The sequence below is a fragment of the Amblyomma americanum genome, chromosome 10, assembly GCF_052857255.1.
Source record: "Amblyomma americanum isolate KBUSLIRL-KWMA chromosome 10, ASM5285725v1, whole genome shotgun sequence".
NCBI classification, from domain to species: domain Eukaryota; kingdom Metazoa; phylum Arthropoda; class Arachnida; order Ixodida; family Ixodidae; genus Amblyomma; species Amblyomma americanum.
In genome coordinates, this window is record NC_135506.1 from 37,224,231 (window position 1) to 37,295,298 (window position 71,068).

At 44.8% G+C, this 71,068-nt stretch overlaps 3 protein-coding genes across 3 annotated transcripts; all 3 read right to left on the bottom strand.

Annotated features, from left to right (window-relative positions):
- Positions 1–27,212: 27,212 nt before the first annotated feature.
- LOC144107013 (uncharacterized) lies at positions 27,213–36,726 on the bottom strand. Its single transcript, XM_077639990.1, has 4 exons — positions 36,512–36,726; positions 34,089–34,320; positions 30,572–30,660; positions 27,213–28,548 (listed from the first exon to the last, which is right to left on the bottom strand). Exons 1-4 carry the CDS (start codon positions 36,670–36,672, stop codon positions 28,257–28,259), a joined length of 774 nt encoding a protein of 257 aa, XP_077496116.1. The 5' UTR covers positions 36,673–36,726; the 3' UTR covers positions 27,213–28,256.
- Positions 36,727–40,253: 3,527 nt separating this feature from the next.
- On the bottom strand, positions 40,254–46,468 carry LOC144107673 (uncharacterized). Its single transcript, XM_077640788.1, has 3 exons — positions 46,100–46,468; positions 42,712–42,841; positions 40,254–40,506 (listed from the first exon to the last, which is right to left on the bottom strand). The coding sequence occupies exons 1-3, from the start codon at positions 46,453–46,455 to the stop codon at positions 40,327–40,329; spliced, it is 666 nt and encodes a 221-aa protein (XP_077496914.1). The 5' UTR covers positions 46,456–46,468; the 3' UTR covers positions 40,254–40,326.
- Positions 46,469–53,822: 7,354 nt separating this feature from the next.
- On the bottom strand, positions 53,823–58,576 carry LOC144107750 (uncharacterized). Its single transcript, XM_077640909.1, has 3 exons — positions 58,183–58,576; positions 56,053–56,179; positions 53,823–54,004 (listed from the first exon to the last, which is right to left on the bottom strand). The coding sequence occupies exons 1-3, from the start codon at positions 58,500–58,502 to the stop codon at positions 53,825–53,827; spliced, it is 627 nt and encodes a 208-aa protein (XP_077497035.1). The 5' UTR covers positions 58,503–58,576; the 3' UTR covers positions 53,823–53,824.
- Positions 58,577–71,068: the final 12,492 nt, after the last annotated feature.

A 71,068-nucleotide genomic window follows, 5' to 3' on the forward strand; every position in this document is an offset into this window, starting at 1 on the left:
AAACTCCACGAATGAGTCTTGAGGTTTTGCACATTGTCGTTACTTGCCGCACTGTCGTATTGTTTGGCCATATATTCTTTAAAATTTAGTTGCTTCTGCAGGTTAATCCGTTGCTGTCCCAGGTTATTTTTCACACTTTTTGTCCCCTTTTTATCTCAAAAACAGCAATTACGCGTGCTCTTGGACATTCCTGGTTATCCATGTCTTTTACGAACCTTTTCTGCAAGTTTTGTCATATGGAGATGCGTTGTGCCCCACAGCCCTTAGACGCTAGATGGTAATCGGGCAGCGGCGGTCGCATTGCGATGGAGGTGAACTGCTAAAGCGTTCATGGTGAGCTTAGGTGTCAGTGCGCGTTAATGAGCTCCGGATGATGAAAACTGATCTGGAGCCCAGCGCTACAGCGCCTTTCGTCGCCCATGGGTAACTGTGGCGCTTGAAACTATATATACAAACGAAGGTCTTGAAATTTTCTTGAGGTGGAATCAAAGCAATTACCAATAATTGACTCAAGTTTCTGTGCAAGCGAAGCACAATTTAGTATTTGGGCCTTCTTTCTTCTGGATGTCCACAAGCTTATATAACCCATTCTGCTATCCTGTGGAGCGCACACGATTACACAGGGCTGCTCACAGAAGTGTGCTAAGGGGATATTTATTTATTTATTCGCTGTCACGCCCATACAATCGTTAAGATATAAGTGGTGAGCACACAAAGTGACTGCAGTGAAAAAATACCAGGAGATTTTAATCTCAGATATGAAGAAGCGCAGTTTTCAAGAGATCAGGTTCCATGTCCAACATTGGATGACGAAAAATTGTAAGATGCAAATATGTAAATACTGAAGCTTATGGTCCCTTGTTCTAATTTGTAACAATATCATTCTCTTAACGCATTTCCATCGACCGTATCGAGCTGTTAAGACTGCCACATAAAACTAATGGTGAACGCTTTTGACGATAGTAAAGACGTTAATAGCAAAATTCATTGGAGGCACTCAGATATCTCCTAACTGCGGGAAGGCGAAAGACTTTTGCGACTCATTTCACTGATTTGAGTTTGCCGAGATTGAATTCATTTTACGACAGAGGAGAAGAGCAGCTGGCGCGAGCGTGGCAGAGAAATCACGTGGCATCACAAGGTTACTTGACCTTGTGATGTCACGTGATCTTAAGGCCACGTGGCCTAGTGACCTAAAATGTAACGGATGGACGCGAGTATGAGCCATTAAAGGCTATCTCCTTAATAAAATTCAAGACTGCCACCGGATGGTCTGTGGATATATTGATTGGTTTACTGAAATCTTGCATTTTATAAAAAAATTGCGCTCATAAACTGTTTGCCGCTGAAAGAGGCTTTTGTACAGAATTTTTAGTTATGTAGCGATGAATGAAATGAAGGTGGCGAGCTAGTCTTGGGGAGGGAGCAGTCAACGTACTAATTAATGTCCAAGCTGCCGTTCTTTAACTGGTTGATGAATGCAGGATGATGCGTAATGTTGGAGCAATTTAGAAACTCTTTTACAGCGTCTTATTCGCTTCATAAATTTTGTAGAAGATAGAAAGAAGGATCAAGCATCACAAAGAAGACTTTCGGCAGTTTGGGGCCGCAATAAAACGACTGAAACACGACAACCGCCTGTTCGCTGCCTGCGAACAAGAGACTGACAAGGGCGCACAGGAAGAATCTTTTCGCCAAGAGAAATACAGAACAGCGGAAACTGCAACAAAGAACAAGTATTTAGGTTCAAAAGGTTTATCCCTCGCGGCCTTCTTCTTCACTTGTCGTCAGTCTGCGTTAGGAACCGCAAAGTGGGGACGCAAGAAGACGCAAGCGAATGTCGCGAGAAGTCTGTCGCGGCTCATTATGCGCCCCGTGCGGATGTCCATGCTAATGACCCGTGCCAAGTTAACGCAGTTGCGCTACTCCAATTGGTGATTTTCATTTCTTTTCGCTTGTCGCATTTCTTTCATGGCTCGCAGTAATTTACCCGAAATGGTATTCCAGACTTTCGCAACATGGCTCGTTAAAGAGAGAAGAAAATTATTGTTTGCTGACCGGCGTGCCAGCGACGACTCCAGTCCTTTCTTTCGACGTCCATTAAACTTTCACTTTGTGTGACAGAGAAGGCAACAACGCTTACCAGCGCACCATTCTTATCCCTGGAAGAACATTTATGTTTGCCAGTTCTGAGAGCCTTGATTCTATTTTCTTTCAATATCAGCGAATTACGACGTTATTCGAATCCGTGGTTTTTCAAATGGATGTGGCCACGTTTTCTGGTACTTAAAAGTTGTTAGACAGTCGTAAAGCAGTATTTATGAAAACCCATACATAACGCCCCATGCAGCTTGCTTAACAAGAATAAACGAACAGGAATACACGGCGCAAGTGTTTTTTTTTGTACATGCAGTAGCCGCCGTTTACACTCACGTACTAGTGTAGTTAGTTATCTTGAAGAAGTGGCTTTGACATGGTAACCAGCACTAAAAAACAAAAAGGACAACGAAAAGCTCAATAATCGTTCTTTTAACTGCCACCTTCCACAGTGGACGGTTTTCTAAAAATCCGGTGGCTAGGTTATGACGAAGCCGAAAGGTAACGTGACCTAAGTGGTCCATCTGCCTCCTAATTTCCCAGTCGTGCTCGTGACTTCTCGCTCACAACGCCGACAACGCCTACGTCGGATTTCCCGGATAAGAGGACCGACAACGCAATTGTGCTAAAATCTGTGATACTGCTTTTTATGTAGATTTTATCATATATGCATTCAAACATTGTGACCCGCCGCGGTGGCTCTGTGGTTAGGGCGCTCGACTACTGATCCGGAGTTCCCGGGTTCGAACCCGACCGCGGCGGCTGCGTTTTTATGGAGAAAAAACGCTAAGGCGCCCGTGTGCTGTGCGATGTCAGTGCACGTTAAAGATCCCCAGGTGGTCGAAATTATGCCGGAGCCCTCCACTACGGCACCTATTTCTCTTTCTTCTTTCACTCCCTCCTCATCTCTTCCCCTACGGCGCGGTTCAGGTGTCCAACGATATATGAGACAGATACTGCGCCATTTCCTTTCCCCCCAAAAAACCAATTATTATTATTATTATTCAAACATTGCCATTCTTTATTGTACCATAAATTGGAGACCACTTGTCAGTCCTGCACACATACTGGTTGTCTTTGAATGTTTAAAGACGACGAACTTGTCCTAGACACTGAAACAATTTGCAGACCTGCCATTGAATAGGAACAAAAAATTACAGAGGTAGCAGTTCGGCGTGAGTCGTCGACAGGTCAGGTAACAGGAGCTCCATTTACATTAATAGAAAGCCGTTGAAGCTGTGAAGTTGCACATGACACCGTGGACGGCATCGGGTGAAGCCGCGGAAAAGAATGTCCGTTGTAAGAGCGAACCTCTTGCGGTCACTGCGCGCTCACCCTCACGCACACTCATACCACTCTGAAGACAGAAACGAAGACCTGCATGGGCTATTATCAAAAGTATGGAACATTTACGTCTTAGAAATGGTAGGCGTTCAATTTCATGTCACTGTGTGCTTTCCTTACCGCCTACTCTCTGTGCTCAAACTAAGGCTCTCGTTAAATCTTGAAGGAATGTGCAGTTACGACCCAATCGTAATTAGGTGTCATGCAGGATCCTGCAGAGTGCCATAGAACCGCAAGCGTACACAATGTGGCTTTGACGGAAGCGCTGTCTATCATCTCTAGACATGCTAGTAATCACAGTGAAAGTTTTCATATGACGAGCTTTATAATTCCGCATGTTTCCGTAACAAATTTTATGGAGTCTTTTTGACGCATATGGAGTCGGTATGAACTATATCGAAGTACGTATGGAGGCTTACGGACTCCACATGATGTTGTATAAAAATCGCATAGAAATTGTGTGGCGTACTTATGAACTCCGTACAGGGAAAATATAGATTCCAATTAGTCGATTAGTCTTTCCACGTCTTATGGACACCATATTCCCAAAATTACGATCGGCTTGTATGGTACGTTACAGTCGGGAACGATCATTGTAAAGAAAGTTTACAATTGCGTATGCGCATGAAATCAGTGGAACTGTCGTTAAGATATAGGTTCCTATGCAGCTTTTTCTCTTACACCTACCGTCAGTGCATCAAATTTTTCAATGACAACGTGGAAATGAGCAGAAGCCTGTAGCAGGCTCCCTTTGGTCGCCCCATGTACTGTTCTTCTCACATGCACCAGGAAGGGATATCACCACTCGAGGGATTTATATCAGTGGTTTAAAGGGCAGGTGAAGAGGTTTGAGAATTCGACGAGTTTAAAGGGTCAGATTGTGGGAAACTTGGAGGTAACGCATGCGAAGTATTTTTGGGCTAGGATTCGAAATGGTGACGTAATCGCAGAATAAATCCGCAGTGGTGGTCAGGCTTCTCTGCAGTGCGCAGTGATGGGCAGAGGCCGCAATGATGACGTCACATAGGGCGGCGCTGCGTTTCCAGCTAATAAACGGTTGTTTCAAGGAAGTAAACAAACGCTGCCGACGGTGAAGCCCGCGATGCACTGTTTGTCGGTACTGGAAGGCTCACTGCAGTTCGAGGGCGAAGGTAGCGGACATCTGAAATTTCGACAGCAATGACGTCACCACGAATTTCTCTGCACTTTTCTAACGTAGTGAGGAGAAGTCTGACTATCGTTACGGTCTGAATCGGCGATTACGTGCCTAATTTAAATGCTGGCGAAAAAATACTTGACATGCTTTACCTCGAAACTTCATAGATTCGATTTCTTGAAGAACCTCAAATTCTCAAAAAACCATTTCGCCATCCCTTTAAGTAGATTAATCACAAGGTGAAATCAGGGAGACAAGAAAAAATATAGAGAAGTTAGGACAGTGAGCAAACTTTTTCTCCTGGCTTTTATGTTCGCTACCTTTAATTTTTGTATTACTTTCATAAGATGAGTGTGATGTCATAGCGAGTTCGGAAGAATGCACTGTCAGTATAGGCTCTGTATAAAATATATGCTTCACGTATTAAAGATACGGAAAGCAGGCGGAATTGTTAAATTGGTCGTATAGAAATTTTAGCACAAACGCACTTTAAGCGATCAGAATTAATATCTTCTGGGTCTTTTTGATCTTCGAGTAAATTTCTTGACTGGACTCATGCTCTTGCATATTCCAACAAATTTTTCTCCCGCAAGAGAAAATTTATTCCGTGATGAACATTCTCTACGTGCAAGGAGGCTGGAAGCTATGCATTCGATCTAATATATTAACGAAAGTGTTTTGCGATGCAGATAGCTCAGGGCAGTTTTGAAGGACCAAAGCTTAACAGGCAGCCCTTGTAGCGGAACCAGTGTTCGCGCTTTAACGAGTAAAAAGCTTAGTCTATTAAAGTTCAATTAGTTTCCCCGAGAAAAAAGCGGCCACTTTCTATAATCGGCTTATTTCCGTATCGCAGCGAAGCCAGGCAGCATCCTGGGAATATTCACCGCTCAAAGCACTCCATTCAGGGAACCTGAAAGGGAGAGCTATTATTCAGTCTTTCCTAACGTCTCCTGCGCGGCCATTAGTAATGGCCTCAAATATCCAGAAAGAGAAAGCTATAATACACACCTCCCGGTTGACGGAAAAGAGTAAATAATTTTTCTTTACAAGCCTTCCTAGACTGGCGGCGAAAATTGTTCTTTAATAGGGTTATCCAACACAAAATTTCAGTGCGCCTTCGAAACACCATTCCGCTGTAAAGGGAAGTAATTTTGTTGGCGCTGGACAATGATTTACTTTCCCTCACAGAACGGCTCTATTGCTCGTTCTTGAAGAGAATAGATTATGTCAGCAGAAATATTTATCAGCGGGCGAGCAAGCAAATGAAGAAACGATGCTAACAAAGACAACATTACATAGCAGAGTCGATCAAATTGTGCTGTAAAAAAAGAACGAACGAGTTATTTGTATCCCTGCTCTATAATTTACCGAGACAATTGACATTTGTCGTTGAAGTGCAGGAAAAGGTAAAGTAAAACCAGCATACACCTCACTTGGCCGACTGAGTGAGAGGATCATTCGGTGCCACAGTAGGTATGCACCAGAATACATGTACCATGCCCTAAAACCTAGGACGGAGCTGAAGAACTATTTAGCTGTAGTCAGAAAGAGCAACACCCGATATCTTCGTATACTTTCTGCAATGTATTCCCTAATGCACCTGGAAGCTAGAGAGCTTGAGACGCTATTTAGTGATGCTGACTTCGTATATAGATGAACATGAACGTGAATCACATTAGAAGGCATCGTGGAATTGGTGTTTTCATCGTCATAAAAGAAGTCGTAGTTTAATACCTTTAGTGCACACACCCAATACTTTTCCAGACTGTTCACTCTTAAAAGCCGAGTCTTTAGTTAGTGCCGAGAGAGTAAATTGAGAAAATAGTGTGTTGATGCATTTTGGTATTCGGTCAGTGGAGCCGGTGTTGCTTATTTTGTAGCGCGGAGGAAAAACACCATTCATTCGCTGTACAGTATCAGGCACGTATTATTCTGAAAGAAGTGAGCGGCTGTCAAAACTGGAGAGTAACTAAGTAGTTACCGCCTACCTTGCATATTCAGAGCTCTGTTCCTCCGAGCTGGCGCTCTCCAAATCAGCAGTAAGACGAGACCCCGCCCCCCCCCCTCACCGAAACAAAAAAACAATAGAGGAAGAAAAATGCCTTGAGGCCAACATGTCCCACATGACTTTAAGAAAGTTCACTCTGTGTGCCTTACACCTAAACTACGATACTACTAATTTTCATTGCTATTCCAAAAGAAAGCTGCCAGAGTAAGGGTGTAGAATAGCGGGTGCCGATGATTGTGCGGCTTCTAGATTTTTTTTACTTCATCAGTAGATAACTCTATAAAGAAAAGCGTTCCTTTGTGCAGCGGATACCCCTTAGTAACCGTACGACAAAGTAAACGTAAAGCCAGGCAACAAATCGAAGGAACTTCTCTCGAGGTAACTCCACTGCCTCTGCTACTAGTTCCGTTCTTTTTCTGTCGGAGACCAAGCCACAGAAAATAAAGAGAAAAAGAAAAAATTAGAAAAATAAGTAGCCGGACGAGTTCCTGAAACTCGCTGAGCCTAGTTTCTAGCATTCGCTAATTCTTCGCATTAAACTCATGAAACGTGAACCTGAAGATTCGGAGCCTCGGCAGCAATTAGAATCGCTGCCAAGGACTTTTTCTGGGCTAGTGGTGTTTTTTTTTTGTTACAGAGCGAGCAAAATAAATCTCAAGGGAAACCAGATCTCCACATCGGGAACGAAGATCTTACGTTTGGAGGGTTTCGTGCTCAGGACAAAGCTGATGCTTGGTTTTTTTTTCGATTGTGTTGCTTCGGCAGAAAAGGGTTTTCAGTGCGGCAGTCACTAATGGGCTTTTGCACATATTTTGTGAGGGTTACAAATTAATGTCGTCAACTATGCGCACGCGTGTACAGATTCACATGTAGCACACATCAGAACGCAGATTTTTTCGACATCCGAAACCTTCTGCATCATGGAGCAAGCGTGCGGAGCAAGGAAATGAAAAGAAAAAAATAATCGCTAATTGTGAAAGCAAAGTGGTGCACGACAATCCGCTAAATGCATACAGAAAAGAGAGAATGATTCGGCGAACTTGAAGTCTTTTGTCTACGCTGTACTGGAAGGAATCTTTCAGGCATCTGAAGACGGAAAAGTTTTGATTGCATTTCAATAAAGCAAGACGTTTGGCGCATTCAAATATTTTACGGTCGCTACTAATTGTTCGAGGCTTCCGTGACACTTAAACATTTTTAGAGTTCAAGAAAAGGGATGTAGGATAAAGGTCAGTGCACGGCCAGCGGCAGATCTTGAGAGTTTCTCTTTCTTGCAGAATTAAGAATGTTGTGCATAAGAGAAGGCTGGTGCTGCGCTTCCCACGCCAATAAAAAAATCGAATCGCGTTCTCTTTGCATCAGTCGTACAAGAAAGCCAATCTTTTTCGCTGCACCGCAGGGAAAGAGGCGATGACGGTAGGTGGGCGGCTACCCTGCCAAAGAAACATATTTTCTACGCTCACCTCAACCATCTCGATCAACCAGACTGCCTTCACTGCCTGACAGAGGTCTCCTCCGCTGACCTCCCACAAACTCTGTTCGGAGCCAGCTTGAGGGCATTCTATCGCAGCAGGCCTCCCCACCCCAACTGGCCACCCTCATTTGTCCCCCTGCTAAGTTTGTTGTCCTTTACAATCCACCGTGTTGATCCAAGCGACTATCGGTTGCCTTGTTCTCCAGGCTGCAGGTCTCCCATCTTCTCCCTGTTGACATGACCTTATTTCTTAAGTTAACCTTGTGTCCGCCACAATCCGCAAGTAGGCGTAGGCAAGAGCTTGTGTTTTTAATGTTGTCTATATGTTCATTCCACACCGAATGCTCCTGGAATAGCACTTCTAAACCTTTTACAACACATTCACGTTTGAACCCAGCTTGGCCAAACGCACAACTGAAATTATCGGGAAGAACTTTGTTTTTAGTGCTGAAAAGAACTTTATATTGAAAATGCTCAATTCCAGGCTGTTACCGTAATTCCAGTCAACCCGCGAGCCTTGTAAGCATTTGTATGATGTTTCCTGCAACGTGCCCAGGTTATTGTTTCAAAACACTTGTTAGTGGAGTGAGCACAGATAATATCCTTAGTGGCCAGTATATTAATATGATTTATAAGAGACTTGCGGGGGACACTTGAGCTTCGCTTTAAGGGTATAACGTGATAGCTTGAAAGGATTGATGCCCATATTGGCGGAATTGGTCATTATTGACATTACATTCATAGATCTGAGGGAGTCCTCATACCATTCCTGGCGCACTGTTGGAGAGATGAAGCGATGCCCCACTGCCCTGTAATAGCAGGTTCTACCACCGGCGCTGCTTATGCGACCAAGGTTTCGCTTGCCGAGCAGCCTCTCGCGACCAGTCAGTATATAAACTGCCATTTGCCACGGTGAGCACTTTGCTCACAATCCGCTGGGGAGGTTGTGATGAAGCCACAATGTCACGTCACCTTGGTGCCCCATCTGCCTTTAGGTTAATCCTCTGGGAATTTTTAGCTGATTTTTTGCTCACGCTCAACTACTTCGACCACGACCCTTGCTTTTCTGCGACATGAACTCCTTAACGCTATTGCATTAAAATGTAAAACAGTACTGAACCAAACGTACATCCTTCGAGCACGCAAGGCTTAATGTCGCGTATTCGTTTAATGATTCTAGTGGTGCGCTCCTAACGCCACTCTCATCTACCTTTTCTAGAATAATACGCGTATTTCGTCGAGTCAGCTGCTTTTGTTTAAACTATAGGAATAATCCACCAAAATTATTTTTTGTTAGCGGTGGCAACTAATTCCAAATTTATTCCAGAGTAAACCACGATCTGTATTGCCATTTCTTTTTAAACGTGTTCCTCTCTTAAGCTACGATATTATGAGCCTGAGAACAACATACACCTCATGTTTTGCAAAAACAGAGTATACAGAATTGGGTCTGTAGTGGCAGCTTGCCCTTTCTCTGTTTCCATCTAAGGCAATATCGCTTCCTGGGGGGTGCCTCAAGATCCACTACAACGAGATTTCTTTAGCAGTAAGCAACAGCCGCCTTGCACTGAATGAAGTAATATCTCTATTGAAGCGCGTACACTACGATTTAGTGTCACTGTGTGTTTCGCCAAGATTGCCGCTATGTACATAAAGCAGGAGAACATTTCTGAGGCCATAAACTGCGCCAGCAGCAGTGACAACCATTAGTCGGTTGGGGCTGAGTGCTACGACGCTGGAGTTGTTTTATGGTCCCTAGCCTGCACTCCAAATGTCCACTTTAAGGGGACATGAGATGTTCCGTAAAGTGAATCCTCGCGGAAGATATCCTGCATTACAGGATAATGGGTTGAAAGATGTAGCAATTTGAACGCCCGCGTGCGTATTGCTGAGATATGCTGGGGCTCTTGAAAGTATTTTTCTAGGTTAGAGTTGTCTGCATGCGCTGTGATCATTTCGGGAACTTTGCGTTCAATTGCGGCCTCAAGTAAAATTTTATGCTCACACAACCAATGGGTGGGAACCCCCTTCACATCTGTACGCCTTTGAAGAGGCTTTTTCCGAATGCATTGAATTATGAACTTTGAAGCAAAGTTTAAAAAGATTAAATATAGTTACAAATAAATTTGTGTTCTTCAATATATATTTGTGTTCTTCAATAACACTCCAGAAATTCTGTAGCAAATTTTTTCCAACGTATAATGTACTGGCGTTGGCATTGCTATCGTCAAGTGGTGGCCGCCTTCACAAAAGGTTACGCAGTGTTTACGTTACGTTGCGTAAATCATAATCATACCGAAAGGAGCGCAGAGCTCTCCTTGATATCGACGATTCCTGACCTCCATGTCCTAATGTCAACATTACGTCACCCCTTTCTCGCTTCCCATCAGTATGCAGCACGTTGGGTATAATATTTCGAAGAAAAGATTTGGCTATGAGGAACGCCGTGCTTGAGGGTTCGGAATCCTGACCGAAAGTTGAGCCTGTGAAAAGATTGGGAAAAATGTCTTGATATGAGCACCGTGCAAAGCTTTTGTCCCATGTCACAAATTAGAAAGCATTAAATTTGTCTCTTCTTAAAGCTTTTTTTTTCTCATTCCATATGTAGGCGCTCAAGATTTACAAGAAAGGGGTTGGGTTAGATACTGATGGAAGTTTGATGAAGAGTATATCAAATAAGCCGTCTCAGAATTTCTGCCTTCTGCTCCCGCTGTTTGCTAAAACCGTTTGCTGTGCTAGGATACGCAGTTATTCGGTCATAGAAATTACCAACGGCGGTTCGAGCATTTCACAGAGCCTCTCATTCGGACATAATTGCTAACAAACACGCAATGCATATGGGTTCACGGATAATTAGTTATCTGCATTGTATGCATTAAGTGACCATGCGAGCTTTCCAGGCTGCATCACGGAAAAGTGCAACGCAGCAAGACAAAACGAAACATTGTAAAGACCAGCGTAAAACACGATATTGCATGTCCGATACACCCTTAGGGAAATTGTACGCCAGGCACACTGAATATACAATGAACTAGGGCGGAAGATATCTCCGCCACTTCTGTATCTATATTCGCCTGTATCTTGTTGCGTATAAAAACAACGAGAGTGCGGTAGGAAAGCTCTGGCATTTCTTCTCTTCGCGCAGGAGCTTCTTATGGAAATAAGTGCTGTGCGTGAATGTTGTTTCCTCTCTTGGGAAAGGAAAGCAGCATTCTTTTGATTATTTACATTTATGGACTTTTTATGCCCAGAGAGCGTGTTTACGTAGACAATATTTTCCGGAGCGGAAAAGGGAAGTTGCGCATAACTATACATTGGGATGCAGTAGCACGCAAGAAGCTATGCCGCTTTTTGCAAATTTCAGAAAGCAGGAGAGTCGGAAGAGCTAGGCATGAATAGAAACTAGATGTGGGCTCCGGAATACGATTTCGTGCTTGTGTCACAACATAGCAGCAATTTGCGGGAATGAAATAGAAAACTCTGTGTGTTGGATATTTATGGCAACGCCAAAGGAATTTTTTTCTGCGCATTGCGGAGTTCCCTCTTGATTAGAACCGTCTGGATTGGTCGCCGAGCAGCATCGTTAAGTTATGTTGAAAAAACTTTCGACGTTTGCCAACTACGAATAACTACATGAGAAAAAAAATATGTGAACAGTGCTGAGAAGTTGTAGGGCAGGCCAGGAAATAATAGAGAGAATGAATTACAAGAAAATGAATATGAGAATTGCTGTACTTAAACAGGCAAGTTTGATCTTTTTCAGGAGAACACAAAGTGCGCTCCCCAGCAATATGAAGGCTATCGGTTTCTGCTCATCGAAAGAAGAGCAAAACATTTTTTGTAATGTCAGTGATTTCTTTTCAATTAATGCTGCAATTAGGCATATAGAGCGAAGGGAATAGCTGTATTAGCATATTCTGTTAAGGCTAGCTTGCAAGGCAAGCTTTTGGATAGCACTTCTTAATGAGTAAGTTAAGCTTAATTTTTGCATCTTAACAATAATTTAAACTTAAGAAGCATGTCTAACTGCATTGCGATTTTTCAATGAATATGTACGTGAAAGTTTATTTTCATATCATTATTTTTGTCTGACTGTTGCTAGGCGTCTCATCAGCATGGCGTCGTGCCAATGTTCGCCGCATTTTCAGAGAAATTTACGCCTTGTTTTATTTCGGCATTTGATACGCGTGCCTAAGGTACTGTACAAAGCGTCTCTTAATATTAAGATTCCCTTTGATATATTTGAAGAATTTTTTGTTTTCAACAACTTGCACACACAAAAAAAAACAAGCCTCAGGACGTTTCATATCTTTGACTTCGCTGTGCGCAGCACAAGCTCCTCGATTGCCGCACACACTCGGCGCAATGGCTCAACGTATTTTTTTTTTTGCAAATGAGGTGAGGGAGGAGCCAGAGAGAGGTGCGGTAGACATGCCCATCGAGCGTAGCACTGTGAGTGCTTGCTACCAGGATAATGGAAATGTAATGCTTTGTGATTTTGGATTTCGAGATACAACCACAAACTCCAGTTTCTTAACCTAAGGAGGTTCAAGCAGCACAGTTCTGTTGTGCGACTTTGCTCTGAATTTGATTTCCTTCTTTATTGTTCTTGAGGAAGGTTTAGACTTATTCGTAAGATGCTGAGGAGGAGAGCAATCTGACTGAAAGCTAAATAAACTCTAATTTCTTTTTTATGCCAAACAACAAGGAGAGACCGCGAAGTCACCATTGACATTATGAACAGAGGTGTTAGTCTCAATTCTAAAAGCGAAGGCAGAGCCGCTTTGATACCTAAAAAAAGCTCTGCATATCCAAAACACACTTTTTGTTTTCGTCGTACTTTATTTCCTTCCTTCTACCTTTCTTTTTTCCTTTCTCTCGATGTTCTTACCTTTTACCAACACTTCTTTCCACCTTGTTTATTTCAGTCTTTTTTTATTATCGCGGTTTGTGTTGCTCCGTTCCTCCTGCTCTTCGTGAGCATTGACGATTTTTCTTTCCTTCTTTCTCCTCTTCGTGTTCCATACTTGATGATTTGCTTATTTATTTGACCTTTTCCTGTTTTTGTCGGAGTGAAATTATTGCGTATTGTTTACCGATGACCTATTCCTTCCTGAGAAAATTTCTGATATCCATCTCTGACTCTAAACATATGTTCTTGTCTCCACATTAAACTGTTTGATGGCTGGACCGTGTACCTTTAAGAGACACGATTTGCTTCCTAAGGCTACAACGCACACCAATACAGCCGGCAAGCAAGCCGAACGCAGGGTTCGAATAGTGCTTTTACAGCGAGAACTGTTTCAGCGACACTACCGCAGCGGACACACGCGTCGCACCGTGGAGACGTCTAGCGGCACGCTAATACAAACCTTCGAGTTTTATAACCTTGAGGAGAGGGGCAGTTCGCAGGATATTAATTAAGTGGACACCGAAAAAACAGATAGATAAAGACCTTACACAGCCATGCAAATATTCGTCGTGATCAGAGGGGATGTGCGGTCGTAATACTACGCAAAACTTTCCCAAACTCGTGTCGGGTGCTTTCTGCGCCCTATGGGCAGAAGTTATAGGTAGATATGAACAAAAGGAGCGGTAGCAATTTCGCAGTGGATCGACACATGAGGCTTAACGTAAAGGAGGGGGTGAGAATAAAGGCCGCAATTTTATAACCACACAGAATTTCTGCTGGCTGTCTCTGAGTTTCACAGCCATATCTTAAGCTTAGTGAATTTTGTATGCACATGCACGTTGTTCCTGAAGTCGGTATACCGGAGCTGCCAGTACCTAGATGCGGCTGCTAACTAGCTTTGAACGTAGACTTCTTCGGAATGGGACAGAGATGGAGTGTGATAGGTTAAACCCCTTGATTGTCACCACAGCACACATGTGCATGTTTGAAAGGCGTTTTTCACTTTCAAGAAAATTAGAGGGGACGCTTAAGGTTCTCCTTAAGTGTATGACGCGGAAGCGTAATGGGTTCTTTCCTATATATGGAGAATTGGCCATTCTCTACTTACATTCATAGATCCCTGGGAGCCCTCATACCACTCCTGGCGCAGTGGTGCAGCGGTTATGCGATGCGCCACTGCACTGCTATGGCAAGCACTGCCACCGGTGGGTTTTGTGTGATCTAAGTTGCTCTTCTCGAAAGACCAAACATTAATTTAACTGCCAACTGCCACGGTAGGCATTTTGCTCAGTATCCAGTGCGCAGGTTGTATTGACGCCGCAAGGTCACGTGACGTAGGTGGCCCATCTGCCTCCTAAATTGCTTCTGTGGGGATTTTCCGTGAATTTTTTGCTCACGGTCTACACCGACACTGACGTCGGATTTTCTGCGACTCAACTTCCTTAACGCTACCGCGTTAAAATTGTTGCGTGCTTCGAGCGATGAAAAATGGCTGCTTCAGGATATGAAACCAGATCCGGGAAACAAAAAAGCCAGCCAATAGATATAAATGGAAGGTGGATGCTGCATGAACCACAAAAAAGTTGTACTTCTTCAATAAAATGAGAAGCAGAAAAAAAAGGACAGAGGAGGGGGGACCAGGTCCGTGGAGAAACTTCGCTCTGCCACCGCTCCGCCATTGCGGGAGAGCAGCACAGGGAAGAGAGAAACTGTTCGCAGAGGCCCAAACGGAAATGAGCGCAAGATGAACCGAAATAAAAACAACTGGGACAAGTCGATGAAAGGAGGTGAAGAGTTCAGAGGAGCCGAAAAGATGTTCGTGAGGCGATTTCGTCTAGCGCCGAGAACACGAGAACAAAGCGGCAGTAGGCCAGAGCTCCTGGCTTGGCGGATCGATAGCACGATAGCTTTCTCTAGAAGCGGGCAGGAACCGAGAAGAGCCAGAGATCCTATACAACGTCGCCTCTTTCATGGAGTCCAGGCTGGATTTTGCGATGCCTTTGGATACGCGGCGGTGGAAGAAGCTTGACTAGTGGATGAGGCTTTTGTTGAGGCTCAAATTGATCGCTTGAACTCTGCCTTTATTGATCGCACGAAAGAAGGAGATCAATGAAACAAGCGCTTAAAGATTTGCTTGCTGACAGCGCTCAGTGTGCACACATTAAGAAAATGGCAACCAGTAAAACTACATCAACAAAAGTTTGAATTCAGTAACCTCTAGAACCAACTTTGCAGCTATGGTTCTAGAGGTCACTAAGGTCACTAGAGGTCTTGAAATTCTGATTATGTGGGTCCAGGGCAAAGTTTACAGATCTGGAGTGCGGACTACAGAGTAAGGGTAAGCACCTGCCGGGCAACACCAGACGCCCCCGACCCCTTTTTCCGCCGTGCAACAAACATAAAACGATTGCTTCCTCTAAAGTTGCCGAACATCTCGAAAACGTTGGCAGATCCCCCTGTGTGGGCGTGTGCCATTGTATGAGGATAAAGACAACAACATATTGAAATTTATAGCCCCTGCACCACCTCAACGCTGCGCCTTGCGTAATTCGTCTTTTTCTTTGTTTCATGATTTGCATTGATGGCGCAAACTATTTCAACGTATACAGACAGCGAGCCCCAAAAGGGGAGCGCCCTTTGCATTGCGCCACAAAAGTGATAGATGCAGGTCTGCCAAGCAAACGCTATTGAGCTCCATTGCGCCATCTGCGTCGTAGAAATAAGCAACCATTCTTTTTTTGCGTGACGCGTAGCGGTATAGAAACAAATCCTGTATAGAAGGATCGTTTGCACACAGAAGAAAAAGAACAGAGCAAGTCAGGCTATCGCGAACCTTGCACGTAGGCGACCTAAATTGAGCGTTACATTTTCACGAAGCAGAAGTGCTGACACAACGCTGGCTCTTTCATTTATTTCTTTTCTCTGGATGCGAGAAGCGCCTTCTTGCAGGTCACGTTTCCTTTCGAGACACGGCTGGAGGCGATCGCTCTTGTTTTACATCACTGACCGGGTCGGCAGGCAAGCGGGCTTCTTGGGGTCGAAATTGCTAGCCGGTTTCACATCCCGTTTACCGAGTCTGCCCGTATGTTATCGCGCAGAATATTAACAATGATCCAAAGAAACTTATTTCAACCTCAGCAGTACAACGTGCGAATATTGTACGTAGCAAACTTCGCCAACCTCCATGTGAGAGTTTGTGGCCATAATGTGCGTGTTACATTCTTCCTAAAATTCTTATTATTTCCAAGAAAGAAAGAACTAAGTGGTTGTGGAAAGCTCTTAGGGCGAACTTAATCTGCTGCCCTCATGCTAAAGGACAAAGTTCGACTCAAATATCCTGCATGCTTGCATCTCCCCAGCGGCAGGTTATTGCTTTGAATTTTTTTACTCGTCAAATCAAATTTTGTGGCAACATATGCCCTACGTGAAATTTGTGCACCATAAATACAGAACTCAGTTTCAAGTGTTGGCCCCTGCAAGAGTCCAGCCAACACATATTCGTCGGTAAATTTTTCAGTGGGGAATTTCGAAAAGTGTCATGTCTGAAGGCTGCGACTATTTCCTTAACTTTTCGGTTTTGTAAGCCGCTCAGCCGTTTTTTTTAAATTCCGATTTCCTTTATTTCAATTATTTATGATGGTATTTTGGCTGCGAGGGCACTTTCTGTTGAGCGACAGCGTAATCGTGCATTGATTTTTCTCATACGCTTATGGTGCTTGAAATGAAGTGCGAAAATACATTCCTGCATTAAAAATCGAACAGAAGAAATACAAAGCACGAAAATAAAATGGTGATTGAAAAGAAAGAGTAGTAAATAGCGTCCTGAAGCGAAATAAAACAGCCAAAATAAAGACAGGCAGAGCTTTTATACTTATCCCTGAATTTTATGCACAGCGATAGCTTATTTCCCGCCCCTAATATGGGGAGAGCAGATTATCCACAGCGATAGGTAACTGCAGCACTGAGTAAAGCTCCACGCCGAAATAGTTGGTCGCAGAACTTCAAAGACGGCAACCCGAGGATGTACTGCACCATCTACAACTAGTTAACTGGCCTCGCCTTGCACAGATGAACTTTACAACTTAAGGGGAATGTCTAGATAGCTTCACGGAAGCCGTGCATGTGAACTTTTGGTGTCGATTTTATTTGGCTCGTTGAAGAAGATAGTGCGGGGAAATATATCCAATATGTCAAACTAGCGGTCAAAAAACAAAATTTTCCAAAGCTTTTTTTTATTTTCAGCTCAAGCTGATGAAGGCCTGTATCAAACGGGCAAGATTTGGACTAGCGTTGCGCTTCTGGCATACTTGCAGCATGTTTCGTATAAGTCAGTCCATGGTGACGATGACTAAAACTTTTTCCTCTCTGCTGGTTGGTCCGGTTAACCTAACAACATTGTGGTCAGTGCTTATATATAATGCTGCCTAAATAAAATGCACGCACTTTTGCATCAATGCTATTTGTATGCTGTATTGTTGAATTGGTTGTTGGAGAAAGGAAATGGCGCAGTATCTGTCTCATATATCTTTGGACACCTGAACCGCGCCGTAATAGAAGGAATAAAGGAGAGACTAAAAGAAGAAAGGAAGAAAGAGGTACCGTGTTGGAGGGCTCCGGAACAATTTCGACCACCTGGGGATCTTTAACGTGCACTGACATCGTACAGCACACGGGCGCCTTAGCGTTTCGCCTCCGTCGATAACGCGGCAGCCGCCGTCCGTTTCGAACCCGGGTATTACGGATTTGTAGCCGAGCGCTCTAACCACTGAGCCCCTGCGGCTGGTTACTGTTAAGTTCCTTGAAGTAACATTCACGGATACTGAAACTTGTTTCCTCTCCAATAGCTTCATGAATCTGTAGACTTAAATGTTCATCATTCTGCGCTCTTTCTTGAGCATATTATGCTTTGATTAATGACTTCCGAAAAGGCTAATATTTTCTTGTTTGGAAGATCGACATCTTGTAAAGTCCTATATATGCGAAAAGATGGTAGCATAGGCGCACGAGCAAAGCTTTAAAAAAGCTGTGAACTAGGCTATGAAAACTGTGTCCTTTAGCGAAATCGCCCACAGCGGCATGCTTCCTTTCGGCGAGATATTAGGTTCTGCTTTGCGTATAAATCAAATAAGCTGACCTATAAATTGTGTTCATTTTTTTCATTCATTCCTTGTTTGAGACGAACCGGACGCTGCTAGTATAGAAAAGTTATTTTTTCATGGGTTTAACATTCGTTCACAGTTGAGCAGAACAAAAACAATGCACCTGAATATCTGGAATGCCTTACCTAAGATGTTCTGCATTAAAAAAAAAATAGATTTTTTGTGTTAGAAGCGGACTTTCTGGCAAAGCATTGCGAGTGCAGTAGTGATTCAGATTACCGCTAAGACGTGATAACTGGCAAACTGCTTAACTAATACTGAGTAGTAAAATTTTTAATATTCTGATTAGTGTCCTATGAACTGAGAGGAGTGTAGCACACCTTTAGTGATATTCATATCAGTTTTTAAAATTTCAAAAGCGCAGTTACCCTCTTCGCCATGGCCCAAGAAATAAGAAATTTTGGCTATTTCGACGTGTTACGTACAGTGGAGGGGTTGCTTTGCGTGTAAGCTTCTCGAAAGCAAGTGTATTTTGGCGTCATGTTGCCGAAATTTGTGGCGCTACAGTCCCGAGGGTAATTGAGTCTTCGATATTCTTAAAAACAGATATGGAAACCAGTTATGCTCAGCTACACACCTCTTAATGAATAAGGAAATTGACTGTATTATTAAAAAAGTTTATTCAATATTAGTTGGGAAATATATGTTGTAGGTGCGCAAATATGCAAGGCAACCCTGCGTCGCTCGAGGAATCACAATTTCATTACGTAACAGTCAACCTCACTGTCATGACGGGTACAATTACATCCTTTGGGGAGATTGAAATCAAAAGGAGTAATAAAACTTCTGCTCAAGGATGAGGCACGCAGCCAGATATTTGATTAAATCTGGCTGCATCCTTTATTTCTTACCTTTTATGACGCTTTTAATTCAAAGGTGAAATTTGACGGTGTGTGAGGCTCTGAATATTTCAAACTGTGATAAACGCTCATTGGGCTTTCTTCCTCCGGCTATAATAACGACTGCATTCTACAGACTGTTTCTTTAGCCTATGCATGCAATAAAATTGTTTATATATACTTCAATACAGTGTCTCTTTATGGTGTTTCGCTTATTTATCCAGGAGCTCCACAAAAAGGAAAGGTAAAGGTCGATTAGCAAACGAACTAAAGGAGATCGTCAGCAGGCTTAAAGCTAACGTACAGGAGGCCAAATTATCTGGCGTGTGTGACGGCCGCGTTTTCCGCGCTCCTGCGCCTTACGGCAAAGGAAACTTGCGGAGAGCTGAAAATAAAATACGGGCTTAATGAGCCTGTGCTTAGATTTGATATATTTGCAAGCTTGCTCCGTCATAAGCTGCAGGAGCACGGAAAACGCGGCCGTCACACACGCCAGCTGAAGATTTGGCGCGCTGTAGATCTTTAGGAAAACGGTAATGTAAAACATGGGACTGGAGCGTATTGCATAACTTCTTTCGAGATTACCTTTCCTCAGGAGATTTCTAGAAAAGGTGTCATTAGTCCCCTTCCACGCAGTAACTCGCAGCTTGAGGAGATTTAGGAACTTAGAAATTGGGGCACTTAACGCGAGCACCCAGAATACTTTGTGCTTCCCCAAAAGTTTCTCCACGCGTTTTATTGTAAGTGACGCAATAGGATAAAACCAACATTTATGAAAGAGACGTGCTCAACGAGCATAACGTCGTAAGTTCCAGCAGTTGCCATTGAGTTGTGAGAGGGCGTCGCTTTCTTATTCAAGATTTTGGAAGGCAACGGAAACCTGGAGTTTTTCGCCGAACAAGGCTCCAGACCACTTTTAATATGCAACATAGAGTACGGTTGACATTCTTTTCTACTTATCTCGCGGCGTCTTTGAATTTCATTTTTGAAGGAAAGTTAAAAGCAGATAAAGTAATCCGTAATCCATTCCTGCTCCAGGCCGCAGAAAGATCCCTTCATCGAAGCCAGCAGGCGCTGCAAGAAGAGCCGAACGTTTTCAAACCGCTTAGGTGCGGCACAGCTAAATCAAGGGGTAGAAAGAACAGCTACATGTGAACATAAATTGCTTTCGTTGTCTCCTTCTGTTGCTACTTTCTTTCCTTCTCTCCCTCTTTTTTCCTTTCTTTCTTCCTTCCTTCCTTTCTTTTTTTCTTCCTTTTTTCTTCATTTTTCCTTCCTCCTTTCTTCCTTTCCTTCTTTCTTTCTTTGTCTCTTCTATCTTTCTTTCCTTCCTTCCTGCTTGCCTGCCTGCCTACCTGCCTTCCTTCCTTCCTTCCTTCCTTCCTTCCTTCCTTCCTTCCTTCCTTCCTTCCTTCCTTCCTTCTTTCTTTCTTTGTCTCTTCTCTCTTTCTTTCCTTCCTTCCTGCTTGCCTGCCTGCCTGCCTGCCTTCCTTCCTTCCTTCCTTCCTTCCTTCCTTCCTTCCTTCCTTCCTTCCTTCCTTCCTTCCTTCCGTCCTTCCTTCCTTCTTTCTTTCTTTGTCTCTTCTCTCTTTCTTTCCTTCCTTCCTGCTTGCCTGCCTGCCTGCCTTCCTTCCTTCCGTCCTTCCTTCCTTCCTTCCTTCCTTCCTTCCTTCCTTCCGTCCTTCCTTCCTTCCTTCCTTCCTTCCTTCCTTCTTTCTTTGTCTCTTCTCTCTTTCTTTCCTTCCTTCCTCCTTGCCTGCATGCCCGCCTTCCTTCCTTCCTTCCTTCCATCCTTCCTTCCGTCCTTCCTTCCTTCCTTCCTTCCTTCCTTCCTTCCTTCCTTCCTTCCTTCCTTCCTTCCTTCCTTCTTTCTTTCTTTGTCTCTTCTCTCTTTCTTTCCTTCCTTCCTGCTTGCCTGCCTGCCTGCCTGCCTTCCTTCCTTCCTTCCTCCCTTCCTTCCTTCCTTCCTTCCGTCCTTCCTTCCTTCCTTCCTTCCTTCTTTCTTTCTTTGTCTCTTCTCTCTTTCTTTCCTTCCTTCCTGCTTGCCTGCCTGCCTTCCTTCCTTCCTTCCTTCCTTCCATCCTTCCTTCCGTCCTTCCTTCCTTCCTTCCGTCCTTCCTTCCTTCCTTCTTTCTTTGTCTCTTTTCTCTTTCCTTCCTTCCTGCTTGCCTGCCTGCCTGCCTGCCTTCCTTCCTTCCTTCCTTCCTTCCTTCCTTCCTTCCTTCCTTCCTTCCTTCCTTCTTTGTTTCTTTGTCTCTTCTCTCTTTCTTTCCTTCCTTCCTGCTTGCCTGCCTGCCTGCCTGCCTGCCTGCCTTCCTTCCTTCCTTCCTTCCTTCCTTCCTTTCTTCCTTCTTTCTTTCTTTGTCTCTTCTCTCTTTCTTTCCTTCCTTCCTGCTTGCCTGCCTGCCTGCCTTCCTTCCTTCCTTCTTTCCTTCCTTCCTTCCTTCCTTCCTTCCGTCCTTCCTTCCTTCCTTGCTTCTTTCCTTCTTTCTTTCTTTGTCTCTTCTCTCTTTCTTTCCTTCCTTCCTGCTTGCCTGCCTGCCTTCCTGCCTTCCTTCCTTCCTTCCATCCTTCCTTCCTTCCTTCCTTCCGTCCTTCCTTCTTTCCTTCCTTCCTTCCGTCCTTCCTTCCTTCCTTCCTTGCTTCCTTCCTTCCTTCCTTCTTTCTTTGTCTCTTCTCTCTTTCTATCTTTCCTTCCTGCTTGCCTGCCTGCCTTCCTTCCTTCCTTCCTTCCTTCCTTCTTTCTTTCTTTGTCTCTTCTCTCTTTCTTTCCTTCCTTCCTGCTTGCCTGCCTGCCTGCCTTCCTTCCTTCCTCCCTTCCTTCCTTCCTTCCTTCCTTCCTTCCTTCCTTCCTTCCTTCCTTCCTTCCTTCTTTCTTTCTTTGTCTCTTCTCTCTTTCTTTCCTTCCTTCCTGCGCTTGCCTGCCTGCCTTCCTTCCTTCCTTCCTTCCTTCCTTCCTTCCTTCCTTCCTTCCTTCCTTCCTTCCTTCCTTCCTTCCTTCCTTCCTTTCTTTCTTCCTCTCTTTCTTTCTCTCTTTCTTTCTTTATTATCTTGTATCCTTCCTTCCTTCTTTCATTCATAATTTCTTTCTTCTTCGGTTTTTTCCTTTCTTTTTCTTTTCAACTGTCACTCTTCGTATCTTTCTTTTTCTTCGATTGTTTACTTTACGGTCTTTCATTATAAATCTATCTTTCTCTTTTTTTTCTGAGTAACTATTGCTCATTGAACCCGGTTCAGCTTTCGTTTGCTTCCTGGTTTTATTTTTTATTTTATTTTCCTCTTCCTCCTCGCAAACAGTTTGCTCCGGCACTATGGCCCGTAAAAGTCCCACCAATCTCTTACAGGACTGTACTACGAAGTCGCTCTCGGTCGACTGATCTTAATCCGGCGACACCGGGGCGTCGATTATAGGTGCATGCCATGTACGGTAGTGGCTGCATTCCAACGTTCATTTTGACTCACATTTTTTTTCTTCCAAGCATCAATACGACGCTCCTTCGAAAGAGGAGTAATTTCGCGGACGTGTCGAATATTGATTTTCATGTTGCTTCCACAGGGCGAGGTGTAATTTTATTCTCAGGAAGCATTTTTTTTTCGATAGCGCTTAACGTAGCCGCAGAAATTTACTGCCCTTGATTTACAATGGCGATTTTTGCCAGCTAAGTTTGTTGTTTCTGTTTCTTCTTACATGATGAAGAAAAGGAAGAAATTGTTTGGGCGTGTAATAAGTCATTACAGAGATGTTTACTGATTTAGCAACTATGTCCGGTGGCCAAGATGTGCGATGAGAAAAGGGGGCAATGTTGGCAGCAGTTGGTGTTAACGCTTAGAAAGCGGGCGTGCTTTTCCGGGTGGAAGGTGCCAATATTAGAAATGGTTGCCGTAGTTGCGATTATTCTGCAGGTAGAACTAGAGGTAGTAGCAGTTTACTGCAGTAAAATGCCAATTAGTAGATTTAGACTGATACCTGCATCAATTCAGGCATCGTGCTACAGGGGCGATTGCGCTGCAATATCAACAACTGTCCCCTTCCTGCATGTCACACGACAGAACGGATGTGCTCTAAAATATCTGCAATATTTCTTGCGCTGTGTCTTCTGAACAGAAAGAATGAAAAGGAATTAGGAAAAGATATTACTGCCAACATTTCTTGAAATTTTTATTTGAGCACAGAAATTATTTGTACTCAACCCGTCGCACACAGCATGCGGAAAGGCAATGCGATAAAACAGCTGTTCTTGCTGCCGCAAATTTGTGTTCATTCATTCATATTTAATAACGCTTACAAAGGAACGTTTGCTAACGTCTCCTGATTATATAAGATTTGGATCTAATTCAATGAAAAGTAGTTCGTTGCCATCTAGTATAAATAAGCGAAAGAACGAAAAGTAGCCTAAAGTTTGTTTCGTTAAGATGAAACCCAGTTTTTACAATTTGGTGTCCCCTGACATCTTCCATACTAAAGATCGCGAAGGTAAAGGGTGGCCGAACGGTTCCTGGGTGTAATTTCTTTTTTTGCAGCAAGCTTTTTGTTTCAACGTACCGACTGCGAACTGGACTCAGGTTGGCAATTCGAAAGACGGATGCTGCTTTCAGCACAGTTCGGAGGAGACGCCAACAGACAGGAACTCAGAGTGTATCGGGTTCCTTTGTTTTTTTCGACAGCTGAGTAATTGAACCAAGCCGAAAGAAGTGAAGCAATTCTTCTTGTTGTTGCGGAATTGAGGCTTATATAGATGACCTTTATTCCATAAGGCAGAAAAGAACGGCCGTTGGAGATATGCTCCGGTTAGACTTCGACAAAAGTAAGAAAGGCGGCAATTGTCGGTATAGAAAAAACATTGCCCGCCGTTAAAAAAAACAGCAAAAGTCGACTCAACATAAGTAGACGCCAGTGAGACTGGAATTTCTCGAATACCACGGATACAGCGGCGGCCCCTCTTGCCTATAGCACTGTATTGCAGGCTTTTGCACTGACGCTATGGTAACAAAGTGAGGCTTGGTGCCTCACAACCTTGCACTATAGGAATCGCAGCGCTATATAAAATTTTGGGGAACCTAATGCACCAGCTGAAACGCTGCCTTCAGTATAATATAATATTACTAAAAATAAACTTTCATTGCACAAAACGAATACAGAGCTCCAGAAGCTGGCCTCTCAAAGCTACCAATGGATTGAGCGAATATAGGCCCGGCAAATGCAGCGGTTCAGCGTGAAATAGTTAACAGTGGCATAACAAAATATTGTGTGAGAGAACCAACAGTTAGGAAAGTTAATACCAACAAGAGGCGAGTCACCAAATATTAATCAACATGAGACAGATAGCGGGTACATCATGCATGAATTATGAGAAATACATTTTACCGTGTTTCAGAGAGAAGGAATAGTTTTTAATGCTTTTCTTGATGTAGTCGAGAATTCCTAATCAGGCAAATTATTCAGAATTATCCGTTTATAATCACAGTAAGGGCGTAACGACGCCAACACTTGCAATTAAAATATACGGTTTATTTCAAGTATCGTGCCCAATGGAGAGCCTTAACTCCTTGAGTGTAAATCCATAAATGCTGTCTTATAAAATTTGACGCAAAATGAAAACGCGAAATTCTATATTTGATGTCAATGAATATATATTGTCACGTAATGGTGACTGCTTCAGCTGTGCAATGAAAAAGGCGAATATAAAAGAATTTTGGAGACGAGCCCATCAGTATACGAATGACTAAGAATGACTGTATGTGTATGTATGTATACATATATCCGGTAAAGTGCTTATTGTGCAGTAGAAAATGCAATCATGACCCGATTCCTAAACGACCCTTCGGCACAAATCTGTACTGCAGGGGTAAATAAAAGCCACGGCATATTTGCGGTGTTTTTTTTTCGTTTATTCATAACTTCGAAGGAGTGGAGATGTTGAAATGCTTTTTGCGTATGACGTACTTCTATCTCGTTCCTGCAGTTCAAAAACTAATCGGTGGCTGGCATGCAGCTGTGTACAACGCTAAATGTGTCCGAAAGTCTCTTTTATTCGTAACACTTGAAACGGAGACTGCCGCGCGTCTGCAATGACATGAGCGCTGGAAGCTGCTTGGATAGCTCGCAAGCACTCACGAAGAACCGTAAGTAAAAGTCTTTGCAAACGCAGCTCCGAGCTTTGCGAGAGTCAATGAAATATGAGCGAGTAAAGCGCAAATTATTCATATATAAGTGCACTGTAAACTTTGAGCAGGGATAAAGAAAAGCTGTCCAAGACGTACCTGCAAGCCGGCGTAGCGTGTTCAACACGGAGCACAACTGGATTAAAATACCGTATGGTGAGCCTGAGAGAGTTGTAAGAAACGAACTCAAGTGCAGGATTTATGGAGATCGATTTTCATAGATATTCAAAAAGATCAAGTCTAAGACTCACGGAGAGAAAGTGTGGAATATTGTAAGATTATTAGGTGGAAGTACTGAAGGCAATGGTGCAATTTTCCGATGCCTAGGAGATCTTTCTTTTAAAGTTTTCCCATCGTTCTCATCGAGTTGTTAAAGACGCCACGGAAACTCACGGGAAACATTTTTTGGTCATAGCAAAATCTTTAACAGCCAGCTAAATGCAAGGCGGCGGATATATTGCTTGTTATAGCGGGATCTTACGATATTTGAAGATATTGCGCTCGTATAAACAAATTTCCGTTCAAAATTGTGCTTGTGCAAAATTTCTGAGTATAAAATCTAGAAAATGCTGCTCCTTAAGAGACAACAAAGCTTAACTATATATTCAGAGCTAGAAATCTTTCAGATGCTTTTGTGTGAAATGCAGAACAGCTGTTTTTCTAAGTGAGAGCACCAATCCACTTTCTTTTAAGAAGTCCGTGATGTGTACGATTTATACAAAGTAGCCTGCATGAGGTCCGCTGTTCTGCCAGAATCCAATATGCAGGCATCATCAAACGTGTGATGAACACTGTAAACGAGGAGGGCGCTGTGGTGCCAAATCCGCTATCACAGAGTTAGAAACAAAAAAAAGGTATCCGCATGCTGCCATGCAGCAGGTCATGCATGAGGTCATGTTGCGTCCTTTTTCCTTCATTTATATTCATGAATATTTTGCTGTTATCTAAAAAGTAAGAAACTGAACGCAGCGGTCTTCAACTGAAACCACGCTTCCGTGAAATTAAAAAGGGTGTGAATGTGACTAGGGGTTTCGAATGCAAGCTTTATAATTAAAGCGCTGCAGTGACGCTGCCGTTGTTGGGTTAATTCTCAACACATGCTACAAGGTTCATAACTGCATCCATAATGAATCCACGTCTGCGACAGCCAATCATCAAGTCTGAAAGAAGTTCTAATCACATCACCACTGAAGCCTGGAGTTAATCTTCTCCATCGCTTTGCATAAGCAGCTCGTTAGGCCCATTAGACGGGATGGGCAGCGCCCAGAGCATCCCACGCTGATTTCGCAGTTTTTCGCGAAGTAGTGCTAATCCCCATTCCTGAACGCTAGCGGTGAGTTTGGCCGCCCTTTTCTTACGAGTTCGGGTACACAAAGCAGCCATTGGCGGCCTAGCCGAGCCAATCTACCTCTTATTATGAACCATTCTACCGCTTGTATTGACCGGTAGATAGGGATTTGCAGAGCCGCGGCAGCAGCGCTACTGGCTCTGAGGATTTTGGAGCGCCTAACGAAAAGATGAAAGGTGATGAAGAAAATGGTTTACGGCAGGCACCACGAGGGGCTGCCAGTGAGAATACGCAACGCGAGAAGCTGTGGCAATGGTCGAACAGTTGAAGGCATCAAAAGACGTACCTGCTATGCTGGCGCGCACTAGTTCGATGCCCACTCGTGTGTGATATTTACACTGCTTGCGGCAATGACGGAATAGCTGGAAAGTTTCGAACATGTTCGGCTTGATGTTCAGCCTCACGTGCGCCGCGGGTTCTTAGTGATGTTCGCATTAGTTTGGAGAAAGTTGCAGCTAAAAGCATGCAGTTCTCGTGCTTAAAATCACAGCACTGCCTTTTCGTGCGCACATGCAATAAAGCATACACTTCGTATAAGCAGGAAGAGAATAACGCTGCCGATTTATTATCATTATCCTCCGGATAAATACACATTATGCAGACAGAAAAACAACGGTAGTTGAGGAATACAAATAATAAATGTACAAAAATATACAATCAGGCTGCACTGGATTTCAACCTATTAATTAAAAAACATGGCAAGTAGGCCTGGAGCAGCAGCAGAATACAGTAGACGACAATCTTACAATACACGGCTATAATATGTAGTTAGAACACGAAACGTGCATGCCGTGGCATGTCGGGCAAACTCTGCATATTTCTAAACATTGCAAACAAAATGTCGTTTAAGAGGGTGCTGTTGCGGGCTAGTTGGTGCAACATCACTAAACGGAAGAGCGCGAACCCAGGATGAAGTAGAAAAGTTGAGGCCCAGATATTTAAAGAGACGATAACTAGCCCCAAGACAGCTTATTGTGCCTCCTTATTGTGTCGTTCTTCACTTCATCTAGTGTTTGCGCTGTTGCTTTTTGTCATGTAACTATTTCGTTTGTAAGGTTTTTATGCCTGTTTGCTCGGGGTGGTGAATTGCAAAGGTGCGTTTCAGGAAATTCATCCTCAATATTTTCGACCCTCTAACCAGCTTTCTAACTGCAATTTAAATAAGCTAGGATGGGTGTTTTTTGACGGGAACAGACATGACCAAATATCCTTGCAAAGTTCTTGCTCCAGAAAACAAATTGGTCCCCAGGCCACTGCCGATAACTGAAGTAGACTTGAGGTATGTTATTATACAAGGCGCTTCATTATACTTTGTTTAAAACATTATAATTTCGCTTATGGGAGAAGTAGAGGCCGGCAATTTTGAGTTGATGAAGACAAGAGAGCGCTTATAAGGTAAGCATGGCCCTGGCTTGTTCGGCAGAGGTAGTGGCACTTGCCAGCCTAACCCCTGTTCAAGCTATTGCAAAACTGTTCATACTGCACAAAGGAAGACATAGAAGCTGTTTCGATTTTACGCCAAAATGAGGAGGCGTCAGCCATATTTCAGTGTTTGATTTTAAAGGTTGGCTCTTCTAGGAAGAATAAAAATAATCGAAAAACACAACACGTTCAAATCCTGTCATATCATTGTGGTCGACATCAAGGCTGTCGGCATTATCCTATGTCTTTTCTACAGTGATACTGCAGCCGTAACGTTCGTTTCTATGCGACTACATTTGATGCTCAGCAGCCCAATTTTCAAGCCGCCACTGCCTCTACATGGAAGTCTGGGCGTCCACGTCAGCCGTGCTGGAAAGGGTTTCCTGGCTTTCGTCAGCTGAGGTCACAGCTTCGTCAGAGGTTACGACAGGAGTGGTGTCGGACTGTTCAGTGGACGTGTCAACGGTGGTTGCGGCATCGTCGATAGAAGCGGTCGTCATTTCCGGTCCGCTGGAGATGGTCGTTCCGGAGACCCGGACCTGCTTGGTGCGCGCGATCATCATGCCGACAACCACGGCCGCCAGGAGGCAGATAATGACGACGCTGCCGATGATGGGCAGCAAGAGACTGCAGTTTGAAAACGCGGCACTCGTTAGATTCTGCAGTGTTTGCCGCGCCGCTGTGAGAACATAGCTGGACATACAGTGGGGGTGGCAGTTCAGTTGGATTATCGCCCATTGCTTCTGCAGGCCGCCATGAACTTTAAAGCAGCAATATGGGGAGGCAAAGCAGGACGCGCGGTGACATTGGAAGCTGTGCCATCCACCCCAAGCAGTGTAACAGCTCACAACATCAGAAAGGCAGCTGAGAGGCCCGGATGAAGTCTATTGGTTCTGCAGAGGCCAAAAGCTATAACAACCAAACGGTTCACCATCTAAAGTTCTTGGGTCTGCATACCGTGCTGTGTCATTAACCGATATTCCTTAGTTCCATAACTTGGAGTAGAGGATCTTACTTTATTTGTTTACTTATTTATGCAAGCCGTCGCGATGCCTCAGTGGTTATGGTGCTCCGCGTCTGACCCAAAAGACGCGGGTTGGATCTCGGCTATGGCGCTTGAATGTCGATGGAGGCGAAATTCAAGAGAAAAGTGTGCTGTGCGACGTCAGTGCACGTTGAAGAAGCCGAGGTGGCGGAAATTTCCTGAGCCCTTTACTACGGTTTCTCTAATAGCCTGAGTCGTTTTGGAACGTTAGACCGCCGAAAATGAAACCAAATTATTTATTAATAGCCGTAGCTTATTATGGATCCCGAAAGTTATCGAATTGCTTGCACACCAAGGAACTTTTTAGCACATTTTTCCTGCATACAGTGCCTTTTAGCTTTTCTGCAGAACCGTTACTAATTTCAGGCTTTCCTTGCTTCCCCAGGAAAAAGAAAGTGTCAAGGCTTGGGAGGCGAACCTCTGCATACTAGCCATTATTTCAGCAAGAGAAGTTTTGCCCTTCTCAGAATGTTCACTTTATTTTGTGTTCTCAAGAATTCCATTCTCTCGCCCCAACATTACAGTGGACTTCCCGCTTCACCTTGCACGTCTGCTCAAATTGTATCATTGTTTTTGGCTGACAATTGTTTTTGCAGTAAAGCACCTATTTTTTATTTTTAAACGAAGTAAGAGTGGCAGTGCTTGACTAGATTTTAGCAAATACCGGCTCCGCAGTGTTTCATGTATAGATAATTACAGCTGTTTCTTGTGCCTCTTTGAGATGTCCGTCGTGAAAATTGGGGAAGACGAGAGAGTAATGGTATGAGAGATGAGGAGAATTAATGTGGAAGCCGTGCGCGTCGGGGCGCGTGAGACATCAGCGAGCCGATGCTCCAGAGGCGTCTAGCGGCATGTCACCAACAACAGTAGCGCAGCATCTGGTGGCGATATAATTGTCATTGTTGCTGACAATATGGGCAGGCATTAATTAGTCGGGTGCCGGTTTTGATACCAGGCACATAGCTGAAAAAGGTGGTGACATATTCCAGCAAGCGATCGAGTACTGCGGAGACTGTCTCCACTACTGTTTGCAAGTTCGATGGCTTTATTGCCAAGTTCGATATCATTGACAGTTCTCTGCTTTGTTCTGCTTTTGACTATTTTAACTACCTACTTCTTCTGCATTGTACTTCTCATTTTAATTATTATGTCTTTACCTCACTCCTGCCTACGGCTGTAACACAAGCCGGCAGTATTTGCGAAATAAATAAATAAATACATATTTAAATAAATAAATATGTAAATAAATTCTCAGCGTTGGACACCTTTGATCAGGCTTTTTACATAACATGCGCTGCTTCGGACATTACGACATCAAGCAAGTATCTCGCGCCCACGGGTTCGATCGCAACCTCGCATAGCATAGACGAGCCTAGGTCCAAAGTTTGTGCTGAACACCGCACGCAAAAGTGCTCGGATTCAAAGCTTCTAGGTCAACGTGCACCGCAGCCAAGCTGCAGTATGCATTTCACATGTCTGCGATACTGGAAGGCGTCGACCACAGTCTTGCCTCCATTGGGAAACTCCCGTGAGCCACAAATATTTCAGATTGCAAGATAGGACACTGTCGCATGTGAATTCAAGTATAAAAAAATGTAGCCTCACAAATTCGGCCTCCTGCGTTCAATCTCGGGAATGCTGTTGTCAATTTCGTGGTCTGGATGCGAACTTCGGGCTTGCGGGCCGGCAGAAACCTGGGGTGCAGAAATGCTTACGTGAATTTTTCGCGCCTCTGTAGCCTTGATGAATATTTCGTTTGACAGCCGGCATTTACATCAGAAATTGAAAACTGAATTTTAATCTTTTTAAAGCGGTTTGCTTAACTAACTCACGATATAAAAAACCGTGCAGCTGAAAGTTACTATACATCACTCTTAACGAGATTCCTCGGGCGGTGAACTGAATGTTCCGAGTCTGGCTTCTCTTTGCGGATTTTTGGTATCAGCGGGCAGGCTGCATGTCAGTAAACATATCGGCCAGGTTGTGCGGTTCTACGTAAAAAAGGGGGTTTGTTTTGTTTTCAAACGTGGAGTGTAAAACTAACTCCTTTTCAATCGATAATTCTGTCAGCTTCTCTGTGGCTTCATCATGAAGGAATACGGCAGCTTTCGTAAGAAAAGTATGAAGGGGGTCAGTGCATTATTTTTCAATCAGCCGCAACCGCAGTGGAATGCAAGTTTCCATGACAAAAGTGCAGGCCCTTCATAAGTGGAGTCAGGCTCTAGACTGCGCCAGCCGCGGATTAAGGGCGCAATTAATGATAAAAGAGGCAGGTAATATGTAATTACGCATGCGGTACATTCCCGCCGGTTCTATGTGTTTAGAGAGAAATTCTTTCTTGAAACAGTTTGGACAACTTAAGAAAACAAGACGAGACGTACACACGGGCGCTGACTCAAAAACTGGAGCTTTCTGCGCTAAGGCTCCATACACAGACGGTCAGCACAAAAGCCGGAAAATGTGGAGGCCACTCAAGAAAACATATAGAAGATAACTGAAGGAAATTCATTAAGCATGAAAAGGTCACCTGTTAGCAGGATGGCATATTATTCATTTTCCGGGTAAGGACAACTTTGGCGTAGTTACAAAGGTGCTATTCCATTGCTTTGTTTATTAAGCCTCAATCATTTCCCTGGTGACATGATCTTTGTGGGATCATATGACGCTTTAGGGCTCAAAATCTGAATAACACGGCATTTTTGCAATTCGTCTGCTAGATGCCTTATGACATTCTACACACCATTTTTTTCTGTTCTAACTACCTTTGGACCCGTAAGCGCTTGTTAAAAGAAGCATCAAGAACAATGCGTTGCATGCGAGAAAGAAGTCACGAATTAAATTCCCATAAAATGTGGTCTAACCCAAATTGTGCAAAGGAGCAGGTGCCTGAATGACCGGTTAACCGAGCAGGAAAATGACATGTAGAATGATGACAAAAAGCATCTAGCTTAACACATCAAACCAAGGCAAGTGTGTCAGTGAGCCATCGGTGCTTTTACCCGACGATTAAATGATGTGCATTTATTATAAGACGCGATACATTCATGACATTAATGTTTCAACGGATTACGCTAATATTTCTGCTAGTGCAGCATCTTTGAGTTAGCCACTTTGAGTGCTCCGTTTGACTCAATTCTCATGCGCTTATTGTTGAGGAGTTAGGACCGATTAGCGCCGACAGGGACTTTTTAACATTGAACACAATGTCAGTATTTGTGCGTTCTTGGCACTCTGATTCGATCAGCAAATAAAAACAAAAATAAGGAGCAGCTTATTTGGGCAGTTCATGCGACTGTACAAATGTTATTTTTTGTCGCGAAATTACTGCAAGAAGAGTTTGTCCCATCGTGTCACGCTTTCTGTGCCAAATCTTTGCTGGAAAAATTGTGCAGGTGATAAAGCGTATAGGAGATCAGAGGACATATTGCATGTATAAACGTGCTCGATTCAATGCTGCATCGTGGTTAACTGGGTTTTTTTTTTAAAGATGCAAGAGTAAAAGGCTTTGAGAGCAGGTTGGAGAGCGTGTAAAAATCAGACGTTTAAAAACCTGAAAACTTTCAGTTTTCGTGCAGAAAACATTGTCACGGAAACGACCAGGAAGGTGTACTATTTGGTCTTGAGGGTGCACCAAACTTTTTAAACAAGTGGCCTGTGCGCCACTTTAGATGGATACGTTCACGATTCTTTAAAAATGAAAAAATGCGTTGTGTATCTGTGCTTGTGTTGATCAAAGGTACAAAGAAAAATGGAGGTATAGAGTTTCTGTAATGCTGAAGAGTGCTGAAGGCGCAATGTGCAGGTCGTCCCATTATTGTACGGCTTCAATTTGTCTCGTAATCATTTTGACCATGAAAGCCAGCAGCCGGTTTGCAAAAAAAAAAAAAAACGAAATATATGCTTGTTTCTGCCCTAAGGTTCATAACGTCTTATGGCCTATGTCCATCCAGCGGAAAAGGTTTAGAGCAAAATGAAACCCTGGTTCTAATCATAAGTTTAATGTAATAGATGATGAATGGTCATATGTGTTCCCATTAATAATGAAGCTCCCTGTAGAGGCACCAGCACATGTTTTCGAAACGCGCAAGTAACAGCGGCTGAGATACAAATTCCTTGCCGCGTGAAAGACCGGGAGGTGCCATTGTATGCCCTCGTAGATGTGCTCAGCACGACCCTCTGATCATGGCTGCGCACAAAGCTGATACGAAGTAGACTTTGTTGCAGCTTCCGCGTCTCATAAATTTCAGCCGGCACCATTCGGTACATGCCAAAAGGCATGTCGTACCCCATTCGTACCCCCAGCCGGAAATCACAGCAACGCGTGCGTAATGCCATGCCTTGAAAAGACATCACCTTACCAATAACGATACATACTTTCAGTTCTTGGATGAGCTTGTTTTTTTTCACGAAGTGACGACGTCATAGGTGAACCGCGAAACCTGAAAACTGCTTCCTTTGAAAACCTTGGCTTGCTTATATTTTATAGGGGTCGTTCGGAGTTTTTCCCCACCCAGATTTTACCCCTGTCACAGCCGACGATCAGAGCGAAAACGCATATTACTTACGTCACACTAGGGTGTTGATCGGTGAATCTCGAAAGACTGCATTGAAGATTTGTGTCAACAGGAGAAAATTAGAAGTGCCTGATATAGTGTTCACCTGGAAGCTTGGTTTTGCTATATGCTCAGGGCTACTACCCTCAAAACTACTCACGCGTAAACTATGCTACCGGATGGTTGTAACCCTACCAGACTTATTCTTCTGCGCTGACATCAAGCCTAAATGTCGTCTCATAAAGACCACAATCGCGTGTTCCTCAAAGATAACACCGAGTTTTAAGGCGGAAATGCAAAATGTTAAAAGAAGTCTGTTCTTCCCTGGCGTCTCTTTCCCATCGGCATGATAGTACGATTGCTTGCTCCACGGCCTTCAAATGGCCTGTAACTAAGTATCGCATGGAAGAAATAAGCTGACATAAAACCTGTTAGGCGGAATACCCATGCACCCGTCAGGATTGAAACTTTTCTCGCCAATACCTGGAAAAACATTGCGTGACAGCATTGACCATGCGCTTGTATCTGTATTATCTCTGCTCATGCCGACCTCTGAGGTGGGTCTCTACCTGTGCGAGTCGCTGAGCGAGGGCGTCTGGGACGGCGGAAACCGGTGCTGCTGCCGCCGAAGCTGCCACCTCTGCAGGAGCCGCTTTCTCTGCCAACGCCTGGGCACGTTGTGCCGGTGGGGGTTCCGGTTGGCTTTCCAGCCGCGCCTCAGCAGCAGCAATGTCGGTCTTGGACTCATGCTTGGTCTTTTTCGGCTTTACAGCCGACGTCTCCGCACCTCCATCCGCAGGTCTGCATGCGACCCAAGCCATGAAAAAACCGCTCGCTGCATTTCCAGTTTCCAGAGTTTGAAGGACTTTACTAGTGAAAGTAGAGCACTCACTCACTACATGGTCGAGTACCTGCATGGCTCTGTTCACGTGATAAGCGCAATCTTGGATTCAATCGCAGAGTAAAACGTGTGTGATTTCGTGGAAGGACTCCAGGGCTAGGGCTATTGGAGAAAGATCGCAGTTCAACAAGCTTTTATTTTATGACTGATTTGACTGGACGTAATCTGGAATTATCTGTACAGATTGTAATGTGGGAAAGATGACTGGCTTCCTCCCAGACGCAGCATACATACCGACAAGCTTCCACGTGGTGCTCTAGGAAATGTGTCAGACATCTTTAACTGACACCACTGCATTCATGGCTCACTTTCGCTTGTGGAATGCCGTCATGAATCGTGGTTGTTAGTGACAAGGCCTGTTCAGCCCCTCAACCTTCGAAGAAAAATGCACTAGGCAAAACTTCTGCAACCTAATAGGTGTGCAAAGCTGAATTCTCGTTCTAGCGATGCGGCAGCATCGAGCGCGTCGTGATTACTACACTGACCAGGTTGTAGACTGTGGAAGGGCGGCTAAAATTACAAGATGGTCTAGATTGAGGCCACAGTCACTTGTGCTATGAGCAACCTACTTTCCTCTTTGTGCGCTGGTGCAAGGAAATCGATAGCGGCAAGCTCCAGAGCGGGGACGACCAATTGGCTATGTTTATAGGATAAGACTTTATGCGGAATGCAAGTGTTGCTTTTACATGCCGATTCTGCAAGCAAAATGACTATGTCGAGAATGAATTTCGAATGCCAACATTGCCAGACAAAACCAGAAAATCACATTTTGCTATGAGCAACAAGTTTGGTTTAGTTTACGCATGTGTACCGTACCTCAGTGACGACCAAGTAATCCTTTTCGCATAGTGTTAAAGGAAGCCGACCAGGGCAATCTATCTTGAAACTGCAAGAAACAGATATTAAAACTGCTGCAACGTCAGCTTGCGTAGATGAAAACAAAATAGAACAAAGTCATATGCATGAAAAATCAGTTCCTTGGTTCCACTTACCCAACGACTTGGTATAATAATGCATTGTCGTGTGGGTGGTGCAAATACACGAAGCCGAAAAATGCCAAGCAGCGTGACGTGGTGCGCCTCAACCACAGCTTCAAGAGAGCCCTTAAGAGGAAAGCGATAGGCAGATGGCCCTTGTGTAGATTCCCGGGACTCTCATGCATAAATTTACGCCGTGAAACAGCAACTGTAGAATATCGACTGGAAGCTTAGTGCAACAGTCTAACGATGCTGTATAGTGAGCAACAGACGGTCAGCCAAAGCAATTTCACCTTAGCTGTATAAGCCAAAAACTCCACGTAGTTTTTACACAATGACGTAAGAACCTGAAGCCTTGATCGGAGCACAGGCAGTGATCAGTTCACATATTCCCCTGCATAGGCGTCTAAATATATAACCTCACAAAATCTGTCTTTCATATACAAACTAAAGCAGCCGGAAGACTAGCCTGTGTGGGCCCTACCGATATTTCCTGTTTCTGCGTGGCGAGCGAAGATGATCTTCAGTAAAGAATTAATTTGTGACATAAAACAAAACTACACTGGCCAGCTGACGCAGATTCCTCCGCAAAGACATCACTAGTTCAATGCTATTTTTTGCGACTTCGTTGTCTGCTACATTCCATCTGCCATGACGAGTTGGATGCGTGCCGCAGCACATTAAATGTGGTTGACCACGCGCATCTTATACGCGGAGGCCAATATTTGCTGGATATAACCTCTTAAGGGGCTTTGCTCACCTAATTGCTTATTGGAATCTGCGTAGCAAACTATCACAGCCTACCCTCCTGCTGGAGTGCGCATCTTCTTTTCGTTCTTTTCTGACTTCATCACGTTTTGGCCTTTAGCTCTTTATTCACAGAGCAACACTATCACACCTTCAGACAAAGACAAGGCCGCTCGGGGAAACGTTGGCAAGCACCTTGAGGTTCTCTGTCCCTTGCTCGCTTTGTGATTATCAAGAACCATCTGACCAACATCTCTCTACCATGGACTCAATGTGCGCGAGGGAAACTAATGGGTATTAAAGGACTAAAGATTCGACGCCTGGACCTTTGCCTGTCATATACGCGACAGTTGCAGAGTAGTCTTACTTTGCACTGCCTGTGGTAATGGAAGGCTTGCTGCGTTTCTTGGAGCGCTTCTTGTGTTTCCCGGTCCCTTGCGATGCGGTGTGCTCCACAGCCGTCCCAGGAGACACCACGCTTCTCTCGCCCACGGTCTCCTCTTCGGCGTTCTTGTTGGGCCCCTCCATGATCGAGACCTGATTAGCGCAGCAACGAATTCTCTGCGTGCTCGCGAGCCACCTACTTTTTCTTCCTCTGTCCTATCTGGTTTGCCAGCGCCAACTAGAGGTGGGGCCATTGTTCAAGATCAGCGGCGCTTCTTCTCAGCGTTTATACTTGTCTTGCTCCCGCACGGGAAAAAAATGCTGGCGGTTTAGAATTGCTGAGCACGAAATATAGTGGAAAGCAGTTTTGAGCAAGTGGGCACAACCGCGACGGCCCGAAAGCGTGATTGAGAGGCTCACAGACTCCAGGAGTCAGTTATGCGTCTATACTTTCCTGAAAATCAACAGAGTCTGCAAAGATGTCTACGCCAATGAACCCAGTGAACACCGGTGGCCCATTAGTCCAGTGCCGCGTTCCAGCCTAAATGTTGAAAGGCAGAAACAAGCAGCGCACTTGTCTATGTCATACTGCCACTTAGCTTTGGCTTTTGGATTGTGGTTTCTGAGGAGATGAATTGGCTCATTAATTATCTAACATATGCCTACCGGTGCGGCTGCGTTTCAATGGAGGCGGAACGCTAAAGCGGCCGTGTGCTTTGCGATGTCAGTGCACGTTAAAGATCCCCAGGCAAATGACAATCGATTTTTGGGGAAACAAAATCGCGCGGTATCATTCTCACGTATCATGGTAGAAAATATTTCGAGGCCCTCCACTGCGGCACATTTTTCTTTCTTTTTTCAGTTCCTCTTTTATCTCTTCCCTTACGGCGTGGTTCAGGTGTCCGCCGATATGTGAGGAAGATACGGCGCCATTTCCATTCAATTCGTATGTCGGTGGACGCCTTAACCACGCCGATACGAAAGGGATAAAAGAGAGAGTGAAAGAAAGAAGCCAGAAAGAGGTGCCGGAATGGAGGTTTCCGGAGTAATTTCTACCACCCGGGGATCTTTAACGTGCACTGGCGTCGCACAGCACACGGGCGCCTTTTGCATTTCCCCTCCATCGAAATGTGGCCACCGCGGTCGGGTCCGAACCCGTCTCTACTCCGGCTCAGTAGATGAGCGTCTTAGCGACTGAGCCACCGCGGTGGGCCTGCCACTTTGATCACAGCTCGATTGAGGTGTCCGTTTATCCAGCGAGCTATTTATGCGCATTTCCTTTCCTTTCGTTACTCTGGCGCACAGATGGAAGATCATAAAGACGACGTGTAATGTACATCGTGAGATATTGCGGCAAGGCAACACGAGGCTTGGCCAATCTCCCACCGCGGGTATGTACCATCGCTTTTGAGGCAATAAGTTACGCTATCAAACAAAAACAACAACATTGGGCGTGATCGGAAGCGGGGACAGCAGAGTGCTCACGTGCAGCAGCTGGCGACGCTGCTCTGTCAGGCCGCCACGGATTCGAACCCTAGACGCGGCAATATTTATTTTCCGGACCTTCAGGCACCATTGGGGCGGAAATAAAGTTCATTCAAAAATTCATTTATGCATTTATTTATATTTTGTTTTTACAGGTATTTCAGCGGCCTCAGACGAATATAGGCTTTTTCAGAATTGTTAGCGAAATTGTGTTTTAGCATTAATTCAACACTTGCCTTCCGCCTGTCTCGCTTTTAGCAAGTAAAAGAGCAAGACATTTTATGCCCACTTGTTTGTCATGTAAGAATTCACCATATAAAGTAGTTAGAGGAGAATTAATAAAACTATCATTCAGTACAGCTGCGGTCTTCGGGCGGCTCCCCTACTAAAAGAAGGAATTGGAGTCCTCTGTCGCACGGGTCCTCGCCACAAACCCTTATTGCTCTTCAAGGTCACGATAGTTGCGCACACCCTCCCACAGCTCATGCATCGGGTCTCTGCACAAGGAGAAGATGAAATGCTGTGGTGTGCTTCTTTGTCCTTCTGTGAAATACAAGCGTGCTTGACGCCTGCGCAGACAGGATTTACTTTTGAAGGTTGTAGCGAACTCCAACCCTCCGGCGTTTTACATAAGATTAAAGTACACTTTTTTTCACTAAAAAGGGGAATCTTCTGATGACTTCTGATGCTGGCGCTGCCTGCCTCTAAAAGCCAATAAAAGACGAGCAACAGAAAAGTAAAACAAGAATATTCTGCAGGGCTTTATTGTGCAGTACGCTTTAATTGAAACTTTCGTAAAAACAGCCTTTTACAGTCTCGCACGAACGGCAACTCTCCAAATAAAGTACTTTAATTCATGTTTCAGGCTAAAATTGGAGGAGGAGGGAGCAACTCTCTCGCACCCTAACCGTCCCGTCGGTGTGCGCTTCGACACCGGTCTGGTGAGGAGAAATCTTACAGAAAAAGATTCCCTTCTCCAGCCAGACTCCGCCGTTTATGGGTGAAGTGAACAAGGAATCGCTTTATGTGCGGAATGTTGCGCGCTCTCTGCCTGTCATTGAATGCCCTTAGTTCTTTTCGTGCACTCCACGGAGTGTAAAGGTACCCTTCTGTTTGCGCCGCGCTGGCTTATTTGACGGGGGCTGAAATATGCGACTGAAACTACCTGGTGATGATCAGTCTGGGCACGATGTGCGACTGTACAATGGAGGAGTACATAGAAGCTGCTCAAAGCCCTGTGATGGGGGCCCGCATTGTCTCCTGGGCACATGCGGTCCTCAACATTGTCCGGCAGCATTACGGGGTGTAGCGGGTTGAAAGCAGCGCGATGTGCAAAGTATAACCCACCGGCTCAGCAACTTTGCAGTCGCGGCAAACGTTGTGAGCAGCTAGGGCACGGCGTACCGTTCGAGCTCCGTGCTCAAAGGAACCTCTCTCAAGAATTTAAAAGGATGGCTTCTGCCATGTGTGCCTCTGTCATTGAGACGAATACAAAAAATACAGGTCGCACACCGTAAGTTGTGCACAAAATATATTCGTTTTCAATGAAGGAAAGAATAACTTAACTTGCCCTTTGTCGGTAACTACTGCCAGTTGGTTGCCGAATTGTGCCTATAGGCACAATACGCTGGCCAGGAACACCAGGAGCCGACAGGGGATGTAAAAATGAAGGCTATACGCCAGATATATGCGGAAAAGCCAGTGTATTATCTCTCAGTAAAAAAAATTTCGCACTTGAGACGCCTATATCTTCTCTTTCTCGCGGTCATTGGCAAATACGTAAAATAACACCCCTATCCTAACCGTACAAGATCAAGGTAAAAATGTAAACGAGTGCTGTATGTCGTAGGACATGGGCCCAGAAGGCAGGGTTATTAAACTGGCCGTCCAGGATGCACTGTTGCCGGATCTCATACATCACCAGTCGTTTTTTTAAGCTTTAACGCTTGCCATCCGACACACAGTGCAGAAGGCATTGACGTGCAACACACACGTTCTGCTGTCATGTACAGCGGCTCCATGTTTTCCCCAATGCAAGCTGCACGCTCACGTCATAAATGAAAACGCTGCTCGACTCCAGCATGACAGGGAAACATTGACTAATGATGGTCCGCGTAGAAAATTTTGGTGGCAAACGCCAAACAGGTTCACGCGATACACAACGAGACCAGGCACCGGGGCGGTGGTGTGTGAACCGCACAAGTGGTCATTTTTTTTTTTACTGGTGAAGAGACGTGGATATATTACAAGCAAAACAGTAGTTCTGAACATCGAAGAAAGAAACTGCACAAGATGCGTAATTTTACTGCCGCACTAAGAAGGCGCACGGCCGCTTGCTTTCCACTGGCCACGCCGTGCCTCCTGGTGAGAGCGCGTCTTGTACGTGCTGAATTTGCGCCTTCGGGTGGCCGTGTCCCGCCCACTTCGACGACTGCGCTGAGCACTGGGAGCCGCCTTCTGTGTAGAAGTCCTGCCTTTCACTGGGGGCCACCTCTAAAAATCGCAAAAAGCAGCGATGAACATTTACTAAGGGCGAGCAGGTCATCTAATCGCGAAACGCTTTGCTAGAAGTAAATCTATAATGTGGGCGCTGGCACAGCTTGTGTAGAAATGGCTGTGAATGGTTATACTTCTAAAACAGAGACGCTAGAAAGGAGACAAGTCTCACTGCTTCATCCATGACATGAAAAAACGCGAGAAACAGTGAGCTCACACAAAGAACTAGCGCCTGTCTTCGCTTACGTATACGTATATCTTCCATAATACTTGCTAGGTATATTCGAAGAGAACACACAGGCGTAATAAATATCGAGATTTAAGGTGCGCTGTCGAGTTACGCTGCTGCAGACTCAAGGTGTAGTCGTGTTTCTGGCTGCACTAATAAAAGAATTGCACGTCTCTTAAAATGCTTTGAAAATTATAGTGGCACCGAAGCTTTCATCTCTACAAAGTTGCCGGCGGAGATGACCCTCGCTGTTTCTGAATTTCCCGCGAAGCTTGCTGTGGTATTAGTGTAGAAGCCCGAAGTAAACCGCAAAGCTCGTCCAAGCACCTCTTGCGGTTTTTAAGACCACCACCACAATCAACAAGGTCAGGTTCAAATTCCCCTCAAGCAGCGATGGCAGAGTTAAAGTTTAGCATGAATTCTGCAGTACCTAGCGACCTCTTAGAGCCACATCACGCAGTCCGAAGGAACACATGGTTTATAAATATTCTTAGCCTCATCACTTCCTTCGGTGTTCCCATTAGCTGGCGTTCGCGGGAAGACTTAGGAAATTTAGAAAGATTTGGTTAGTGTAAGAAAATGATAAGTAGTAGAATGCATCTTGAAACCGCGCAATAAAGACAAGGGACGAGGTAGAAACCAACAGGACAGAGCGCGCTCTGTCCTGCTAGTTTCTTCCTCGTCCCTTGTCTTTTTTGGGCGGTGTCAAGATGCATTCTACTACTAGTCACCAACTAGCCCGCCTCTCTCTATTATACTTGATAAGTCGTGCGATATAACAAAAGCGACATTAGAGGGCACCATAAACGAGTGAGGTAAGTTAAATACTATGTGAAGTAAAATGTCATAATAAACATATTGTGTACTGTAGTTAGGCGGTTTCTAATAGGAACTTGTACTGGGCCGTCAAAGCACTGAATGTCATTTCCTACGTAGATCTGAAGAAACGTAATCGCCCATGGCGTTATGGGACAAAGAATTTCATTTGCGCATACACACGGTACAGGTGAGCGACGCAACATCGAGTCCCTAGCTACGCCTGGGGTTTGGCTCTTTCCATTTGACCCGAACGGTAGAATGCGGCGAGCCACTCCAGCTGGAAAAAAATAGGAAAGAGTCCCTACGCACTTTTTGTGGACGCTACGCGCTTATTCCATGCGATCGGACAGCTGTAATTCTTCATTGTGCAGTTCCAATAAGGGCAGTTTTAACCTCTCCAAACCTAATCGTTGCTATACAGTGCCCTAACGGGCCATTATAATTATCCAACTGGAACCCAAGCGCCTAAACGTTACGCTTAGGAAATAATTCACCTATTCTTCTCAATGACCGCAGTAATAGTTTTCCACTCGTTAGTGACCCCAACCAGTGTAGTTGCTATGTTCGCGCAAAATTTATCACTTTATAAAAAAATACTAATTGGAAAATTACCTTTTCCTGTGAGCACACTGTAGTGCGCCGAAAGTACATAGGCAAATCTATTCTACAAAATCCTTGCCCTCGCCAACGAAGGAAGGGCTCTTACGCTGCTCCTGACTTTTGCAAGGATGGAATGATGTCGCCATTTTTCTTTAGTTAACATCTATCATAGATTGTGAAATGAAAATCAAATCATGGTTGTTCTGCGCACGTTCAGAAAAACCGGAGCAGTAATTTGTTAAGGCAAGGCAAGTTATACGGACAGCCGGTTAGCCCTAAGAGTGAGAGACTAAACAGCGGATGAAGCAATAAAGCTAGGTGCTTAAGGAGACATGAGACTAAACCTTGCTGATAAAAATCTGCAGCCTTTCGCGAAAGGCACCCACATCAGCGCAATCTATCGAAGACTTTCGAGCATGTTTCAATTATAAAAACTTAAAATAGGCAGCTAGACGGCATGTGCGATTGCCATTTCTGTGTTGCCTGTATACACGCACAGATGCTTTCATGTGTGGCAGATGATACGGAAGGAAGAATGCCAAAATAACACTCACAAGCCTTTCAGCAGGGCTCAACTCGGGTTGGCCACCGTCATCTTTTGCCTCCCGGTCAGCCTCGGGAGAATAATAGTTGTCTTCCGTGACTTCAGGTTCATGCGCCGTGGTCCTCCTGACAGGGGTCCGGCTGGAAATGCAGAGAATGTTTGAAGGGTAAGGACACTTCACTGCATTTGCTGGAATAGCAATCTTAAGTATATGTCAGCCTTCAAGATATAACCATCAACGTAGTGAGTGCCCCACGGAAAGCTTCTGTGTGTCAAAGCCACCGAGTTTGGTACTAAAAGTTAGGGCTTTGGGATTTGCACAGTTTTCAAAATTATGTACCGAGTTTCGAGATTCCGGCAAGTTGATTGCTGCGAACCTTAGAACCAGCCGTGACACTCAACCTTTTCGGAAAATAAAATGGTCTAATTCCTTCGAACTTAAGACATCGGCCGCTATATGAGTGTGAAAGAAACCACGCTTACGGCATCAAAACTGAATTCGGCCGACTGTAATAGTGGAGGCCGCACAAAACGAGGAAATCAGCAGATTTTGCTCTCTCCGTCGGATAAATAGCCAGAGCAGGAAAAGGCCCTGTTCCGTGCACGGACATACAGTGGAACCGCCTGCGCATCCCCCCCCCCCCCCCCGGACAAAGCAAGTTGGAGGTTGGTTCACTGTCTTCATTCATTTTGCAAATCAAAGCAAAGGTCTTTTGATTCCGGTAGATCGAAATTTTTTGCGCTCGTGATCTTCGTCACTCCAGTGAAGATACCTCTGTCGCAGAACAAGGAATATTATTGCATTCTGGCACTGAGCGAACAACTGCACTTCGGAACTTAAGAGGAAACAAAGGACTAATACTCCCTACTATTGTTCATTAAAAAAAAGCGGTTATCTGGCTTCTGGCTACGTTGACGTTTCTCCTAAAGCAAAGCTGACACTAATGGGCAAAAAACTGGATTTGAGAATCTTTCTGCCACTGTCTTCATAGTCGTGGCGTTCTCACTATTAAGAGCGGGTTGCCGACGTTTTAAAGTGAGTCGCGGTGTTGCGTAGCCTCTGAAATGCGCGTTTAAAAAGATGTCGGCACAAGCATTTTACTTGCAGATTGGCCCTATGATGGGGACACGTGTATTGTGCTTTGCGTCATTACACAGAATATATAACGCCCCGTTTCCAGTGAACATGTTCTCTGTGTTTAAAACGCGGAACCCTATAGATCGGTTCAAGACAGCTTGAATTTGTCTATCTTTTATGTTCAAACACGGACTGTCACGGAAGGAATTTTAGCAGTCTCGCTAGGAGAATATGACCATGCACTTGCGAGATTTATTCGTATGTTTTCACCTATGCTAGTCAGCAGCAATATTTTGCCTTACTATCGATGTTCAGACTAAAACTAGACAATTTTCGCAAACAACCTACGGTGTAGTACCTTATGTGCCTGTAGGTGAAGCTAAAATGTCTTTTTATGGCACGAGATACCGTTTTTCCTCACGTATTGGTCGACCTGTTTATTTTTGGAAATCCCGATCTGGAAACTGAAGAGTCAAACAATACGCGTATCACGTCCAGACCCAGACGAGAAGTGTGGTAAACACGCTGAAAGGGACGCGAGAAAATAAGGCTAACAACGCTGTACTGGAGAGCCAAACGTTTCGGCCCGCTTTCAGTCAACTGCAGTTGCTGAACCTTTTACTGCACAAAATTTTCTCGCTTCCCCTTGTTTTCAAAGAATCTGCGCGAAATATTCTCGCACACGAAGAAAATCACGAAGCGGCGTCTCTACATCACCGTGCAGACCACGTACTTTAGAGAAACCGTCGTAAAAAGGAAACTATCGGCTGCTAAGCCGCAAGGACAGCTTTGCCTGCCGAACGATGGTGGCCGCATTGCTTCGCATATCAGAAAACCATCCTCTATACCTTAAAAGCATCTAAAAATTGTGCTAAAAAAAGGAGTCATATACTGCGGTAAGAGAGCCTGGAGGCACCGGAGTAGCTGTTGTAGGTGGTCGGCTTTCCCGATGGTTCCTTAGTCGACCAATACTTCATTTAAATTCCCGATGTATGGTTCAGGCACCCTCGACCTATGAGCTAATAATCCAGTAAATGCAGTAGATAATAGACCGCAAAAAATTTATATCTACCGCAGGACAAGCCTCGAACAAGGGCCATCAACAGGCTTTGGACATATATTTTATGCAATATGCTATTTTGTTCGTTATTCTTCGCTGAGCTGCTGAGCTGTGCATCCTCTAACGTAGGAGCATTGATTCCTGGCCAGTTCATCGCTTAGTTTTTTTATCGAGCAAGCCGCGACAATCAAACGGAAGCACATAAAATAGTTATTAACATTGCAACTGATCTCTGGTAGTAACCAGATAGCCGGTACAAAACCGAAATGTGAGTCCTTCTATTATATACTCAACCCTGGCGCAGATTCTTGGCATTTTAATCAGGGTAATATTAGTAGTCAGTAGGGAATACGTTTGCCATTAGTTGCATAAACATGAATTGGAATAAATGCGGCAATGATTAATAAATGAGTTAGGTATCGGACAAGCGTTTCCTGGTTTAAGTTTAATTGCTGAAATTCTTCACTGTTTATAGTTTAGTTAGGAATAAATAAAGCATATATTACAAATTTTGCTCTGAATTGCTGAATTGCCACCTTTCTCTTTGTTCAGACGATAAAAATTTTTAACCAAAGAATGAGCGAATGAACATACTTGCCTACCACCTATCATAATGAAAGGTCAAACCTGCATAGAAATCAACTCTCAGAGTGTGTCTCTGGTGGAAGAGATGAAAAATATAAGTTTCTTAAGAAGATCCAAGAAAAAAAGGGTGAATAGACAGCTGATAGTTGGCGCTTGTTTTGTTATCTCTTATAGCGTGTCTAAAACCCACAATGTGCAGGTTTTTTTTCCTAACGACATGAAGAGTACTTTGCCACGTTCCGAAACGGTCAAAAATCTCCAAAAGCGACAATATGTCAAGAAACACTCCTGACGTTCTAGCAGTCGTGTAGAAGTGGCTAAAAAACCTCCAACCTCTAGTCTGTGGTGCAGCGCCCTCTATGTGTATCCTGCATGTGATCGTGCTAGTGTGCCAAATAAAGTAACGTGTTGTAAGTCGCTCGTGGGAGTGAGTCATCTCCTTGTAGCTTCCTCACATCCAGCCCACTAGGCCTAATCGGGCCTCGACATTCGAACGTATATTCTCCGGCAATGAAAGCAAAATTTTACTATCCGGATATAAAAAGCGCTTTTCTTGCCTTGGAACGTCACAAATCTAGAATCACAGCGTCAAAAAAGCAAGGTATAGCGTTACCATCTACCTTCACTCCAAGCAAGACGTATCAGTCTGCAACAAGAGACAATCTCAAGACTCACGCCGTGATGGGAGGCTGCGCCTTGGTCGTCGCGGGTGTCGGGGAGGACGATGGGGCGTAGTTCCTTCTCCGTTCGAACAGCCCGCTCTCGGTGACCATGACGAAGGCCAGGAAGAAACCCACGATGACCACGACGAAGATAGTGAACAGGCGCAGGAAGAGCAGTGGCTTGGAGTCCAGGAAGTCGTCTTGGTGCGACCGCTTCTTTTCGGCTCCCAGGGAAGAAGGATAGCGGTGCGCGTAGTACAGCTCATAGTAAGGCTGTTCGCCGGTCTCCTCCAGCGAGGCGTACGACCCGTGCCAAGCTTCCGGCCCTGCCATTGCTGGATCCGTCTCTGGTGGCCCTGCTGAGATCATTACTGCTGGCTTCGTCTTCTTTCTTGCTTTGTTTGTTTCGCGAGAAAAAATTAGCAGTGATATATGAGCCATCCGCTAGAGTTGCCTACAGATGGCAGCACCGGACATCCAATTAGGGAAGGTGTTTCGTTTGCCTCCAAGCCACACCAGTTTATTCTTCCGGCTAACCTCCCTGCCTTTCCTGTTCCTCCTCCTGACGTTACACACAGTGGGATTAAAGTGCTGAAACGCCCGACTGGGACTGCCTCTATCTTTTCCGATCTTCCGATCGTTCGGGGTAAGCGGCAAAGGATATGCCTTGAAATCAGTGTGCGATTTTATTCATGGATATATAGTTGCATCAGGGACACTCTAATGCTAGAATGTTAATTCACAGTTTTTTATTTTCCGTTTTTTATTACAATTTTAATCTATATTCGAGTCTTCGTCACAATATAATCCAAATATTCCACTCCTTGCCCATGTGTGCGTTTGTATCAAAAATGCACCGTGGGTACCCTCGCCGTGGGTAATGTACCATTAAGCCTGAGGACATCATCATCATCATAAAGCGCTGACTGGCAGGCAATGCTGAATGCTCAAAGAAAGAGGCTACAGTCAGGACAGTATTATTCGCAGTTTTCACTCACTGCGGGCGGATTAGGCACTCTGTTCTCCAATTGCAGGTTCTTCAATTCTCTGCTAGCCAGATTTTGCCCCTCACTATCTCATCTCCCGATTTTGGTATATGAGAAGAGCAGCTTCTGCTTGAAGGAATTCTTTCTCAGAACCCGTGGACGACGGTGGAGATGTTGCACTGCCTTCCCGCTTGCTGGCTCGGTCAGCTCACGTTGCCTCAGCTGCAGTCAGTACCCTCAACAAAGCCACTGATCATCCACACCTCTGCCGCCTGCTGTATCATAACTGTGGCGCCTGCTATTGCAGATGCTCAAAGGATGCTGTTCCGTCTAGTCACTTCAGGATGTTTACATGAGACCAAACTCTGACGAAGACGAAGGTGGTACGATATGTTGGCTTTGAGCACGGGGTGGTGACGCGATATGGGAGGTAAAATGACCTATGAGCATGAGACACCTAATATTCCTGCCCTGGGAACCTTCGCTCTAAAATGTAGCTTTGTAAAGAATGGTGACGCTCACTCATTGTAGCCAACGGCGGAAAAGTTCGTCCACTGTGGCAGCTATCTTGGTGCTTGCGATGCAGTATTAGCCGGTACTTGTAGTAGACGGAGAATGAAATATAAAGGAGCTTTGTGAGTGACTCCGGTAGCATTCAAGAGTGATTGCTGAGACCTAAATACACCACAAGAAGGCAATTGTCGCAGAAGGTAATTTGTCCTGGAGGCAAGAGTATAACAAACAGGCTTTGCCTGGGAGCGAAGGCTGTTATTTTTGTTTCAAACGTGAGCGGAATGTTATCATTTCAAAAACGTGCCTTCACGCAGTTGCTCATTGATAACAAAATGTTTACTTTATATTGTGTGTGGAAGGAATTTCGATGATTAGCTTACATTGCCCCTCGCGCCTTGCCTTCTTCTCTCATCGTGAAAATTCGCAAAGGGAATAGGGTCAGTCTGCAAGAAAGGCACGGGCTAGAAATGTTGCCGGTCCTGAAGCCTCCTTAGCGACAAACATGATATCAGTTCTAATGAACGCCCCTTAGGACGGGAAAAACCAGTAGAGGGAGGAGATAGAGAGGAGGCAAGAGAGGCGGGGGGTTTCGCAGGAAGTCGCCTCTGAGCTGTCGAGGAGGAATGTCCAGCACAACAATCCTTCTGTGCCGATCTCGGTTGCTGGCTCACAATACCTAGCGGAGAGATCTTCGGCATAAACTGCCCCTGCATAAAAATCGCAAACATCACTTCCACGAGCTTTCGAAATGCCAACACTGCTGCGATTTTTGACTCGTCAACTGTGTTGGCAAAATCTTACGCGCTGTTTAAAATCTCTTACCCAAAGAGTGTAGCCACGAATTGGCCGCGCCGAGGAGAGCAAACATGTAAAAAAAGTTATTAATGTGGTCATGTGTCATATAAGGCGGACAAAAAATGGCGAGCACTCATAAAATAATGCGCGGGATGTCAGTACAAGTATTGTGTAAAAGGGTTAACTGAAATTTAACAGGCAAATTTATGTTTAGTTTTAAATATCACTAATGACTTAGTAGATGATGGCAGGGAAAAAAGTGTCGTAGTTTCTCTTTTGATACGAAATTTCAAGTGTTAGACATTCCACCAGAACAGCAATGCTGATCAGCATACGTCAGCCTTGTGGCCGTTGCAGCTCTGCGCTTCACTAGCCACTTCTTTGATCATTGGAGTGCGCCTGTAAGCCTGTCGTGCTACGTCGAACTTGGTAGCCATATATAATATATGAAGCCTTTATTGCATAACCATTTTCGTGGAGTGAAAATAAAGCTAGCAACACGAAGCTGGGAGGTTGTGTGTGCAATCGCCCAACCGAAAGGATATGTGGCCCAGGTTGGCTTCTCGGCACCTTAGGGTGGCGGGCCGGTGTCTACGGTGAAAAAGGCCAGGGCAGGGACTCGGCAATTTCGGGTGTAAGATCCATAGTGGATGCGGCTGCGGGGGTGGATCTGACCCGTTGCGCCTGACAGGGAAACGCTTTAGTGGAGGGCAGAGGCAGCAATACCCCAGACGTCAGGTCGTGTTCCACACAGTCCCTTTTTTTACAACAAATGAGGCAATAACACCCTTTTTGGTTTCTGTCACGGGTTGAATTCTATCGCCAGGTAGAAAATTAGTATAATTTTGCAGTATAATTAATTTTATAGCATCACTAACCGGGCCAACTTATAAACATTGGATATTGCAGAAACAATTGAGTTTGTTCGTGTTGCCACAAGTTCTTACTATGTGTCGAGCCTGTGTTTCAAACCTAGACTGCTCACCTAGACTGCTCACTTTTGAAAACAACCTTAGAAGGAAATGTTTCCTGAGCAGATGCTCGGTCGTGGCTTGAATACCGATTGTGAATTTCAAACCTAGATGCTCACTTGGTTGGAGAGAATTCAGGACAGGCTTTCAATAGACGCGTTACTGAAATTTCGATGCCGTGTAATATTGTTGGTCTATTAGATTCTATCATGTGTGATAAGCATTAGAAGAGTTAACTGTTGGGATAATTTGTGATCATACACACTAAAAAGAATTTTTGTGCCACAACAACACACACAGGAAAGACGACGACACCACGCGCGCATTCATGCATGATGAGCATGCATGAATATGGAAAATCTTGCATGCTCTTCCTCGGTGTATATTTTTGTACAGCCTCTTGACTTTGATAATTGGTAAGTCATTACATCTCCTACTTCAAATAAACGTGAATGAGTCATCGCTGAATAATTTTTAAACCTAGCATCATTCAAAGCCCAGAGACCAACCATTGACCGGGGAGAGGAGAGCACCCTGGGAATACCAACGTCTAGCGTTCGCAGTAACTGCTATAGCAGAGCATGGGCGTATCGATTAACTACTGCACCACTGCGCCAGCGCTGGCATGAGGGCTGCCAGGGTTCCATGAATATAAATCACAGATGGCCAACTACGCATATGTCGGCAGGAACCCGTTAGCTTATCATGTCACGCCCTTAAGGATAAGCTTAAGTCTCTCTAGTTTTTATCAATAATTATTCTGCAGCAGTAGCCGGTATAACTAATTTCTACAATTCTGAAGAATAAGATGAACGCAATAAAATGCTTCGCAGTGCTATAAACATAGATGATAAAGTCACTAAAAAATTCTTACCCTCTGATTAATAAGCCTAATGAGTGAGGCCCATCATTTACAGTGCTAGGTGTGCCTAGTGAAAGCTTGAAAGACAATAAGTCGCATTGTTTACGTTGAGCTGCAGTACCCTGCTTTGAGTGTACTCTATTATCTCTACGGACAACATTTCAGGCCGCCAGAGGTAAGAGGACGTTGAGGTGAAATTGAAGCAGGCTTGTATCAATAGTCCAGGACATTCTAACCACGAAAGAACCATGCTCGCCGGTTTCAAGGCAACAAAAGGTTATAGAACTTGAGTAAATTTACAAGGATTGATGACCATTCAAGCGACATTTGCTTTGCGTTAGCTAGTCGTGTTATTGTTCGTTCGAATAATGATTTTTCTGTGTAATGTTTACCATATCTAACAAGGTTTACACCGAGAAAAGCATCATTTAAATCTAGTAAGGTTGTATACACAAGTATGTGCCTTGGTGCTACCTCTTTTTTGCACCTTTTCTTGATCCAAACTGCAGCGCTCACCATGTTAGCGGTGCCTGGGCAGCCCCCTACTCTAAAAACGCATTGGAGTTTTTAGCCGCCAGGGTACCCACTGCAAACCCTTATTGCCCCGCCAGGTCAGGATTGTGTAGCCCGCTCTCCCACACTCATGCGTGGGGTCTCTGCTTAAAACTAGACGAAATTGTAAGAACATAGAAGAGTAAATTATTGAAGGCCATCCGTTTAGCATACGAGACGGCTATCATGAAGCCGGAATTGAAGGGACGTGCTGGGTAGTCTCGGTAATCCATACATTTTTCCTACGGAGGAGAGAGAAGACTTTGAAGAACAGCATAGAAGTAAAGTTGAGTGCGGCCGATTCCGAGAAACTTGCAACTGTAATTTCATGAGGAAAAAAGAAAGGCCAAGGCGAAGATTGGCAGTTAAATATGAGGCAGAATAGGAGAGGTAATTAGTGTGAAGGCGGTGAGGACCGTTCAAAGCGATAACAACCATAGCATGCATGGATGCAAAAGGGTTTATCAAAGGGATGCAAAGATTTATCAATTAAATGCCAGGGAATCGCCCAGATATGAAACCGGCAGTTGCTTTGGCGATGGTTTTCCGGAAAGTCTTATTTGTAATTACGTGCTCCCAAAAGGCATGCCGGAAGTATACGAAAGGAAATAATGGTAAACACGTTAGAAGAATCGTCTAAAGTAGCAGAAACAAAGACTGAAAGTCCATAGTGGCATGCACCCCACGACACTCTGCGGGTATTGGAAATGAAGGCGCTCGCACCACTTCCCGCCCGCTATTTCCCCAGGTTCCCCATCTCTCCCAGGAACACAGTTGTTCAGAGCCGTTATTAAGCTATATGGAAAGACTACATTTGAGGTTAACAAGGGAAGTATGCGCCGAATCAGACAAAGATCTGAACAGCGAGAAAGGGGCCATCCTAAAGAAACTGGAATGAAATATTTATATCAGTCCATTCAAGTCGAACTGTATGTTTTCAAATTCGTTCGATCTGCTTTAAGCCTGCTGCTGTGAGAGAGTTTACTCCAGATGGTATAGGTATGCCAGAAATATTCAGATATTGCGAAAACCGAGCTAAATACTAAAGACTTGGAGGCGGCGCTGTCCAGCTCGCATCCGCAAGAACAGCTTTGGCTGGTGAACCAGGTAAGAGCGGCGGCAAAAGCCTCCTGGTATGAGGGTCCACCCAATTAACGTCAATTTATTTAGTTCTCTATAAGTTTTGATTACAAACTGCCAGGAAATTCAACTCACTGCTATATCATCACATTCATTTTTTCTCCTCAAAACAGGCCCTCCAAAAGGAGGCGTCCTCTGTTACCTCCTACTTTATGTATCCTTAGCCTCGCCAGCATACAATACCTCCATGTGGTAACCGACGCCGACGACATCTCCTTATGCATGACTGAAGGCTCCAAAGAAAGTATTTGCAGTCATCCGGGGCGGAAGAGAGCTATAAAAACAATCATATTAAGCAGCAGATTAGCTAAAACTTGTAAACGTTTTTAATACCATGGTGCCAACGAATGCCAACAGGTGCATGCAAAGGAGTGCGCATTTAAGGTCGGGAGACAGGGAAGAGGCAAGAATAAAGCACTGGAGGAAACAAGTTTTAAAGCGGTCTTGTTGTAAATCCAACTTAAAGGGCAGAGATGGAGGAGGTGGAAAACCAAGGCGATTATGGCTGGGAAGAAAAAATAAAAGCGGCGAAAGTGAAATGACCGCAGGACTCCCCGCCCCTCTTTTATCTTCCGCTAGAAATAACGCGGATTGCAAAAAGCAAGAAAGAAATACAAAAGGAAGACTACAAGGTAGGCTTCTTAGTCGATCCCCCAGAATTCATGTTCCAGGCTAAAATCGAAGGAGAAATTCACTTCGACCCTCACCCTACCAGCGGTGTGCGCTTCGACACAGGTCTGGTTAGGAGAAATTTTACAGGAAAAGTCACTTCTCCAGCCGGACACGTACCATCGCTTCTGCGTGAAGTGGTGGCAGTCGAGTCCACTGCCGCAACAACTTTCCGGTCACGGCACACATTGTTAGTAACCAGGGCACGGCGTACCGTTCGGCCTCTGTGCTCGAAGGAACCTCTGTCTAGAATTTAAAAGGACGGCTTCTGCCATGTGTGCCTCTCTGAATGAAAAGAATACAAGAGATTCATATCAGACGCGGTATGCTGTGCACTAAGTGCATTCGTTTTAGATGGGTTAAGGAATAAGTTACAAAGGCATTTTGCCCTTTCCTCCAAACAAGATTCAGCACCGACCCTGTCATTGCATGTTGCAACCTTATCGCCGTATCCATCGCCAGTCCCGAGTTGGCGCCTGTCCTGTTGTGTTCTTGTGCCTCTTTTGTCCTTGGTATTTTCACCGCCTCCTGAAATCATCTAGAAGCTACAACCTCCGGTTCAATGGGAACCGTTGTCAGCTGGTGCACCAGTTGTGCCTTCGCTGGCCAGGCACTACAGGAGGCGAGTTGCAGAGTAAACAAAGGCTATACGGCGGATATTTGCGGTATAGCCAGCGTATTATCCTACAGTAAAAAATAATAATTTTTCACTTCAGACGCGTGTAACTTCTGTCTCTCTCAGTCATTTTCAGGTTCGTAATATAACCTCCGTTTCCTAACCTAACAAGCTCAAGGTAGTAATGTAAACGCGTGCTGTCCAGAACCTGTCCAGGATGCACTTTCGCAGGATCGCATGCATGACCCGTCGTTTTTTTTAGGCTCTCACGCTTACCAGCCCACACACTGTGCAGAGGACAGTAAGGTGCAACACTCACGTTTTGCTCTCGTCTAGAGCGCCTTAACTGTTCTCCAATCCAAGCTCCATTCCCGGCTCATAGAGTGAAACGCTGCTCGACTCCAGCAAGAAAGAAAATCATTGGCTAATGATGGCCCGCGCATAAATGACAATGGTGAACGCCAAACAGGTTCACGCAACTAACTCGAGACCAGGCACCAGGGGTGCTGTGTCTAAACAACATAAGCGGTCATTGTTTTTTACTGCTTAAGAGACGCCGAGATATTAGAAGCAAAAGAGAAATTGAGAATAGTCAAGGAAGAAACTGCACATGATGCGTAATTTTACTGCCGCGCTAAGAAGGCACACGGCCACTTGCTTTCCACTGGCCACGCCGTGACGACTGCTGAGAGCGCGTCTTGTGTGGGCTGAATTTGCGCCATCGGTTGGCCGTGTCCCACCCACTTCGACGACTGCGCTGAGCACCGGAAGCCACTCTCAGTGTAGAAGTCCTGCCTTTCACTGGGGGCCACCTCTAAAAATCACAAGAAACAGTGACAATCATTTACTAAGAGGTGAATACGTCCTGTAATCGCGAGACGCTTCGCAAAAACAAAACTAGTGTTGGCGCTGGCACGATTCGCGAAGGAAGGGCAGTGGATGGTTTGTACTTTTAACATAGAGATGCTAGGAAAGGTGGCAGGTCGCGCTGCTTTTTTCATGGCCCAAAAAACAACGAGAAATAAAGCTAACACGAAGAGCCAGCTCTGAAGTTATGATTATGTATACGTATTTCTTCCGTAATACTTGCGCGGTATATTCCAAGAGAACACAAAGCTTTGATGAGCATCAAGTTTCAAGGTGAGCTGCAGAGTCAGGCTGCTGCAGATTGAAGTTGTAGCCGTGGTTCTGGCCGCACACTGAGACAATTGGACGTCTCTTCATGTGTTTTAAAAATCACAGCGACACCGACACCTTCAATATCAGTACAAAGTTGCCTACAGAGATGACCCTCGTTGTTTCTGAATTCTCCGCGACGCTAGTGGTGGTATTTGTTTTGAAGCACATATAAACCACGAATTTCGTCCAAGCGCGTCACGCTGTTTTCAAAACCACGATCGCTATAAACGAGGTCATGTTCAACTTCCCCTCAAGCAACGAAGGCAGAGTTGAAGTTTGGCATGATTTCTGCGGTACACAGCCACCTGTTAGAAGTCCATGTCACGCAGTCACAAGGAGCACATCGTTGATAAATATTCTTAGCTTAATAACTTCGTTCGATATCCACTTTAGCTGGCGTTTGAGGGAAAACTTAGGCATTTTCAAAAAATTGCTTATTGTGATAAGAAGATAAGAACTGCGATACAATAACTGCGGCATTGAAGGACGTCATAAACGCATAAGGTAAGCGGAATGCTATGTGAGCTAAAATATGGTAAATAATTTTATCTTCAGTAGTTGTGCGCTTGCTTTGTAATAGCAACTTGTATGGGGAAGTCAAAGTACTGACGGTCAATTCCTATGTCGATCTGAAAAATCGTAATCGGGCATTGGGGTATGGGGCGAGGAGTTTCTGCTGATCGAACACACAGTACAGGTGAGCGACGGCAGCGGCGAGACCGCAGCTACGCCTGCGGCTGACTTAGCTCGCAGGTGATGTAGCACACTCGTTTCGCTCTTTCCATCTGACTCGACAGGTGGGATGCGGCGCACCACTCGCGAAGTAGAGAAATAGGAAGAAGTCTCTACGTTCTCACTGCGCCCGCTACGTCCTTCTTCCATGCTGCAGGACAGCCGTAATTCCTTGCTGCATAGTTCCAATAAGAACAGTTTCACCTCCTCAAAATATAATAGTTTTCATTTGGTGCCCAAAGGGTCTATTACAATTTTCCAACTGGAACGAAGAGCCAAACAGCTACGCTTAAGGAATTATTTTTAGATTTTTTTAAATGACCGCTGTAATAGTTTTTCATATGTTAGTGACATCCTGCAGTGCCGTTGTTGCGTTCGCGCAGAAATTATCACTTTATCGATAAAAGCCAATTTCGAACATTACTTTATCCTCGGGCACCTTGCATAACGCTGAGTGCATAGGCAGTATAGTCTACGAATTACTTTCTCTCGCCAACGACGAAAAGAGTCCTACACAGCTCCCGACTTTTGCTAGAATAGCATGATGTCACCTTTATTCTCTAGTTATTATCTACGATGGATGAAGTAATGAAAATCAAATCATGTTCAGCGCAAGTTCAGAAAAACAGGCGCAGAAATTTCTTAAGACAATTTGTACGGACAGCCGGTCAGCTTTTACAGTGAGAGACTGAACAGCGGAGGAAGCAGTAAGGGTAGGTGCATAAGGATACCAGAGACTAACTTGCTGATGGAAGTCGTCTGCAGCTCTTCATGAAAAGCAGTCACCTCCATGCGATCTAACGAAGGCTCTCGCGCATGTTTCACTTATTGAAACATAAAATACGCAACGTACGGTGTTTGTGATCGCCATTATCATTATCGCAGTATACACGCACAGAAGCCTTCACGTGGCATATGGTACGGAAGGAAGAATTCCTAAATCACACTCACAAGCCTATCAGCGTGGGGCAACTCGGGTTGACCACCTTCAACTTTAGTCCCTCGGGTATCCACGGGAGAATAATAGTCTTCCGTGACTTCAGGTTGATGCGTCGTGGTCCTCCTGACAGGCGTCTTGCTGAAAGAGCAGTGAATGTTTAAAGGGTGAGAACATTTTGTTGCATTTACTGGAATAGCACTGTTCAGTAAATGTCAGTCTTGAAGAATCACCTCACATACATAATCATCGGCCTAGTGGGCTTCGCGCGGAAAGCTTCGACACGTGTTACAGAGAGGCCGAGTTTGCTACTTGGAGCTACGACATTCGGATGTGCACATGTTTTCAAAAATTTTATACCTAGCTCTGAGACTCCGGCAAGGCGATTAGTGTGAACCTTAGAACCAGCTGTGACACTCTACCTTTTCGTAAGAGAGAATGGTCTAGTTCCTTCGAACTTAAGACGTCGCCACTATATGAATGTGAAAGAAGCCACGATGTCGGCATCAAAGCTAAATTCGGCCGACTGTAACAGTGGAGGCCGCACGAAATGAGGAAATCAGCCGATTTTATTCTCACTGTCGGCTAAATACCCGAAGCAGGAAAATGGCCTCTTTCGTGCTCGGACATAGAGTGGGACAGCCTGCGCATCCCCCTTTGCCCCCCCCCCCCCCCCCAGACAAAGCAAGTTGGACCTTGGTTCACTGTCTTCATTTATTTTCCAAGTTGCATCAATGGTCTCTTCTTTCAGGTAAATCGCAAGCTTTCTTTCGCTGGAGGTGTTCATTTTATATACTCACTCTTACACTAAAAAATACTCAGAAATTGTATTGCATTCAGGCACTGAGCGAAGAAATACTTTTCGGAACTTAATCGGATACAAAGAACAACTGCACCCTAGTATTTTTCTTAAGAAAAAGTGGTTCTATGGATTCTGGCTACGTTCACGTTTGTGAGAGAACATCTCGCACTCATCGGCAAAAATTGGATTTGCGAATCTTCTCGCCACTAGATTGAAAGTTGTGACGCCATTACCAATAAGAACGTGTCGCAAACGTTTTCAAGTGAGTCGCGAAGTGAGTCACGATCAAACTGAAATGTATAAAATAGTTATTAACATCGGAATCGCTCTGTCGCAGTAAGGAGATAAAGCGTCAAAAACCAAAGGATGAGTTCTTCTATTAGATACTCAGCCTGGAGCAGTTTTTCACTTCTTAATCGGCGTAGTATTTGTACATAGCAGTAAATACGTTTGCAACAAATCGTATCGACATTGATTGGAATAAATGCGGCAATGCTTAATAAACAAGTAAGGTATCGAACTAGCATGTCCTGTTTGAACTGGAATTGCTGACTCGTTCACTAGTTGGAGTTTACTAACGATTAATAGTTGCATATACGAAAAATTTTCCATTGAATCCCTGAAGTGCCCCCTTTCGTTTTGTTGAGAGGTCACAAACTTTTCACCAAAGAATAATCGAATGAAAATAACTGCCTACCACCTGTCACACTAAAAGGTCAAACCTATCCGAAATTAAGTCTCTGAAAGCGTGCCTGGTTAAAGAGCTTGAAAATATAACCATTTTTTCGGAAGATTCAGGAAAAAAAGGGTGGACAGAGTGCTGATAAATCGGGCTTGTTATGGCATCACTGATACCGTGTCCAAAACCCACGACGTGCAGGTTCAATCTCCTAACATTGGGGGAGTACAGCGCCGCCTTCCGAACCGGACTAAAGTAAGCACAAGTGAAAATACGTCATGAAACTCTTCTGACGTTCTGCTAGTCGTGTAGAGGCTGCTAAAGGCCCTCCCATCTCTGATCTGTAGTGCAGCACCCTCTATGTGTATACTGCATGTGATTGAGCTAGTTACTTGTTATCCGTCACTTGAGGGTGTGAGCCAACTCCTTGTAGACTCCTCACATCCTGCCCACTAGGTCTAACCGGGCCTCGAGAGTCGCACGTATATTCTCCGACAATGAATGCAAAATTTTACTATCTGGATATACGAAGCGCTTTTCTTCCCTTGGAACGTCACAAATCTAGAATCACAGCGTCCAAAAAAGCAAGGTATGGCGTTACGATCTACCTCCACTCCAGTCAAGAACTATCAGTTTGCAACAAGAGACAATCTCAAGACTCACGCCGTGATGGGAGGCTGCGTCTTGGTCGTCGCAGGTGTCGGGGAGGAGGATGAGGCGTAGTTCCTTCTCCGTTCGAACAGCCCGCTCTCGGTGACCATGACGAAGGCTAGGAAGAAACCCACGATGACCACGACGAAAATGGTGAAGAGGCGCAGGAAGAGCAGCGGCTTGGAGTCCAGGAAGTCATCTTGGTGCGACCGCTTCTTTTCGGCGCCCAGGGAAGAAGGATAGTGGTGCGCGTAGTACGGCTCATAGTAAGGGGGCTCGCCGGTCTCCTCCAGAGAGGCGTACGACCCGTGCCAAGCTTCTGGCCCTGCCATTGTCGGATCGGTCTCTGGTGGCCCTACTGAGATCACTAGTGCTGGCTTCGTCTTCTTTCTTGCCTTGTTTGTTCGATGAGAAAAAAAATTTGTGATATATGAGCCATCTGCTGCAGTTGACTACAGATGGCTGCACCATGCAGACAGCCAACTATAGCAGGTGCTTCGTTTGCCTCCAAGCCAAACCGGTTGATTCTTCCGGTTAATCTCCCTGTCTTTGATCGACTTCCTCCTAACGTTACAGACAATGGTATTCAAGGGCTGAAGCGCTCGACTGGGACTACCTCTATCTATTGCGATCCTCCTCTCCTTCGGGGCAAGCGCGAAAAGGATATGCCTTGAAACCACTGTGCGACGTTAGTCACGGATATATAGTTGCATCAGGCAGACTCTTATACTAGAATGTTGATTCACAGGTTTTTAATTTCCGTTTTTTATCACCTATTTAATCTATATTCGTGTCTTCGTCCCAATATAATCCAAATATGCCACTCCTTGCCCATGTGTGCATTTGTATCAAAAATGCACCGTGGCAAATCACTCGTCGTGGGTATGTGCCATTCAGCCTGAGGAAATCACCATCATCATAAAGCGTTTTCAGGCAGGCAATACTGAATGCGCAAAGAAAGAGGCTACATCGAGGAAAGGATTATTTGCAGTTAGCACTCACGGCGGGCGGATTAGGCACTCTGTTCTCCAATTGCAGGTTCTTCAATTCTCTGCTAGCCAGATTTTGCCCCTCACTATATCATCTCCCGGTTTTGGTATATGAGACGAGCAGCTTCTGCTTGAAGGAATTCTTTCTCAGAACCCGTGGACGACGGTGGAGATGTTGCACTGCCTTCCCGCTTGCTGGCTCGGTCAGCTCACGTTGCCTCAGCTGCAGTCAGTACCCTCAACAAAGCCACTGATCATCCACACCTCTGCCGCCTGCTGTATCATAACTGTGGCGCCTGCTATCGCAGATGCTCAAAGGATGCTGTTCCGTCCTGTCACTTCAGGATGTTTACATGAGACCCAACTCTGACGAAGACGAAGGTGGTACGATATGTTGGCTCTGAGCACGAGGTGGTGACGCGATATGGGAGGTAAAATGACCTATGAGCATGAGACACCTAATATTCCTGCCCTGGGAACCTTCGCTCTAAATTGTAGGTTTGTAAAGAATGGTGACTCTCACTCATTGTTGCCAACGGCGGAAAAGTTCGTCCACTGTGGCAGCCATCCTGGTGCTTCCGATGCAGTATTAGCCGGTACATCTCGTAGACGGAGAATGAAGTATAAAGGAGCTTTGTGAGTGACTCCGGTAGCATTCAGGATCGATTGCTGAGACCTAAATACACCGCAAGAAGGCAATTGTCGCAGAAGGTAATTTGTCCTGGAGGCAAGAGTATACCAAACAGGGTTTGCCTGAGAGCGAAGGCTGTTATTTTTGTTTCAAACGTGAGCGGAATGTTATCATTGCAAAAACGTGCCTTCACGCAGTTGCTCATTGATAACGAAATGTGTCCTTTATATTGAGTGTGGAAGGAATTTCGATGATTAGCTTACATTGCCCCTCGCGCCTTGCCTTCCTCTCTCATCGTGAGAATTCGCAAAGGGAATAGGGTCGGTCTGCAAGGAAGGCACGCGCTAGAAATGATGCCGGTCCTGAAAAGTCTTTAGCGACAAACATGATATTAGTTCTAATGAACGCCCCTTAGGACGGGAAAAACCAGTAGAGGGTGGAGATAGAGAGGAGGCAAGAGAGGCGGTGGGTTTCGCAGGAAGTCTCCTCTGGGCTGTCGAGCAGGATTGTCCAGCACAACAATCCTTCTGTGCCGATCCCGATCGCTGGCTCACATTACCTAGCAGAAAGATCTTCGCCACAAATTGCTAACATTAACTCCACGAGCTTTCTAAATGCCAGCGGTGCTGCGATTTTAGTCTAGGCAACTGCGTTGGCAAAATCTTACGGACTGGTTCAAATATCTAGCCCAAAGAGGGCAGCCGCGAATTGGTCGTGGCGAGGTGCACGAACATCCCAAAAAGCATTTGAATATTGTCAGGGGTCGCTAAATGAGGACAAAAATGGCGAGCGCTCATGAAAAAATGCACGGGATGTCAGAAGTCTTGTGTAAATCGCTTAACTGAAATGTAACAGGCTGAATTATGTTTAGTTAAATCTATAAACTAATGTATTAGTATATACTGGAAGGAACCAAAAAGTGTCGTAGTTTCACTTTTGATATGAAATTTCAAGTGTTAGACATTCCACTAGAACAGCACTGCTGATCAGCATACGTCAGCGTTGTGGCCGTTGCAGCTCTGCGCTTCACCAGCCACCTCTTTGATCTGTGGAGCGCGCCTGTAAGCTTGTCCTGCTACGTCGAACTTGGTAGGCATATATACTAGATGAAGCCTTTATTTCACAACCATCTTCCTGGAGGGGAAATAAAGCTAGCGACAAGAAGCTGGGAGGTTGTGTGTGCAATCGCTCAACCGAAAGGATATGTGGCCCAGGTTGGTTTCTCGTCACCTTAGGGTGGCGGGCCCGTGACTACGGTGAAAAAGGCCAGGGCAGGAACCCAGCAAGTTCGGGTGCAAGATCCATAGTGGATGCGGCTGCGGGGGTGGGTCTGACCCATTGCGCCTGACAGAGAAACGCTTTAGTGGAGGGCAGAGGCAGAGGCAGCAATATCCCAGACCTCAGGTCAGGTTCCACACAGTCCTTTTAGCCCCAACAAATGAGACAAGAGCACACTTTTTGGAATTGTTACGGGTTGAATTCTATCTCCGGGTAGAAAATGAGTATAATTTTTGAACAAATTGTTTTTGTAGAATGAATAAGCGGGCCAACTTATAAACATCCAGTATTGTAGAAGCATGGTGAGTTTGCTGGTGTAGCCCCAAGTTCTTACTACTGTTTCGAGCCTGTGTTCCAAACCTAGGATGCTCACTTTTTGAAAGGAACCTTATAAGTAAGCATTTCCTATGGAGATCCGTGATCTTGGTTTCAATACCGAGTGCGAATTTCAAACCTACATGCTCACTTGGAGAGAATGCAGGACAGGCCTTCAGTAGACGACCGACTGAAGTCTCGATTCCGTGTAACATTGGAGCTCTTGCTGATTCTGTCTGGTAGGATAAGCATGCATGAATGATTTAAATCTTGTGTGTTCTTCATCGCTGTGAAACCTTCTAGACTTTCTTACCTTTGACAATTGGTAAGTCATCACATCTCCTGCTTCAAATGAGCGTGAAGGAGAAATCGGTGAATACCTATTGAAAGCAGCATCATTCAAAGCCCAGAGACCAGCCTGTGACCGGGCAAGGAAGAGCAACCTGGTATCACGTCTACCGGTGTCAGCAACTGTCATTGCAGGGCAGGGGCGCACTGATTAACTACTGCGCCATTGCGGCAAGGGTGGTATGAGGGCTGCCAGGGTTCAATGAATGCAAGTTAGAGAATGACCAACTCCTCATATGTTGGCAATAACTCGTTAGTGTATCATGCCATGCCCTTAAGGATGAGCTTAAATCTCTCGTATAGTTTTCTATCAATTCGTATGCTGCATTAGTACCCAGTATAACTAAATTCTATAATTTTGAAGAATAGGAAGAATGCAGTTAAAAAGTTTTTCAGTACTACAAACATAGATAAAACCACTAAAAACTTCTAATCTTCTGAACAATATGTCTAATTCCTGAATGTCCGTCATGAAGTGGAAGTAGGTACGATAATAAGTGTCACTCTGTCTTTCAATGCGATTTCTTTCGCAAAGATTAATATGAACACTTTTTACATATATCGACAGCAAATATTTTTTTACGTTGAGCTGCAGTGACCTGCTCACAGCATATTCCGCTATCCCCCCGTGGAACATTCCAGGCCACCAGAGTTAAGAGGACATTGAGGTGAAATTGAAGCAGGCTTGTATCAACAGATCGGCGCGTTCTAACAACAACGCGACCATGACTGTCGAGACCAAGGCAATAAGAGCCTATAAAAAAACGAATAAATTTAAGTGACAAAGTTTGCTTTACTTTTTATAGTAATGTTGTGTTTGATTTTGTTAATGGCTTTTCTGTGTAACATTTTCCACATCTTACAAGGTTTAGACCCACAAAAGCATCATTTAAATACGGTAAGGTCGTATACACGAGTACATGCCTCTTTGATTTCTCTTTCTTGGTCCTTTCCTTGTGCCAGACTACAGCGCATACCATGTTACCAAAGCACAGCTCGAGTTAGGCCAGCTGTACACGTACAAAACCCTTATTTTAAGGATTGTTACCTTTGGAGGTCAGATAAGTATTGCGATCGAGCAGAAAATGAAACCCAATGTCTCTCAACAGCTCTGAGACAGTACTCGCAATAAATTCCTGATTTATTGCTTTATGCGTAACACGGACAAAGAGCCAATAATTCACTGTATACAGATAACAAAAGCCAGAAACACGACGAGCATTTCATTGCGCCACTCGTGTGGTAGTTCCAGGAGTCGCTAATGGCTTGAGTCGCGCCATGCATGATACAAGCTTGCGTTAAAGTTCACCGCCTCCTCAAACATCACCCATCTTCACCGCACCCAGAAGAACCCGCCATAGTGGCTTACTGGCTACGGTGTTTGGCTGCGGAGCCCACTGTCGCAAGATCAAATCCACGCTGTTGTGGCTGCATTTTTGTAGAGGTGAAATGCAAACACACCCGTGTTCTGTTTCACCACTGTGTGGTGTTTAACTGTACGTTGAATAACCTCACGTGGTAGAAAAAAAATGCGATGTATACCACGGCGGCATCCCCAGTAGGCCTTGAGCAACTTTAAGACGTTCAAAACCAACGTACATATATCAACGCCAGAAGACGCGAATCACGATCCTTGCAAGCTAGGCACGTGGTGAAATAAAAAAGAAATTTGGATACCGGAGTCAATCAGCCTTTTTCATTTTCCTGTGCTGCCACCTCGCGTACAACGCTGGAAGCTCACTGGTAGGGTACTGCGCGCCCAACCCGGCCGGACTGAGTGCCGCTGCGGAGCACGTTTTGTTGGAATCTGTCAACGATGGCGTGTCCTGGGCAGCACCTGGTACCTGGAGGATTTCTAGGATTGACTGATGGCTGAGTGCGAAGTCCGAGGCAGGCTGCAGTGCCCACCGAAGAGCAAATTCTTCAGTATCTCCGATCAACCGGCATGCGATGCGAACACCAGCTGCGCAAGGGCCGCCGCTTCAGAGATGAAGGCTACATTCGGAACATAATGTTCAATAAAATATCCCCGATCAGTGAGGTTGGCGTTTTCCGCTGTATATTCCTGCCATTCATGAAAGGTGGATACTACATCGTGCACGCCATAGTACAGAAAACGACTGGGGACAATAGTTTTCTTAAGCAATCGTTGTGCTCAAGCGCTGCAGAATAGCTACACGAGCTATAAAAGCACAAGCGTACTCGCAACAAAGCAGCTCTGCTAGCATTTCACTGTATTTTCCCACAACACACCGCTGCATAGGTTTAGCAAGCACGCGCGTCCATAAAGACGAGCGCGATAGGCGCACATTGATCCATTCCGGCGATACCACGCAGAGCTCTTCATCATGGATATGATTTGAACACACGCATAACGCACCTTCTTCTTCTTCTGCCTCCTAATACATGGCACATACCCGCACGGGGGGATTCGCCAGGGTGTAGTGGCATAAACAAGGAAATTTCCATAGGAGGTTATGACGAACTTTTAGCACCATGCGTGAATGCTCTCGTAGCTTCTTTTTCGTTGCCCGATCCATCGCGTGTTGAAAGCGGCTCACAGCACTTGCCCATTTGGCCTTCTTGCTTGAGAAAGCAAAAAGCGTCGGAACGAAGTCTGGGTGCCGCGATGACATTCGAGGCCTTCCTGCCCATGAATAAAACACATCGTGATAGGCTGCATACGCATTTAACCACAGTACTTCGTCCGCACCTGTAACAAAGTGATTCCCGCACATTCGACATGCCCGACGGTGCCCAAAGGTGGCCACGATCGTCGAGCCGGCGAACTGCTTTTATCCACGCTTCGCGTCGAAGGCTGTCCTGGGAAGAGCTCGGAAAGCGAAAAAATCCGAGTTTTCTTCCCTTTACATATTCGGCATTGCAGCCGTATGCAACACATTTCGTAGGTATCGCCAAATGCGTCGCGCTGAACGCCCGACGGCTGCAGCAACGCACCCCGCGTAGGAAGCCGGTTTGTTTACACTTCCACGGCCGGTCTCGAGTGGAGCGCGCGACCCTTCCAATATGTTTCGCGACACCGCCGCCAGGGGATGGGCGCATGCGCAGTCGCGTCGTGAAAAAGGCGGATTGTATGTAAAGGGACGGTTGGAATACATGTGAGTCTCATGGGCACTGTGTATTGTGGCGGAAAAGACTGCCAATACTTTTTCCACTAAGCAGCGGTTCTGTGTGTGTACTTTCTCTTTAACCGCTCTTCATTTCAGCCTACGCCCGGTGACTTGTAATGTGATTGTAATTGGTTTTGGGGGAAAGTAAATGGCGCAGTATCTGTCTCATATATCATTGGACACCTGAACCGCGCCGTAAGGGAAGGAATAAAGGAGGGAATGAAAGAAGAAAGGAAGAATGGGGTACCCTAGTGGAGGGCTCCGGAATAATTTCGACCACCTGAGGATCTTTAACGTGCACTGACATCGCACAGCGCACGGGCGTCTTAGCGTTTTTCCTCCATAAAAACGCAGCGACTTCTTCCAGATTACATTTTGTGTCTATTAGTGGCTTGCGAGCTGGACTTGGGTCTTCCTTGAAACCAACTTCGCAGCTTGGCACATAAAGGTTGGTTTCACGAGCTGCACTGCGTTCGTGATATCATGCGTTATTTCCGAGAACTTTAAGAGTCGTGCGCACAGTGTAGTCACACTATTGCATATGGTAGACGTTTCCTGAAAAATTCGTAGATCGCACCATTAACAACTTCCGCTTAAATGTGGGCACTACTTTATGCCTAAGTATCGAGATATCAACTCTCTCCGAAATTTCCTTCGTTGCGTTTTAGTAAAAGGACAGTACCACGTAGAACCTTCAATAATCATGAATTTTTTTTTTGTGCGAGCGATTAAAAACAAATGCTTGTTTAAGTCTTTAATGACGGCAGCTATCCAGGATGAAGGCAAAAAGAGAAAGTGGGAAAAAAGTATGTTGATAAGGACTCCTATACAAAGTATTTGGAATGTTTACATTAGCACTGTTGTGTGGAATAATGCCAATTCACTTTTATACCTGCGCTTCATTAGCATTACTGATGATTGTGCCATCTTAAATGGCCCAATTTTCGTATGAACTGACCGAACCGGAGAAAGAGTTCATGGAAGCATGCCCGTTCATTACGCACTCAGAAAGCTTAGATGAGTAATTCAATGACCTCTTTTTGAAGTCTGCTGTTCAACCGGTCATGCTGCATAGAACCCAGCACTAACTATTATAAGGCGAATGTTAGGAAGGCATCTATCTGATTTTTCAAACAGCGAAATTCTAGCATACACTGCCCAAGAACAAAATGTAGAAGTTTGTAAAGGCACTCATCATCAATTTCATTATGCCGCCATGCGGTCATCACCTCGGTGAATCTTGAAATAGTGCATATTTGTTCTTGAAACGTTTAGCTTGGCTTCCTTTGAATGGTCCTAAGTGGTGATAGGAATTTCCACTCTTTTCTCTAGTAAAAAAAAAAGAGAGGTTATTGTGAGAAACGGAGTGCAGTTTCAGGTCACGCCTCTTTAAAATGTTTACAAGCACACCGCCGAACATGTACTCTTTGTACTGTTTCAAACATCAACAAAGAAGGGCTGTCACCTGCACCGTCCTACCGACAGATGCACACAACCTTCGAGCGAACAAGATGGCGACGCCCAAGAAGCGTTTACAGCTAGAGTCTGCAGGCTGCCATGTCTATCCAAATATCGGGATCTTACGAGAACAATGGCTCCTGCTCTGTCATATTTAGACTGAAGGAAAATAATTGTGCTTTAACTCAGATGAGGTGTGGGAGCAAATAAGTATAGCACCCTCTGCGATGGCTCTGACCTCAGCTTTCGGTTCTGGAGCACAAGGTAGCGCGTTGGATCCTGGCACAATGGCTGCATTTGGAGCTAGGTGGAATGTGAAGAAATCAGTAAATTGAGGTTTACTGGTGTTTAGAAAAACTAGACGATCTATTTTAAACCTGAAAACTTCACACCTGTACTTCACAGCGAATATTTCTGCTACCTTACGTGAAAATTACTCATTACTTACAGCGAATGCGAAACCTGAAAGTTTCCACTGCCCGGGATGGCAGTAGCTTTGCAAGGTCTCTGCTCAGAAACATCCGCGCATGTGGGAACGAATTCGGACAGCACGCTCATTAGCGTTCAATACAAACCAGCCGTCTCGAAGCCGCGTTGGAGTTTGCAGGCAGCATTAATCGAAGGCGCCCTTTATTGCTTCCGACAGCCGAAAGTTGGAATTCGTTGGAGCCCCTTGGAACACGATAATTAGCGGCACGGCATTCCTCTTTGAGGATTTCCGGTGCCGTCGATAAACTATTGGGACGCGTTCAAGCGTAAACAATTGAGGAAGTTGTTTACGTAATTACGCAACAGGCGCGCTCAGTCTTTGCAGGTTTGAGGGCGCTGGCGTAGGGTAAACTGGATTGGTACTGCTCAAGTTCTTCCTCCACATGCGTTTGGCCTCCGATTGCCTGCTTCAAGATAAATGGCCTGATAAAACTGCCAGTGATAGGATTACGGCATTTACGAAGAGGGAAAATTTGAAACTAATCTTACAGATGAGATGCTCTTTCTACAACCTCCCACAATTTTGTAGCGCCACTGTTTACATTTCTCAGGTTTCCAGAATGTTAAAGTTTCCACAATTAGCTGCTGGTTAGAAAATGCAGTTAGGCCCGCGCCAGGCAAGCGAAGTGGCGTTAAGGTATCTAGTTGTGCAATCACGCCTGTCTACGTGATCTATACTTTAAAGCACTTTCGGTGCCAGGTTGACGCGAGTAGAGGTAATTATACTTTGCTGACTCGTCTGTTGGTTTTGCAATGAGGATCACTAAACACCAATTAAAAATTCACCACAAACGAAGTAAAACAAAGATAGCGCGAAGAGATTAAAGTGAAGATAAAAAAGGAAGCGTTACTCGACCGTTGGTGTCAACATACTTCGTTTTTTTTTATACATTCATTTTTTTTATCTGCAGCGCTTTCCTTGATGCGATAGCATTACGAGGACATGAAAACGAACGTTGTCCGGAGTGCGCATCTGTGTGAATCCTGCACCTATCAACCGTGGCAGGTGGCGCTTTAGTGTTTAGCCTTTACATATCATTTAGATAGCGTTTAGGAGGCTCATGAGGGCGGAAGCTACCCGGCAGCAGTGTCACAACCTAGGTGAAGCCTCCTCCTTCGAGTCGTTTCAGCCGATTGCTGTCTTTAGGAGGATATCTCTTTCGCTGGCTGCAACCTGTCAATCGTCCTCCTCGGATGTGAACTCCCCGCTACACCCCTCCTCCCCCCCCTTGTAGGCGAGAGCAGGGAGATGCCACATTAATATTTACTGAGAAAAAAGAAAAACTGCTAAATAATTAGCGCAAAAATCTACTAAAAGTAGCCAATACGAATAGAAATTAAATAATAACTGTCAGGAGAGAATCAAATATAGAAGAGAAGAAAATTGGAATACAATAAAAATTGGCTAGAATCAGAAATGGGTTAGATGGGTCACTCAGATACTATGAATTTGGAGTTTGAAGAGAATCTCAAGTGGAAGGAACTTGAAAATTCAAGAGATTGCAAGTAAAAAATAAATGCTGTCGCATTGCCTCCGCCTCCATTCTTTTCAGTGCCCCTAAAAGTTTGTTTGTTTTGTTGACCGTATTAACGATTTGGGCGGACAATAGCGGCTTAAGTTCTAAAAAAACAACAGTCAGCTCAAATAGGGAACTGCATTGTGAATGAACTTCGGTATTGTTTCCGTTCAGTAGGTATGCGTCTTAGAAACATCATTTTTTTATGGTGGCTGGAAATATGTACTCGTCTAGCTAGAGATTGCGTGTTTCTTTCTAGCTACCGGTCGCCTTCTTTCATAACTTTTATATGAGCAGAACTAGTTATTTGTACCTCTTACAGCAATGGAATTATAGACAATCCAGTCCTAAATGTCATGTAAACGTTAAAGCAACAATCCTCACATGTATCTTGATAGTTGTAGTTTTCTGGAGTGCACCGGCCAGTTGCTCGGTGCAATTCGACTAAATTAGAATTGTCGGTAAATCTCACCTGAACAAGAGCAGCGTTTATATATTATTGTGCCGAGAGTCCTGCTCGGTATCGACCACCAGCCACAAACTTCGTTGTTTTCAGATGGGTTATTTTTCGACGGGTGAGCTTTGTAGCACTTCAAAATGTCCGAAGAAGTAGCAAGAATTGGTTTTCGCACCTAAACCGTAAATAAATTTTCCCTTGATTATTTCTCCACTCTGCATCTTTCCAGACTCAAAGCGTAACGGCTGTTTACGATATCGTTTCACTGCTTCCATAAACAAAACATACAAACACTTAATTAATTGTAATAGCATTCCAAGCGGTTGATTCCTTTGCCGAAAGTAACTTTTGGGGCTTGTGATATCCAGGATACTCTTTCTGAGTAATGATCTTTCTGAACGCTTCCAGTCCACCAAGCTGCTCCTGATACGAATGGGATCGCTTTCGTATTGAAAAGCGAATGAATCAGAGGCAGTAGAATGGCTATATAAACAGGGGAAGAAAGTAGAGGACAGTAACTAAAAAGTATGCCCTTTAGGACTTTACTCAGCTGTATATTTACTTGCTTTGAGATTAAGGCTCTTTTAGTTTTAGAGATAACACCTAGAGCGTTTATTCAATTATATATAGATTTAACGCCCCAAAACTGCAAGGGGCTATGAAGACGCAGTAATTTAATGCACAGCTCCCCGTTGAATCCCACCACTGGTCATTCCTTAACGTGCACTGACATCGCACAATACACGGGAGCGTTTTCACATCACCTTTATCGAACTATCATCGCCGCGTCCTGATCGGGCCTAGCGAAAAACGTTTGCTTCTGGATGGTGTTTTCGTTTGTTGCATGCATGACTGGTAACCATACTGCTACAGACTTATACGGTTTCCCTAAGTTTAAGCCTTCTATATGCTTCTGATTGCCTAGTTTCAGGATAACAGGCGCGAAATGCGTAATAAAGCTGCCCTGTGTCACGAGGTCAGCGTGTTCTAATGAAAATAATCCTATATGAACAGTAATTTTGTAGCTTTTGTAGACTAGTTCATATCAAGAAATGAAATACCGGTGAAGACAATTCGCCAGCCCTTCTCACAAGGAGACTGCGGGTACGATATGGCAGTGTTTGAGACTCGGATACCAGACCCTAGGGTACACAGCCACTCACATATAAACCATGATCACGGAGACCTGTTAGGTCTTAAAGTCGCGAGTTTGCATAAACTGGAAGGAAAAGACGTCCGATTTCATTATCAAATCCATATTTCTAAGCAACGATTGCGTATTTTGCAGACGGAAAAACATCAAAATAGGCAAAACAGGCACCCGATCGATCTGCAGTAAGGGCAAAAATTGAATGGAAGTTTCCCCTTTAAAGATGAAAAAAATGACTGACAAAATGCAGGCGGGGTCTGCCAGCTTGTTCATTGACGACTTGACGCGCAGTGAGATCACCAACTGTCAAGGAGTGGACGGCCAAACTGAGCAGCACCGAAATTACAATCTAGAAATCTGATTTGTATCGATATGTGCATCCGCTATTGCAATAATTTTTGAAGGGGAAATAATTGAAGAATGAGAAATAAAAACACAGCACTACTATTTCAACAAGGTAGTGCATCGGCTGCACGACCGCATCAGGGAGGCGTGAACTTTTTGAAAGTGCGTCTTTGTTGGTACCCCGAATAGGCCATTTCGTGCACAGTGTTTACGCGCCTTAAAAAGCAGCGCAATCTTTCGTGTTTCCATAGACAAAAGTGGGAACGAGTAGGCTTAGCCTCATTCTCTTGTCCCTCTCTCTTTTGATAGGTTACTGGTTTTTATCTATGGAACACGCTGACGCCACAGAAGCCCCAGGTGCAAATACCAATGAAGATAATTATCCGAGTGTAGCATTGGCAGATCTTAATTTAGTGGCGTAGTCTATGTAGAGCTATCAAGTGCCACTCTTCATCAGCAAGAAACTGAGCACTGAGCGTTTGTCTTTCCTTGCGTTTACGGAAGCTCTCTGCTGAAGCAGAAGCTGAATCACGCATGCTCATAACCTGGTAGTGATTTCAGAAGGTCACCAATTTTCGCTATAGTGTAAGGGGCATATACTTGGCTGCACAAAACCTAAGGTTAGGGCCGTAACACATCTTCGGGGTTTTTATTCAACAGAGATTTATTTGCAGAGGAGACAAGGAGCACCATACAAGACGAAAGAAAAATAAAGCAGCCAACAAAAGGCAGTGTTTTATGCTTGAGAGCAGGGATACACTAAATTGAGGAAAAGGATCAAAATTCATTG

Excerpts from the sequence above, each read along its gene's own strand:
- LOC144107750 (XM_077640909.1), bottom strand. The coding sequence starts at position 58,502 with ATGGCAGGGCCAGAAGCTTGGCACGGGTCGTACGCCTCTCTGGAGGAG. Across the intron at positions 56,180-58,182 it reads ACGCAGCCTCCCATCACGGC|CAAGACGCCTGTCAGGAGGA; the intron begins GTGAGTCTTGAG and ends CTGCTCTTTCAG. Across the intron at positions 54,005-56,052 it reads TGCCCCACGCTGATAGGCTT|AGGTGGCCCCCAGTGAAAGG; the intron begins GTGAGTGTGATT and ends TGTGATTTTTAG.
- LOC144107013 (XM_077639990.1), bottom strand. The coding sequence starts at position 36,672 with ATGGAGGGGCCCAACAAGAACGCCGAAGAGGAGACCGTGGGCGAGAGA. Across the intron at positions 30,661-34,088 it reads TCGCTCAGCGACTCGCACAG|GTTTCTGCCGGCCCGCAAGC; the intron begins GTAGAGACCCAC and ends TCTGCACCCCAG. Across the intron at positions 28,549-30,571 it reads GAACGCAGGAGGCCGAATTT|TCTCTTGCTGCCCATCATCG; the intron begins GTGAGGCTACAT and ends TTCAAACTGCAG.
- LOC144107673 (XM_077640788.1), bottom strand. The coding sequence starts at position 46,455 with ATGATCTCAGCAGGGCCACCAGAGACGGATCCAGCAATGGCAGGGCCG. Across the intron at positions 42,842-46,099 it reads GCGCAGCCTCCCATCACGGC|CCGGACCCCTGTCAGGAGGA; the intron begins GTGAGTCTTGAG and ends CTGCATTTCCAG. Across the intron at positions 40,507-42,711 it reads TGAGCCCTGCTGAAAGGCTT|AGGTGGCCCCCAGTGAAAGG; the intron begins GTGAGTGTTATT and ends TGCGATTTTTAG.